Source organism: Bicyclus anynana, chromosome 3, assembly GCF_947172395.1.
Source record: "Bicyclus anynana chromosome 3, ilBicAnyn1.1, whole genome shotgun sequence".
In the NCBI taxonomy this organism is placed as follows: domain Eukaryota; kingdom Metazoa; phylum Arthropoda; class Insecta; order Lepidoptera; family Nymphalidae; genus Bicyclus; species Bicyclus anynana.
The window spans coordinates 6,096,095-6,168,183 of NC_069085.1; the positions used below are offsets into that span (position 1 = coordinate 6,096,095).

The 72,089-nt window shown below is 36.5% G+C and overlaps 2 protein-coding genes across 4 annotated transcripts; one reads left to right on the forward strand and one right to left on the reverse strand.

Annotated features, from left to right (window-relative positions):
- Positions 1 to 384: 384 nt before the first annotated feature.
- Positions 385 to 5,873, reverse strand: LOC112054043 (elongation factor Ts, mitochondrial). 3 transcript variants are annotated; one of them, XM_024093688.2, is made up of 5 exons: positions 5,746 to 5,816; positions 5,280 to 5,326; positions 4,712 to 4,861; positions 1,952 to 2,203; positions 385 to 990 (listed from the first exon to the last, which is right to left on the reverse strand). In XM_024093688.2, the coding sequence occupies exons 2-5, from the start codon at positions 5,307 to 5,309 to the stop codon at positions 466 to 468; spliced, it is 957 nt and encodes a 318-aa protein (XP_023949456.2). In that variant the 5' UTR covers positions 5,310 to 5,326; positions 5,746 to 5,816; the 3' UTR covers positions 385 to 465. The 3 variants fall into 3 exon arrangements, with proteins under 3 accessions (XP_023949456.2, XP_023949457.2, XP_023949460.2); XM_024093689.2 differs by lacking the exon at positions 5,280 to 5,326 and having other exon boundaries at positions 5,746 to 5,873; XM_024093692.2 differs by lacking the exons at positions 5,280 to 5,326; positions 5,746 to 5,816 and adding an exon at positions 4,933 to 5,099.
- An 81-nt stretch (positions 5,874 to 5,954) lies between these two features.
- On the forward strand, positions 5,955 to 54,873 carry LOC112054044 (dynein axonemal heavy chain 7). The gene is made up of 76 exons (XM_052891300.1): positions 5,955 to 6,168; positions 6,344 to 6,548; positions 7,447 to 7,582; positions 8,150 to 8,316; positions 9,306 to 9,459; positions 10,304 to 10,453; positions 11,012 to 11,203; positions 11,288 to 11,416; positions 12,003 to 12,250; positions 12,816 to 13,037; positions 13,973 to 14,054; positions 14,146 to 14,270; positions 15,041 to 15,218; positions 15,700 to 15,821; positions 16,072 to 16,356; positions 16,635 to 16,757; positions 16,840 to 16,993; positions 17,191 to 17,417; positions 17,610 to 17,754; positions 17,975 to 18,103; positions 18,183 to 18,345; positions 18,538 to 18,653; positions 18,745 to 18,904; positions 19,012 to 19,148; positions 19,461 to 19,691; positions 19,979 to 20,144; positions 20,464 to 20,609; positions 21,202 to 21,327; positions 21,425 to 21,547; positions 22,013 to 22,173; positions 22,567 to 22,738; positions 23,382 to 23,564; positions 23,724 to 23,855; positions 23,956 to 24,069; positions 24,862 to 24,969; positions 25,599 to 25,796; positions 26,137 to 26,260; positions 26,956 to 27,131; positions 27,215 to 27,366; positions 27,842 to 27,989; positions 28,692 to 28,904; positions 29,294 to 29,466; positions 30,093 to 30,234; positions 31,513 to 31,626; positions 31,952 to 32,062; positions 32,679 to 32,867; positions 33,171 to 33,400; positions 33,812 to 34,037; positions 34,331 to 34,513; positions 34,780 to 35,005; positions 35,103 to 35,248; positions 35,804 to 35,999; positions 36,178 to 36,248; positions 36,391 to 36,548; positions 36,757 to 36,910; positions 37,001 to 37,134; positions 37,297 to 37,570; positions 37,803 to 37,944; positions 38,253 to 38,431; positions 38,824 to 38,987; positions 39,328 to 39,469; positions 39,553 to 39,619; positions 39,840 to 39,985; positions 41,260 to 41,412; positions 41,546 to 41,675; positions 42,035 to 42,276; positions 43,132 to 43,288; positions 44,135 to 44,301; positions 44,771 to 44,779; positions 44,867 to 44,887; positions 46,076 to 46,313; positions 50,667 to 50,818; positions 51,278 to 51,415; positions 51,897 to 52,040; positions 52,674 to 52,903; positions 54,618 to 54,873. Exons 1-75 carry the CDS (start codon positions 5,955 to 5,957, stop codon positions 52,878 to 52,880), a joined length of 11,961 nt encoding a protein of 3,986 aa, XP_052747260.1. The 3' UTR covers positions 52,881 to 52,903; positions 54,618 to 54,873.
- Positions 54,874 to 72,089: the final 17,216 nt, after the last annotated feature.

Consider the following 72,089-nt stretch of genomic DNA (forward strand, 5'->3'; position numbering starts at 1 on the left):
CAGTCTTTCAGCGGTGCTTTAGAAGAACTCATGCTTAGTAATAACTTGCAACGGTTAAATTTGAACAGTGCAAATGCAGATTCACCTCCGAAATTGGCTCCAAGCTGTCCATGCGGCTGTTTTCTAAGACCACACTTGTTAATACCTTTCCGAACGAGGGAAAGAAACACTTTAGAATTGCACGTAGTGTCGCCAGAAATTCTCCATTATCACGGTTATGATTTTGATCCCTCCCAAATAGCAATATTTTGGAAAAAGGACTGCAGAAAGTTTTTATGCAAAGGGTTGAAGTCTCCGGCATATTCAATCAAATTCAAGGATCCATCATCAAGTATACCAACATGTTTAGGCGCTACATGATATTTGGTGTAATAAATAAAATGCTTGTTTGAGGAAAAAAAATATTATTATCTACTTATTGTACAGTTCGTAAAATAAAATGCTTTGCAATGAATGTAATGTCTATTACTGAAGGGTCTGAACTGTGTCTAACGGCTGTTTTTCAAACCCAGGCATTTCTTCTTCCGCTTCTTCGCCGCATGAAAACCTCACATAATCTACAACTTCCAGTTTATTATTCTGAATGATCTCCTCAACAGTGTAGGAAGGATCTAATAAATATTCTTGGAAGATTAGACAAGTCTCGTCATCGGCGTTCTTTGAAGGCTTGTCTTTATCCTTGTCGCCAATCTTTCTAGGCGCACATCCTACAATATGCTGGCATATCTGTTTGCCGACATCTTCTACGTCGTTGGGCTGTTTGTAAGCGAGCAAGGCCCCATATTTCCCTGTAGAATAATCTCTAGGTGTAGACGGCGCGGGGTGGGTGTAAGCAGTAATTTTTACATCACTGCTGTTCGCTTTCCAGCATTCAGCTCGTCGTAAGATGGCATTTTCACCGACAGATCCAATAAACAGTGCCAATACTTCCGAGAGCTTTTTGCCACCATCAGCTGTTAAACCTCCGAGTTGCTCACTGTCCAACTCCAACTGTAAACAAAGTATTAGGTTAAATCTACACTGAGAATAAGACAGTTTGTATGTTGGTATGCTGAGCTGAGCATAATGAAATATAGTGTTACTAGGAGACGCCCGCGACTTTGTCCGCGTGAAATTTAGTTTTTCACAAATCCCTCGGGAACCATGGATTTTTCCGAGATGAAAAGTAGCCCATGTGTTAATCCAGACTAAAATCTATTTCCACTCAGCAAAATTGGTTCAGCAGTTGCGGCGTTAAAGGAATCCATACAAACTTTCGCGTTTATTATAATATTAGTAGGATAATTAGAAGTAGATAGCAAGATAGATGAACATAGGCTATTTTCATTTAGAAAAAGAATATTAAAAAAGAAGTTATGATTAAAGGTTATTGGACCCTCCCTTGTCTTCCTGTCAATTATGTATTTCAGTGTACAACTCACAAAATCAGGCATTACTTTTTGTTGAAAAAAGTTACATGATCATAAAAACAAAAAATCACTATCATAAAGTGATATTGTATTTTGTTGAAATAGCCATGTTAGATGATCACAAAAATTAAAATATGATGAAAAACAATGTAGGTCACGTTTTGTATCATACACCAACGTATATAATTGACAGGCCGGTCATCAGCATGAACGGTTACTATTCTTTGTATGGACATATCTCACTGGCTGACCATGCAAGCACAGAAAGTAGAACACTTGTGACTACTTGCTGCACATATGCTTGCCTTGCGTTTACCACATGCAGGGCACCACCCATTAAGAATTCATTTAACAAATAAGTGAGCTGGAATGTTACTCATGCAAGACAACAAACAACATCATCGCATGAACAATTAAAGAAGAAAATTGTCTTAAGTAATTCTATCAATAACTGTTAATAATTTCAACCATCATTTTACAGCAGAGAATGAAAGATTGGAACAGGGACAATCCAAAACATCATTTAGACGATGATAACTTACTTTTGTAATAGGTCCCTTAGATTGCAAGTTGGTGTGTGCAAACTTGTAACATGCTAATGTTGCATCTTCTAGAACCTTTTGGAACTTATCGTTTTTGGCCACAAAGTCTGTCTCACAGTTGAGTTCCACGAGGGCGCCATGGTTCTTGTCATACTTCACAGCCACCAAGCCTTGGAGAGCTTTGCGCCCGGCCAGTTTAGTTGCTTTAGCCCAACCCATAGCCTGTGCTTGCTCATTCAGCCATGCTTCTGCCTGAAAGCAATAAAATAAAATATTTAATTTTTAATTTATTAATTATAACATTTTTATTTGTTGTTAAACAACAAAGAAACTTAGAAAGAACTTAGAAATACGCAGTCGACGGGATATGATGGAATTAATACAAATATTCTTAAATTATGTTCCTCATATCTTTGTGCTCCGCTACGGCATATTATTAACATGTCATTCCAGCAAGGAATTTTTCCGGATGCTTTGAAATTTTCTGTAGTAAAACCTCTGTTTAAAAAGGGTGAAAAAACAGATATTCAAAACTATAGACCAATTACTCTAATACCGGTTATATCTAAAGTATTCGAAAAGATTTTCCATAATAAATTGTATAATTATCTCATTAAGTATAAACTCTTGTACCCACAACAATACGGTTTTCGAAAAAATAACTCCACCGTCACGGCTTGTTTCGATTTAATCAAATCTGTTACTGAAGGACTTAATGATAAAAACATCACAGTTGCTTTATTATTAGATATGAGTAAGGCATTTGACTGTGTCTCACATGAAATTCTTCTAAGTAAATTATACACTTATGGTATCAGAGGTACGTCATATGATTGGGTAAAGAGTTATCTAACAGATAGGCAACAATATGTTGAAATAACTAGAATCTTAGGTAAACACAAGAAAATATATAAATCGGATCTAAGGACTAACTCTTGCGGTGTACCACAGGGGAGTATACTTGGACCACTTCTATTTTTGTTATATTCTAATGATTTACCCAATTCTGTAAATCATAAATGTATTCAATACGCTGATGACACTACAATTATTATAAAAGCAAATGACCAACAAACAATTGAATTAGAGTCAATTAAAGTACTTCATGACATAACTCACTGGCTTAATAACAATAATTTAAATATTAATCTTAATAAGACACAATTTATAAACTTCAGAACCTACAATAGTAATAACCTTAATATCAATGTAAACTTTAACGGTATTAATATCCAAGAAACGAATACAGCGACTTTCTTAGGTGTCACAATAGACTCCTACTGTAACTGGAAACCACACGTAGACAATGTATGCTTAAAGGTGGATAAATTCACATATCTGCTAAAAAGGCTTCGTGCAACGGTTTCAGAAGCAGCAGCCACTGTTGCCTACCATGCATACGTAGCATCCACATTGAGATACGGATTAATTATGTGGGGAAATTCAGTTGACTCAATTAAAGTATTTAGAGCACAAAAAAGGTGTATGCGTAGTTTATGTGGCGTTGACTATCTAGATAGTTGTCAACCATTATTTAAAAGAAAAAAGATTCTGCCCTTGCCTGCCTTGTACGTGTACGAAATGTGTATTTTTGTAAAAAAGCATAACGATTTATTCCCTCATAAAACTGACCGTCGTAACAATAGGCAAAAGCACAAACTAGAAGTACCGTTACAAAAAATGAGTGTTTATAAAAATAATGTCTACTGTATGGCGGTAAAAATTTTTAACTATTTACCCGAAAAGGCGAAAGATATGACATTGAATGAATTCAAAAATTATATTTTTAATAAATTAATTAATGCAAATATATATAACTACAAAGACTATTTTCAACTGAAATTTTGACTAATTGTAATAATTGACATTTTTTTTTTAAATTGACATAATTTTCTCTTATATTGTTTTTTTTTTGTTTTGTAATTTTGTAGCTTTTGTAATTTAGGTATTGTTCCATCGACACATTTCATAAATATTTTGCACGCCTATAGGCAAGACATGTTTGGATCGAATAATTAATTGTATATTTAATTTTATAACAAGTGTAACCCATGTTTAAAGCAAATAAATAAATTATTATTATTATTATTATTATAAAGATGTCAAAAAATAAATTTTCAGGGCTTCACAACCTTATGATAACTGTTGGATATTCTAAATGTTAGTTTTGTCACTGTCATACTTTATGTTAAACTAGTAAAGTAAAGTAAAGTAAATCTGTTCAGTGATTTGGGCTGTGGGTTGAAAGATCATTATGTCAGTCAGTCACCTTTGAGTTATATATATTTAGACTAGCAGACGCCTAGCGGTTTTCCCCATGTATTCCTGTTCCTATTTGAATATGGGAATAAAATATAGCCCATATTAGTCAGTGAACATAATATAGTTTTCTAATGGCAAAAGAATTTTTAAAACTGGTCAAGTAGTTTAGGAGTTAAATAGTAACAAGAAAAAAATTAAATTTCTTTAAATAATATTAATTTAGACGGCAGAGACAAAGTTTGCTATCAGACTAATCAAAATATATGAATCTTAGAGCCCAATGCTGCTCCCTCATTGGAGCAGCATTGGGCTCTAAGATTCATATATTTCGTTGCCATATTTAGGGTGGAATCCATGTAATACTTAGATATTCATTTCTATTTTCATTATGATTCAATTATTTTTACATTACTGTCATGTTTATACATGACAGTAATGTGAGAGAACTCTTGAATAAAGTTGTACAGAGTTTATAAAGACTTTCTTTAGGAAACATACCTTATCTGAATCATTGTTGTTCATTTCAAGGGCCTTTTTACAGTTGGCAATGGTGTAGCCCGTCTTTTTCCTCAGCTTAGCCAGCAGTGAGGACTCCGCAGCTTGACAGACGGGAGTTATGTGAAGCCGCCTCACCAATTGTAGTATCATCTGTAGCAATAAAACAACCATTATAATGCAATTAACTTTATTACATTAATGTTTATGTTGTTAATGCTCACTCAATATGATATAATGATGTGTTGAGATGTCCTTTTCAGATTATTAGTTGCACTCAATATAAACATTTATTTTTGAAATACTTTTATTAAAAAATTTTTAATGCAAGACAGTGTTTTTAATTTATGTATTTTGTATTAGCATGAGTAATAGGTCTAACAGCCAGTGATACAATAGCTTAAATCAATTCACTCTGTTATGGCTAGGTTTATGATGTCATGGTATATTAAATGTTTGTCAAGGACAAAGCTATACAGATGTATGTGGTATTACTATTTAGTGATACATAAGCCATACAGTAGTTTATATATACACTTTGCGAAGCTTAACACATTCAAATAAATATTACCGTTGAGTAGGATTTGACTTTTTGCTTCATATTATAAACTTTCTAACCTATAAAAGCATAAAATTTAGGTTTGGTTACAAATATTTTGGTTTTGATATCAAAATTTGGCAATAAAATGACATTTTCAAGGCTCCAGATTATACGAACTACATACATTTTGTTAGATACTAAACTTTTTGGATATAAAAGCTGACATCGGCTGACTGTGGCTCTATTAAAAAAATAAAACAGTTGCCATGGAAAATCGATAACAGTTTTCTTAATCAATCAAACGATAAACAAAGTGCAAAGTATTTGCTTAATTAGTTATTAATTTTTTTGATAGTAAATTAAAAATTAAGCTATTATTATAATTTTTTCTGTAGGTCTTAATGATTCGTAACAAATACTAGGATACCAGAGAAAAAGTGAGTTTAACTTCGGTATAAGCTAACGGATCTCAAAGCTGTATTCAGATTTTACTTACAATAGTTTTGTGTTATAAATCAAAGCTTTAATTTAATAAATTGCACAATATTCATAAATTTTCGCAAATCCGCACAGAATTTTGACATAACTAATTTTGAGTTGACAGTTGACATTGACATTGACAATGACATCTCCACAGCATGTCCAACAAAACGTTATGTTAATGCTTTAAATAACATTCACGTTATTTATATAATTTAATAGAATATGCAGAAAAACAAACCATCACGTAAGAAAGGGCAACCAGCTCCTTCTGATGTTAAGCTGCCTAAACTACCAAAAATTCAAATGCCGGAAGATTTCAAAATCAGGACTCGACCTTTATTTTCACTTCCAATGGAAATTTTAAAATTACCCCCGCCACCGAGGAAGTCTATGAAGTCACAGGCTCCTACTGCAGGTCCAAGGAGGAGATCCAGCGGTAACAATTTACATATTTTAGAAAAAATCCAGTTTTCATTAACAAATAATCAATTACTGTGAAATTAAAGATTTAGCACTAATTTAATAAAACATTTAAAAAACACTACACATCATTACCGCAACAATAATAAAACATTTTATAGATTCAATATTTCATTTTGATTTTTTATTAGTGATGCAGAGCTTCACAGCAATGAGGAAAGCCAGAGAAGATTTCAGAGCGAAATTAATGAATCTTATATGTCAATCGGCTCCTGGTGAAGATAGTGATGCAATTCCGTCTGGCGAGGAAAAGAATATGCTACGATATTACTATTACTTGCGATACGGCATAGATACAATACACGTCGCACCTTTGGATAATAAAATGATTTTGCGGTAAGATGTCAGATGCGTTTGCCATTATGTTTCTATTTTCATGTGCTTATGTTTTTACTAACGGGGAACAGTCACGGGCCACGCTGGTAACGGTTAAGGGAACACAAGGCGCTAAATAAACTAGGTCTAGGTACTTACCTACCTACATCGCTTGTAGCATACGGGTGCGTGATTTACAGGGGTGACACCCCTTTTGACACATCAAATGCACCATCCATCTTGGGTTGCATAACCGAATGGGCTATGTGCGAAGCGAAGCGTGGTTGGAATTCACGTCTGCTAAAAACATAGGTAGCAATGGTATGGATAAAATCCTCAATGATTGTAAAATGACGGAACAAACAAGATGCCCTACCACGTGAGAAATGGGAATCCATCGTCTATAAACAGATATCACTTCACAGTTCATAGGTCATGCGAGGAACATGTCCTACAAAGTGCCACCATGTATCCATCATGCAGTAAGGTTTTAAGCCACATTTGCCTGTAAGGCCTCGCCATGCTTGCTTTAAGGAGTACAGCAATGCTCCTTAAAGCAAGCATGGCGGTGGTACTTCCGACGATCTGTTATCACAAAAGCTGTAGGTACTACTACTAACTATTGCAGTGGAGTAGACTGCCTCCCAGGGGCCTTGTATCAAAAATTAAGGGGGCCAAATAGTGACAAGAGGCAAAACCCGAAAATCTCTTTAAGTAGCAGTATTTTTCTCCACGAAGCACCAGATGATGTGAAATTGTAGATTAAATTTTACTAATTTTTGCTATCATACTTAATAGGCCCCTGTAGTCCAGGGGGCCCGTATCATTGATACGGCTGATACGACGGTAGCTACGCTCCTGGACTATTGCCAAATTACTGAGAATTAGGCTTATAATTATTTGATGTCTCTCTTTGCAGTGTTCACAATTTAATATCGATAAAATTGAAAAAATGGAGAGAATGTTTACTGACTGCTACGGATGAGATGCGCGAAGATTTCATGATGAGCATGAAAAAGGCTATCGTCGATTTTGTATTAAAGGACCCTAATACGGTTAGTGTTTTAAGACCATAATGTACAACCTAAAACTATAAATATACCTCATATTCGACTTACTGTCGAGCATGAGTCTTCTATCGGAATGAGAGGGGTTAGGCTAATAGTCCATCATGCTGGCCCAACGCGAATTGGCAGACTTTTCAGGTAAATTCTCAGGTAGGTACCACCTATCCAGGTTTCCTCACGATGTTTTCCTTCACCGTTTGAGACACGTGTTATCTACAAATATTATAACGCCTTGATACTTCTTAATATATGAAGCTGCCTCGCTGGTCCAGTGGTAAGACTATATTTATATTTACTTCGGATCAGGAGGTCCTGATGGTTCGAGTCATTTTGTTTTGGGTCGGACTATGACTATTAAAAATAAAGAAATTTTTATCAAAGAAAACTTTAGTTAAAATTCTCAGTCCGGAAATTGGTGATGTTACGCTACCATGCATCGGAGAGCACGTTAACCTAGAAAAAAGGATGGTAAAGAACGGCCGTACCGCTTTTTTTGCTGGATTTGATTCTAGAACCTCTTTTTTTAGAAATCTTAAAAAAATATAGTTTCTATAGGAAGAGTCTCTAGAAGATGAGGATACACCTCTGAAAAAGGAGTTGGCTATGAAAGACGATGCCTGGAGAAACCGCTACGCAGTCGCTAGGAGATATTTGAATAGAAACCTTCATAGTGTCAACCCCTGTATTGCTCAAGTGTTGCAGATTTGGTGGAAACAATATAAGTAAGCATATAACTATTACATAGATATACCTACATACATCTATGTCAATAATTGTATATCTATGTCTAGACCTGTACAACCGCGAATAATTTTAATAAAAACGAAGCGCGCGCTCGCTATATTTATAATATTATTAGATACTAGCGGACGCCTGCGACTTCGTCCGCGTGAAACCCTACTTTTACCCCTATCCTACCCCTAACCTACCCCTACTCTACCCCTACCGTACCCCTACCCTACCCCTACCCTATTAAAGGCTTAAAAATTGAGTAACTTCTCCCGCTTTCCCAACATTTCCCTTCACTGCTCTGTTCCTATTGATTGTAGCGTGATAAAGAGTATACTATAACCTGCCCAGGAGTGTGAAGAATAATTGTACTAAGTTTCGTTAAAATCCGTCGAGTAGTTTTTGTTTTAATAACGAACATACCACGCGGCGAAAGCTTAAAAAATTGAGTAACTTCTCCCGTTTTCCCAACATTTCCCTTCACTGCTCTGCTTCTATTGATCGTAGCGTGATGAAAAGTATACTAAAACCTGCCCAGGAGTATAAAGAATAATTGTACCAAGTTTCGTTAAAATCCGTCGAGTAGTTTTTGTTTCTATAAAGAACATGCAGACAGACAGACAGACAGACAGACAGACAGACAAAAATTTTACTGATTGCATTTTTGGCATCAGTATCGACCAATAATCACCCCGTGATAGTTATTTTGGAAATATATTTCATGTACAGAATTGACCTCTCTACAGATTTATTATAAGTATAAATGCTAATGAAAAATTGTATAATATTGTCAGTGTGTGTACCTGTTCGTTTTAAGCAAAGTAAGAAACAAGTTCCGAGTTCTCCTTCTATTCCGTAGTTATCTTTTTTGACAATAACTAATCGTATTTGTAAGAGTAAATTATAAATAGTACCTATATCCCAGTCAGCTAATATCCCAAATTTTACCAAGCATGGCAAAATTATATATTTTCTTCCCAAGTGACCTCCGGTTGATCAGCATGAAGGACATAATGATGACAAACGAAGCGTATGAGCTGCAGGATTTCTGCTTCGTGTGCAAGCGACACATCGAGGCGGCGGGCAACGTGCTGTCCCTGCAATGGCTGCCTACTTTACAGGCGGTCTTCTTACAGGTATCTATGGAAGCTTTATCGATGTCGCTCTGAGGCAAATTAAGATGTCTCACCATCTTGATTTGCCTTAGAGCGACATCGATTAAGCTTTCCTATCCTTTTTCGATGGCAAATTAGGATGGTGAGATCCTATCTCTTTTTTTATTCTTTACAAGTTAGCCCTTGACTACAATCTCATCTGATGGTAAGTGATGCTGCAATTTAAGATAGAAGCGGATAACTTGTTAGGAGTGGGATGGAAATCCACACCCATTTCAGTTTCTACACGACATCGTACCGGAATGCTAAATCGTTTGGCGGTACGTCTTTGCCGGTATGGTGGTAACGAACCACGTGCGAAGCCTCCCACCAGCCAAAATATCTAAAGATTTCTAATGTGTTCTAATTTAAATAAGGGTAGGTATGTGTTACCAACAGTGCCGGATTAAGCAATGTTCCGCGCTCTGAAAAATTATTCTGTCATAGGCGATGATAATTTCAGTAGTCACTGAATAATTGGAGTTCAAAAGCATTTTACGCATTATTGATTCATCACCATCATCATCATCATTATCATCATCATATCAGTCAATGGACGTCAACTGTAGGACATAGGCCTTTTGTAGACTTCCAAACATCACGGTTCTAAGCCGCCTGAATACATTTGATCCCTGTGACTCGCTTGATGTCGTCATTCCACCTGGTGGGGGGCTCGCTTCTAGTACTACGCCATCACTACGCTTTCTAGTACGAGGTCGCCATTCCAGCATCTTGGTACCCTAACGTCCATCGACTCTTCGAACTATGTGCCCACCGACTCATTGAGGTATGTCGAATAATTACAGTGATTTTCTGATTTATCTAGGGTAGTAAGAAGAAACAGATACCGGATCCAAAACAAGTTTCCAAAATGAAAAAGTTTTATAACTGTTTATCCTGCATCATGACATACAATCTTCAGACCTTGTGCCTTAAATCCATGAAGGACTTTACCGAGTACATCTTAGATGTTGGGGTATGCTAACTTTTTTATTTAGTGGATGCCAGCGACTTCGTCGGAGTTCTTTTTTCTACCTTTGTCTGATAAACCTACGTCTCTACGCCCAACCTGCTTCAACCTTGCTACTTACTTGATCTACCCGCAAAACTACATGAAAATCGGTTTATTTGATGAATAGATGCTACTGAGAATGCAAGCTTAAGATGAGCCGTACATTCTAAGGTTGCCACAGATTACGTGTTTCAAGTTATTTGAACCCATTACCTACTGAGGGTTCAGATGTCGGTCATTTCTGAACTATTAAACTTCTTCAGTTTAAATATTTATGCAATAATCTTTAAAGTATCTTCATTGTAACAAAAAAATAATTAGTGCTACGCGTTTACAGCTAGTAGACATTTTAACTTTCATCCTCTCTAACTTTCCTTTAAATTTAACTCAAATTACCTTGAAATTGCATGCACGTAGGAATACTGATAGAGCAAAGCTACAAAAGTATCAGATCAGAGCAAATTTGAAATCTCATCCTTTATATAAGGAAGAATGATCTCATGATTTGTATTTTGTTTTAAGGGAATGAACCAAGGGTTCGTTATAAACTTGGCATTCAAAGACGACGCGATAGGATTTGAACCAACTTTCAAGCAATTTCGAGATCAGCTTTGCCTTTTATACGACTTTATTATTGACGCATGCCGACAATCGCCGCGTTTGGAAACTCTGTTGTACCAGGATTATGTTATTACAAATAGAGCTACTCTCAGGGTAAGATGCATTTAAAAAATCATAAAAAATAATTATATCTAATGTAAAAAATGCGACAATGTTAATAAAATATATTTTTAATAGCCAATTATTGACAATGATATTGTGGAAGACTACAAGACGAAAGTAGCGGATTTGATTAATGAACAGAGAATTGGACCAGAACTCCGCGTGCAAGATTTCGATAGCTTCGTCTGTTTACTCAACGGAGAGGTGAGTTATTTCCAACTGTATAATCTTACTACTTTCGAAAAACTGTTTAATCTGATATTTAAATGTTAAACATTAAATGATAATTAAATGTTCCAATTGTATAACCTTTCTTCTTTCCGAGAGTAAATTTTAGTTACTTTATCTATTGCAAAGCAACAGTGCTACCGTATACTCAGGTCTACGGTTCCATGAAGTTTGTAAAAGTTTGCGTAAAAAAAGGTACGGCAAAAATGCATACTTCGATAGTCTCATGGGAATCAACTGTTCTTCTAGTACTTCCTGTTGATGTAGAACTATAATATTTGGCAAGTAACATCGGGGATATTCATCATCATAAATCACAAGTACAAGAACAAAATCACACAATCGCACTTATCCTAGATCAGGCGCTCTGAGGAGTTGAGAGTGTATGTATACCTATATTATTATGACCGCATTCTATTCACGGTTTTGAACTCAGAAAACCATGCAGTTATACCCCACTCCCTTCAATATCGATAAATGGACTAAGCTTATACTTCGGCAAAAAATTTATTGTTTGTTTTAATAAGAATAACCACTTGTTATATTTGTTTCTGAAATTCAGTCTCAAGGTCAAGTTGAAAGTTTCATAAGCTCTTGCCCCGAGAAAACGTTTGAAGAATACTGCAAAGAAGCTGTAAAATACGTCACTGTGGCGAAGGAAATTCCTTCCAAGCTGGAGGGGACCATAGTGATCGGAATGTTCCGGATGCAGCGAGGAGATCTGATCAACACCTTGCGCGGGGCGGCCACGCGGCTCGCTAACACCTTGCTGAGGAGGATGACTGAAGATTATCAGAACATCATTAAAGCGTTAGTGTTATTACTGACAATATTTTATGTATCCAATAGGCATTTCATATTTATTAGTTTATAAGACTGTTTTACCAGAGAGTTTATTAGTTTTAGTTCGTCAATGCGTTCTGTTTCTGCATTCAGCACGTGGATTCCCACAACTGGAAAATATTTGAGTGATGAGCATGGGTGTTTTCCAGTGTCTGGGTGTATTTATACATTTTAAAAGTATTTATATATGTATCCATATATTATATTATATTATATATCCATAACACAGGCTATACGATTACTTTTGGGGCTATGTAGTGATATAAGTACTGTGTAAGTATACCTATTTATTTATTTAAGCCTATTATTTATTTTCTTTGTCACTTGATATCAAGTAAGACTGGAAAAATGACAAAACTTACGCCTAGAATACGAGTATCTGTTAATCCAGATATATTTCATTCTAAAATATCAGCTTAATCGCTTCAGTAGCCGCAGTGTAGAGTAGGAACAAACATATACTCTTACACACAAACTTTCGCCTTTATAATACTAGTGTGATTATAATATTAGTCTCAATTTTCCTTTAAAGAATTTATGATGAGTACGCTTCGATTGCGAATACTTTACTGACACCGCCGCAAGATACAGCAGCTCTTATGGAACTGATTGAATACAACAAAAAGGTAGAAGAGAAGCTGATGGAAGAAATGGAGGACAAACTACGGAACGTGATGCGATATATTGTGTTCCTGAGTGATTACACCGCATTCACTCCTCTAGAAATGAAAGCGAATAATCAGTCCTTCCATTGGTAGGTTATTCTTTCATACTTAAAGTATAACATCGAATAGACCATATTAGTGTTTTATCGCTAGATCCGTTGTTAGCGTTCCGTTTTAAAAGACGGGTAATTGCCTCTCGATCACTAGGGTTCATTTACACGAGCAGCACGTCGCCAACGGCAGCTGGTAACTTCTTGCGACGACTGCAAAGGGCGGCAGTCTAAGGCAGTCAACGGCAGTCGAATGCTTCGGCGGCAATCGGCGGCAGTCAACGGCAGTCGACGACCGCCGTCGACGGTCGCCGAGATATGGTCGTCGGTAGCAGTTGCTGCTCGTGTAAATGAACCCTTAGCCGTGTGCCGCAAGATATTTATCTCTTTCTATTCATATATAATATGGGTTTTATTTTTTTTCTCTTTCATCTGGTATGTATGTTGGCCCGATAAAAAAAAGAAACTGAAGTGGACTATCATTTAAAATCATACATTTTTTACAGGACTTTATTTTTAAATTGGGTCATCATAATTAAAAAAAATAATAATTATAGCACTAAAGCTTTTCTACAAAACAGGAACAATCATTATTTTAATAAAGAAAATGGTATCATAATACTTTGGTAAAAAATGCGATTAAAAATTATAACTTGGTCACCTTACGCATTTTTTCAAAACTAACCATATTAGTTTTAGATAATTAGGCGGTTTATCTCCCACTTACGTTTTACCAATTAATTAAGAGACACTTTGTCCCCCCAAGTGTCAAGTGGCACGTCGATTCTCTTTCTACGATCGCTAACTCTTCGAAAACCAGAAAGATGTATGGGAATGACATTTGCTATCGACAATTCACGTGATCAAGATCTGTCATTCTTATACATTTTTTCGATCGCAGAAAGAGAATCGACATGCCACTTGGCTAGGGAGCTTTATACCTAATACTTATCACGTTGCATAAAACCGAACAGGTATGGACGTATGCCAGGCGTTGTGGAAGAGTGCAAAGTAATTTGTGACCAAAAGAAAATCGAGTATCAAGACTTGCTACAAGTAAGTTTAATTATTATAGATACTAACGACTTGCCAAAATAATAAGCCAACCAAAATAAAAATAACAAATGTTTGTGTTAATTTTTCCCAGGTCCGTATTGGCAAATTTATCGAAGACTTGGACATTTACGAGACACAAAGCGAAGAGCTCAAATATTGGGGTGACATTAATGAACTTCCGAAATACGTTACACGTGCTCGCCGCTTGGATGAAAAGTAATTTCTAAATATAAAGGGTGCTCGGGAGTATTTTCCATAACTTCAAGGTGTTGACGAGTCGCCTTAAAGGAGCCGAACGGCCTAATATTTATTTAACTAAAAAATAAAAACCATTTATGTTTAACATAAATATATAATAGCATATACAAAGTAATTCTAATAATTACGACTTGCAACACACACTTATATCTATCGTTGTAATTTAAAATTTGGCTACGTCATAATTATAAGAATACGTTTAAGAGACACAATTTAAGATCTATTTTAAAATAGATAAGAAATATTATTTACTCCGAAAATATTCATTATAAGATACATGTTCCTTGAACGTTTTGAATTAATTTTCGTTAAAGAATATAATGCTAGAGTTAATGAAAAATACTCCCGAGCACCCTGTATTTTAAACTAGCTGACGCCCTGCGGTTTCACCGCCGTACTTCTCGTGAGAATACGGGCATAAATATAGTAATAATAATAATAATAAAATCCTTTATTCAGCTAAAAAATACAAATTAAAAAAGAAGAAGAAATTACAAACTAATACTAACAGAGCTTACAAACTACTTAAATATACATACTTAAATTACAAAGTTCCTCTGTCTGTACTTAGTATAGCATGTGATTCTCAAGAATAACTTGGCTTTTTAGTGGTAAAAGAATTTTCAAAATCAGTTCAGTGATCCACAGATTACCTACAACCTGACAAACACACTAACTTTATATCTTTATTGTATTAGTATAGATAATTATAATTTTATTAATTTTAGATTATCCCAGGCTTTAACTAAAATTGATCAATTTAACGAAGAAGAAACATCTTTTCGCTGGGAATTATCGCAATATCCGAAAAGGAAAGCTATATATGATAGACTTGTACCGTTCAAAAAATTGTTTGATGCAGGATATGATTTTCTAGACAAACATAATACATGGATGACTTCGAAGGTAAAACATTACAATAGAACTGGACTTGAAGCCATTTGGCATGTCAATTCTCTTTCTACAAACTCTTTGAAAACTAAAAAAATACGTCGGGATGAAAGATCAATAATATGATCACGTGGCCTATCGATAACGAATGTCATTGCCAAACATATTTTAATTTTGGAAGCGTTTTCGATTGTAGAAATGGAAACGACATGCCACATGGCTATTTATTCACTAACTTTGACGTATATTAATTAGTTGACCTATACGAACTTGAGATTCTATGTAACATATGTCATCCGGTGCCTACTGACCACCCTTCGTGGATATCATACAGTAGGTAGATGAAATTTCTCAGTCGATTTGATGTTTATTTTATTAGGTTGTTAATAAAGACTAAATATAGTATAGGCCAGCTGGTTAGATATTAAGTGCATTATATTTAAAAACTTAAATACGAATAGCATTGCACTTTCTAATTTTTGGTATTTATTTATAGGTAGGAAGCTTCGATCCTGAAGATATAGAAGGTGATGTTAGTTACTTTTACAAAACGGTATATAAACTAGAAAAATCATTCCAAGAAGTACCTGCAACATTCCAATTGGCCCAAGCAGTAAGGTGCGCATAAAAATAATACTGAAAAAAAACATAGAGCTAAGTTAAGCCTAACAAATTATTTTTGTTAAATTCAAATTATATGGATACATATAATAGTAATATAGACGATAGATCAATATTTAATTTGATCTTATAATGCGCGATAGTATTTAGCCTAATACTCGTATTATATTCATGGAGGAAAGCGTTGGTTGTACCTAATATCCCTTTTTAGTGCAGAAATTTGTATCTTCTACAATATTGGTTTCAGAACAAAAATGGAAGACTTTAAGACACATATGCCAATCATTCAAACTCTGGGTAATCCTGGTATGAAACCGAGACACTGGGAGAAAGTGTCAGACATTGTCGGATTTCCGATCCTTGTGGATGATGAATTGTCTTTAGCAAAAGTCATTGATTTTAACCTTGTCGATTATATCGAAAAGTTTGAAAGCATATCGGAGGCGGCGACAAAAGAAAACAATCTTGAAAAAGCTCTCGATAAGATGATCAAAGAATGGGCTGAACTTAAATTTGAAATTTTACCATACAAGTAAGTGTGTTGTATTATTGAAGATGATGAGGTACTTATGAAAAATATACATATTAAGAACTCGCAAACAGAAAGAGTTCATTCGTTCTGAGTTCTGCATTGTGTGTTCTTTACAGCAACGCACAGATAGACCGTTGCCTCCTGCACGGTTGTATAAAGTTGTAAAGTTGCGTAAAACACTAAGCTGAGAATGCCTGAACTCATTGTCTTTGGGCAAGTTCAGATTTCTTTAAAACATGACTTTAGGTGCTACTTAAAATACTATTTTATCATTACAGAGATACCGGTACCTACATTTTGTCCAGCGTTGATGAAATACAGCTATTATTAGATGATCATATAATTAAAACACAAACGATGAAGAATTCACCTTATATTAAACCATTTGAAGAGATTATCATGTAAGTTCACATTTTATATTAATTACTTTTACTTACTTGCATACATTATCTGGAAATGTTAATTATAATATTAATATTTCAGTGATTGGGAATCAAAACTGATATTACTTCAGGAAATTTTAGATGAATGGTTGAAAGTTCAAGCCACGTGGATGTATTTGGAGCCTATCTTCTCGTCTCCAGATATTCAGCAACAAATACCTGAAGAAGGACGCAGATTTAGTGCTGTTGATAAGGTAATGTGTCAAACAATTAGATGTATTGAATGAATTTCTACAACTTTTACTAAATTATTATGCTTTTTGATTATGTTTGTTTATCACACGAGTACAATTTGCATCATTATTAAAGTTTTGTTGTAAACATCAACAGACTCTTCTTAGAATAGTAAAGCTATCTTACATATTTTACGTTTTTACAATACAAATAACAGATGTGGCGTGAAATAATGAAAGCTGGATACACAGAACCGAGGGTATTAGACGTAATTACGATAGATAAGATGCTGGACCGTCTGCGAAAATCGAATAATCTGTTAGAGATGGTTCAGCGAGGTCTTAACGCTTACCTGGAGAAGAAGCGTCTATACTTTCCACGTTTCTTCTTTCTATCCAATGACGAACTTCTGGAAATCCTTTCTGAAACAAAAGATCCAATGCGGTGTGTACTTTGTATTTTTTTTTTACGTTTCTGTCTTTTCATACCTACGAGAACCTGTCATAAAGAAAAGTTCAATCTTAACTAAGCTCCCTAATTGATCGCTCCCAAAAATTAAGGGGATCAAAACTACTTTTTCTGTTTCATGCTTTGATTTATTCATTGTATAAATTTTCATTTTATCACCAATAACAGTGTACAACCTCACCTCAAGAAGTGCTTCGAAGGTATCGCAAAGCTTAACTTTACCGAAGACATGGTGGTCACGCATATGAAATCTTCTGAAGGAGAAGTCGTTGCACTGACGATGACTATAAATACAGCAGCTGCTAGGGGCCAGGTATTTTTTTTAGATAAACAATGTAAAAATCCTGTATTTATGACACTTTATTTACTTTAGCATAACATTTTGAACAATATTAAAAGTTACGACAGAAATAACAAATTAAAAACTGATTTCGATATTTTCGTGAAAAACTTCATATACTCGTAGATGTCACCCTAATCTTGTTGGATAACTAACCTCAAATTATTATCGTGTCTTTTTTATACAAAATTAGGTGGAAAAGTGGTTGTTAGAACTCGAGAAATCAATGAAAGCGTCTGTACATCACGTCGTGGCACTTTCATACGACAATTACTTGGAGTGTCCTCGAGAACGATGGGTGCTCATCTGGCCAGGACAAGCTGTAAGTAGAAATTACCTCAATTTAGTTTTTATCTCCTGACTTTAGATTAAAATTAGAGCAATTTGATTTTTCTGTATAGGTGCAATGTATAGCAATGACATTTTGGACCTCTGAAGTGACAGATGCGATTCACATAAGCGTGAAGGCTATGAGAGCTTACTGGGACAAATGTAACTATCAGATATCAAAAATTGTTGATTTAGTACGCGGTGCACTGAGTTTACAAAACCGGATTACTCTTGGTAAGTAACTTCGTTTAATATAATAATTTTATTTGTAGATACCCATTTCTCACTCAGGGTTAGCTTGACGTATCAAGTGTAACGTATCTAAATACGAACCGGGACGTGATAGCTTCAGGCTTGAATCTTGTATAATTCAGACTAGGTTCTAGCTACTACCTACAATTGAACGTGTGTTTTCTTTTGTTGCAGGCGCGTTAGTAGTACTTGATGTGCATGCCAGAGACGTGCTTATGGAGTTAATTGACTATAATGTGCAACTTGACAATGACTTTAACTGGTTGTCGCAGATTAGATACTATTGGGAGGTAATTACGACAAAACAAATGAAATTGTCACTAAATAAATATACTTCAGATGAACTGGAAATTTTAATACTTTTATTGTATCTTGTTTTAGTTACAAGAGGAAGACAATAGCATGCAAATAGCAACGCGCATGATAAATTCGCAACTTATGTATGGCTATGAGTACCTTGGCAACACTGGCCGGCTGGTGGTCACACCACTGACTGATCGATGTTTTAGAACTCTCTTCGGAGCATTGCATTTGAATTTGGGTATATTGATGACCGTCTATCAATAAGCATTGGATGAATTCGTAGATTTTGATCATTTAATAACGAAATCTTGTGATCTATAGTTTGATGTTCATTATTCTCATTAGGTGGAGCCCCTGAAGGCCCAGCTGGCACAGGAAAGACTGAGACTACAAAAGATTTGGCTAAAGCGGTCGCAAAGCAGTGTGTTGTCTTCAATTGTTCCGATGGTCTGGATTACCTTGCTCTCGGCAAATTTTTCAAGGTATTCTTACTCATTTAGTATTTAATATTTTGATCCTTATAAAGAAACTTTTCATTCAATGGATTTACGGTCCCAATGGAGCCCAGGATATGTGACCAAAGGGTAGGGACCAAGGGGAAGGGTTAAGAAATTCCCTTACAACTTCTTTTGTCCCTGCACAGACAAATTAATAATACAAACATACATTTAGCAACATATATTTAGACAAATAGCATTTTCCAAATAGGTACGTAAATACTTATTGACTTTGAAAGTAGCAGCCAATACGAGATTTTGATTTGAAATGATGAGTTAAAGTTTTTCTACATATAGGGTTTGGCTTCGTGTGGTGCATGGTCATGCTTTGACGAATTCAATAGAATTGATCTGGAGGTGCTGTCCGTAGTGGCGCAGCAGATTTTGTCTATTCAGCGCGGCATCAATTCTGGAGCAACGGAACTTCTATTTGAAGGAACTTTGCTTAATTTGGACAAATCTTGTGCTGTTTTCATCACTATGAATCCTGGTTACGCTGGACGATCGGAATTACCAGATAATTTGAAGGTAACAGATGGAAGATAATTTACTTAGATTATTTTCTCAGATTTTGTAGGATTAATTTCTCAGATTTTGTGATTTGACTTTCTGTTGAACCAATGGTCGAAAACCGTATCTCATACAACATAGGTAGTCCTTGCTCATGCCTTTAATTTGACTTCACAATGTCAACTAAAATTTTTTGCTGATTTGATATATTATATAGATACTTTAATTGAATTCTTTTTTACTGATCCAAGATCAAATTGCACAAATCCGATTATTACGACATCTGTTATATTTTGATATTTTAGGCGCTTTTCCGATCTGTGGCTATGATGGTTCCGGACTATGTGCTGATATCGGAAATCGAACTTTACGCGTTCGGATATCTGAACGCTAAACCGCTGGCTGTTAAGATTGTCGCCACTTACAAACTTTGCTCCGAGCAGCTGTCTTCTCAGAGTCATTACGATTATGGTACATTTTTAGTAATAACATTAATAAATCCATTTATTTTATTTTATTTATTACATTCTATTTATTTTATTTAGCTGAATCATCATCATCATCAGCCGATGGTCGTTGACTGCTGGACATGGACTCTCTAACACCACGATCTTGACTCGTTGATCAATTGTTACTGGTCAACTGATCCCACTAGGTAGATCAACGACACCAAACTTTTACAATGGACTTTTAGAGAAAATATATATCTATATTTTAGTGGATCCCACTCATGGGAAAATGTTGTGGAGCGATCTTTAGTGGCACCTACTTATCATAAGTTTTGGTTCAGGTATGCGTGCTGTGAAATCGGTACTCCGCGCTGCCGGTGCGCTAAAACTACGATATCCCGACGAAGTGGAAGACGTTATTCTGTTGCGTTCCATCAAAGACGTCAATCTTCCCAAGTTCTTAGAGCATGACGTGCCACTATTTATGGTAAGCTGCATTATGGGAAGGAATTTAGTAAAATTCGTTATATATTTGAGATACAGAAGTAAAATTACTTAAAAAACATAAAAAATCGTTCAAGATTACGGTATTTCGTTTGCAAAATATGCCTGACTTTATTCTGATTGAGGAGTAATTAAGAATGAATTAAAAATTAAAAAAGAAGAGAAGAAAGGGGGTATTGGGCGAGACCAAAAGCTTTAGTCATAGGCGAGCCTTAAGACTCAAATAATGGACGTAACGTCTCTCTAAGAGCGTCTCCTGTTAGTCCATAGCCTCGGCTAGGAGGGATAATTGAAACGTTGTGATATATGCGTTAGGTGATGTCATATAATGCCTACATGATATGCAGTATCTATACTTTCAAGTGAAGTATGAAATTACGATAATGTAAGCATAAGGCATATTCTGCTCAAAATACCCAATCGGAACTCAAAAATGGGCGAAATCGCTTAGGCGTCCTTTTTATCAAATTGTCAATATCCATTTAGAGGCTTAGAAAGAAAAATAACATTTAGCCTATATTTTTGGTGATAATTTGGGATGTTAGATAGTTTCTGTAACCATAAAACCATTTTAGGGTATCATAGGAGATCTATTTCCTGGACTACCTTTGCCGGAAGCAGGCCTGCCACATTTAGTAGCATGTTTAAAGGAAGCATGCGGACCTCTTAACTTACAAGCTAATGATTTCTTCATAGAAAAGGTGAGAGATTTTATATTCATTTCAGCAGCCTATTATTAGACCGATATTTAAATTTGTAAAAGTTATAACGATTTACATTATGTGACTCCTTTTATAGGTTCTTCAATTATACGAAATGATTCTTGTAAGACACGGCTTGATGTTGGTAGGATTTCCATTCTCAGGCAAAACTAAATGTTACCATGCGCTTGGTGCTGCTTTGGGATTGGTTGCTGAAAAGGTTAGTTACACAATATTTTGCTTAATGAAATCATGACTTTACGTTGTTTTTAGGTATTGTAGTTATAATTTTTCATAATTTGTGACGTGACGGGTAGCAGCGATAGTGATTGTACCATTATTTTGTGGCAGAGGAAACACCTCGAGCAGGTCCCAGGACTTGTGATCTTGGGAGTAAGTTTAACGTAAAGTAGTGCCCGACATGTTCTCCATGCCCACACTAAACAATTTATGATAAACAATAATTACAACACAACACTATCAATAATTACAACACAACAGGTTATAGTACAAAATCACTAACGCGACTGGCAGCGTTACGGTTTATACGCTGCCTCACAAACAACTGAGCTCAAGTTATCAAATAGCCACTTATTTATACCAATACTGATATCTCCCCTCTATAATAACATAAATAATAATAATACCACCTGTAATCGAGGAACTTGTAACATTGTCAATGTAGGGTTTGATGGAAGAGAATGCGGTAGAATGGACTGTCATAAATCCGAAATCCATAACAATGGGTCAGCTGTATGGACAATTTGATCCAGTTTCTCACGAGTGGTCCGATGGTATTCTCGCTGTTAGCTACAGAGCGTTTGCAGTTTCAACCAATGATAACAGGTAATAACCATTTTATATACATAACATATCATATTAATCTGTGGAAATAACAGTTAATAAATTACGTAGCACATGTTTTCCATTAAATTAATAACAATACGACAAGATAAAATAGAATTGATTTATCCAAGTATAGACAGGCTGCATGATCAACATTACTGTCCTCAGACCCTTTGAATCAAAGAAAATTAAAAGCAATTTTTCTGACATTCTCACAATTATTTTCGTACCTACTCTTAAATTTTCTTTCATACAAAAATATTACAATTGCGAATAAAAACGAAGGGGTTGGGCTAGAAGGTCGAAACTTTACGATAATACTTTCTTTCTTATATCTACCAAATATATGATTGCATTAATCATGGTTCATTTATGTATTATGTTTAATAATAGAAAGTGGTTGATCTTCGATGGTCCAGTGGATGCAATTTGGATAGAGAATTTGAATACTGTACTGGATGATAACAAGAAACTTTGCCTCATGAGCGGCGAGATTATTCAGCTTGCGCCCACAACCAATCTTGTGTTCGAGCCTATGGATCTTGAAGCTGCTTCGCCTGCAACTGTACGTATGTTTAACCCCCGACGCAGAAAGGGGTGTTATAGGTTTGACGTGTCTGTCTGTCTGTCAAAGGTGAATAACCGAATGTCGGCAAATATACTCGAGTGGGGTCTCAAATGAAAGCGCACTGAAAGAGAATATTGATGACTTGGTCGAGAGTGTAATTAATAATTTCATGACCTTGGGGGCATATAAAATTTTTCAATTTTATGTTATTATAATAATTGTTGATTAAACAAGCAAAAGACGCATCTGATTGTAATTGAAAAATCTTTAGAAGAGCAAAAGCTCGGCGCTTGTTTACTGAGATACGTACTCGAAAATGTTAAGTCTGTACCTGTAATTTATCCTTCAGATGGAACACGTCAATACTGCTAAGCAACAGAATTATGTATGACGATAAAAGATTCGTCCCTGGATAAACTATCTATGCTCTATGACTATTAATATGATTTTTTTTGCTCATTTGGAAATTTTCGTACCTTCGTGATGTATATAATATGCATGATAATATTTTAAATATTTTACGTAATTATCTAGAGACAAAAAAGTAATTTAGTAATTTTTATACTTCGTAATTAAAAAAGGTTTACTACAAATTCGTTGTCTTCAAGTTATTGGTCAGGTATCTCTTTACTTTCCTTAGGTGTCACGTTGCGGTATGATATATATGGAGCCAAAGGGTCTGGGTTGGAAATGTTTGATGGAATCATGGCTCAACACCCTTCCATCGACGCTGCACGGCTTCAATCGCAATTACATTCGTAATCTCTTCTGTCGCTTCATGTCGCCATTGCTTTGGCTTGTAGAACTTTCGGGTAAAGTAAAGGTAATAAACTTTAATGATTTCTTTTCTATTTGTCACCTAGGTACCTATTGTATTTTCGTAGGTAATACCCTGCAATACCCTCATAATTTAGGACAACTACGTTAATCATTCATTTACTATCTTCAATATCTTTGTGTAATTTTGACTTTTCATTTTTAGCAAATGTATGTGACGTCAAGAAGTAATTTGGTGAATGCTTGTATGATGCTATTTGATACGTTCATGGATGATTATTACGAAGAAAAATATATTGAAAGCTTATCAGACTTAGACATTAGAGCTCAACTTGAGGTAATCTTTCAGAAATACTCTTTTGTTATATTTTGTCTTATTGACCATTGTTTGTACCTTACATATAGATCTTATACAGGATTCTTCTTTCTTGTTGCAGGGAGTATTTTTCTTCTCAACTATTTGGTCTATTGGGGCAACTTTGGAAAGCGATGGCCGTCACTTGTTTGATATGTTATTTAGAGGATTACTAGAAAAGGAATTTCCAGTCAAGGTTCATAACAACTTTCTATACCTACCTCCTTTTGCATACCGGATTCATTTCTAACTAGCCTACGCCCCGCGTTTTGACCCGCGTAGTCTGTAGTACACCCACAAAAATACGGGGATAAAATATAGGCTATGACACTCTAGTTCCTCCGTCCCCATTTTACCACAGAACAGCGAGAAGCCGTAAAAAATGGCATCCTTTTGTGGTTAATATTCAATCAACCCGCACGAAACGTTTTGCGTCAACGTTCTTAATAAGAACTGCCAAAATGTGGAATGCCCTTCCGGCGTCTGTGTTTCCTGACACGTATAATTTGTGCACCTTCAAGGCATAGTGAATGTGTGTGAATAGGCATCTTCTAGGCAAGCGCGCTTCATCTTAGACCTCATCATTGCTTTCCATCAGGCATGATTGTGGTCAAGCGTAAGCCTATACTTCATAAAAAAAAAAAAATGTGGATTTCTAGTGGTAAAAAAATTTCAAATCGGGTCAGTAGATCCAGCGATTACCGTCTACAATACAAACTTTATCTCTTTAAAATATAAATATAGAAGTAATGGCGTAGCTACCCAGGGGCTAGGCGGTGCAATGCCCCAGGGTCCGCAAGCTCAAGCTCGAATCCTTACCAGAAAAGCTTAGCATTACATACATTGTATACTTCTATCTAATATTTTTACTTAATAAAACGTAATCAGTTTATATAGTCGTGGGGCCACATTTTTTTATTTGCACCAGAGCCTTAGGTTACCTAGCTACGCCACTGTATAGAAGTATAGATAGTGACTATATTTACAGGTCTCAGAAACGTTGGGCTACCCCAAGGAAATTGCTAAGCCCGAAAAAGCGTATATATTCACGTTACCAAAAGAAGGAACAGTTTATGATTATCGTTTCATAAAAGAGGTAAGGATTTTCGCCCGCAAAAAATACTGAAACATTTTCGATTATTACACCCTCAAAATATTCTACCCGGCTTCCTTAATAAGGGTTTCGGGATATGTGTTATGCAAAATTGCATTATATTTTTAGTGATGTAATAGCCCAGAGTAAGTAGTATAAATGATTCGGAGGGCGTAGGTTCGAATCCGGTCCGGATATGCACCGCCAAATTTTCAGCTATATGCATTTTAAGAAATTAGATATCACGTGTCTCAAACGGTGAAGGAAAACATCGTGAGGAAACCCGCATACCAGAGATTTTTCTTAATTCTCTGCGATACGACGACTTCACACAGAAGTCTGCCAATCCGCATTAGGCCAGCGTGGTGGACTAGTGGCCTAACCCCTCTCATTCTCAGAGGAGACTCGAGCTCAGCAGTGAGCCGAATATGGGTTGATAACGAACGAACGATAGCAGACACTACGTGTAAATATTACGTGTCTGAAACGGTGAAGGAAAAACATCGTAAAGAAACCTGCATACATGCGAATTTTCTGAATTTTTTACGTGTCTAATCCCTCTCATTCTGAGAGGAGACTCGTGCTCAACATTGAGCCGAATATGGGTTGTTAATGATGATTATATTTTTAAGGGCAAAGGCAAATGGAAGCCTTGGCAAGACGACGTGGTATCTGCGCCTCCAATCAGTCGCGATACACCTCCTAATCAGATTCTTGTGACAACATTGGACAGTGTGAGATACTTGGCCCTGTTCAAATTACTAGTCACCCACCATAAGGCTGTGATGATGGTTGGACCCACCGGCACTGGAAAATCGTCGTATATTATTGTATGTTGAATCAATTATTACCTATATATACTACGAGTAGATGTGCATTGTTTTCCAGCAAACAAATTAGAAATGGAGGTAGAAAATGCATGCCAATTCATAGCTAATTAATTTTAAATTATGTACCTTTTGTTTCTTTATATATCTAATATCTATATGTAATTGCTCTAAGCTTATTAATAAAATTTATTATTATTTATTTAAGAACAAGTTAAATGTGAAATGATGCGATTTAGACCCTCCTTTTTAATTTGTTTGTTGGTAAACTTACAGTGCACATCGAGTATGGTTTTAGTTCTGTTACTTTAATATTATTTTTTAAATATTTTGTTGATTCTAGGATTATCTAGTTAAAAGAGTCGATACAAAAGTATATAAAGCTTTAATAATGGCATTCTCTGCGCAAACGAATTGCAATCAAACGCAAGACATCATTATGGGTAAATTGGATAAAAGACGAAAAGGTTTGTTAATGATTCTAAATAAAGTATATCCTAATACCCATTCTAGTTGTAATAAATATATTTTTAACAAATGCATAATTTTTTGAGACACGTAGTTGCTAGTAAAAAATCCAATATTTATTATATGCTTGTCCAGGAAAATAGAAAACCTGGCAATGTTGCGCCAAACAAATAAACTAATTTGTCTTCAAGGCAGACGTTAGGCAGATCTAATAAGTCCTTAACATCGTGCCTAAATTTCTGATCAGACTATACATAAACAATACATATACAATGGCGCTCATTTCTTAGATCCAACAACCCTTACGAACCTGTATTGGAGAAGGAATTTTCCATTTAGTACAATTCGTAAATAGTGCCTACCTTAGTTAAAGACATTATGCACACCACTTTACTATGTATATATAAATAGTTATATATTGTACCATTATTTTGTAGCATAAACACGCACCTTCCCTGCCCGACATGTTCTCCATGCCCACACTAAGAAATTTATGATAAACAATTACAACATAACACATTATTGCACAAAATCACTAACGCGACTGGCAGCGTGACTGTGTCTACGTTACTTTACAAACAACTGAGCTCAAGTCATCAAATACTCTCTTATTTATACCAACACTGATACCTCCCCTCTACAATAACATAAATAATGACCTGTAATCGCGAATCTTGTAACAATATTCCGCTAGGAGTCTTTGGTCCTCCGATCGGTTGTTATTGCGTGGTGTTCGTGGACGACGTGAGCATGCCGCAAGCCGAGACGTACGGCGCGCAGCCTCCCATCGAAGTGTTACGGCAGGGCATCGACCTGGGGCTGTGGTACGATCGCAAAACTAATGTGCCGATGCATCTCATTGATGTTCAGGTTAGTTTCTCTTTTTCTTCTGTCTGTCTGTTGTCTCTCTGTCTATTCTCGATAAACTCAAAACTATTGTTGAAAATTTTCAGTTTATGTGCGCTATGGGTAAACCGACGCCGGGCGCAAAGCTAATAACGCCGAGGTTTTCGCGACATTTCTCATTCTTCTGCATCGACGAGTTCGACGATGAAACATTAAAGGTTATCTTCGGAAGAATCATGTTATGGCATTTAGATACGAGGTACTTACTTATCTATACAAATTAATATAATGGAGTCTCTGTTTGTGTGTAAGTGTGTAGTGTATGTTTTTTCCTCCTTTGCGCTGCGGCTACTGAAGCGATGTGGCTGAAATTTAGAATGGAAATAGATTTTACTCTGGATTAACACATATGCTTTTCATCTCGGAAAAATCCATGGTTATCCATGGTTCCAAAACGCGGGATTTGAGAAAAACTGAATTCCACGCGAACGAAGTCGCGGGCGGGTGGGCTAGTTTTAAATAAAAAGCTTATTTCAAAAAAGTCCATTTTAAGTATTTTTGTCAGTTTGATCTGTCTAATCTCTGGAACGAATTGACCGATTTTGATTGGACTTTCACTGGCAGATAGCTGTTATTATGAGGAGTAATTGAGTAACTTATGGTGCACAGCTTGTTTATAATTAAAACTCAATAGTTTATTTTAACTAATTCATAAATCAGATCACATTTTCCAGGGGCTTTTCCAAGGATTTCGACCCATGCATAGAAGAATTAGTTTTTGCTACTCTGGAAGTGTATAAACAGTGTAGATTGAATTTGTTACCTACGCCGTCTAAATCTCATTACACTTTTAACTTGCGAGATTTCTCTAAAGTTATATTGGTAAGTATCACACTTATATTATAAAGGCGAAAGTTTGTGTGTGTGTGTATGTTTGTTCCTCATTTACGCAGCGGCTACTGAAGCGATTTGGCTGAAATTTAAAATTGAAACAGATTTTACTCTGGATTAACAAATAGGGTACTTTTCCCGGAAAAATCCATGGTCCCGCGGGATTTGTGAAAACTGATTACCACGTGGACGAAGTCGCGAAATTATATAATATAATATAAACTATAATAACGAGTATATACATAAATTTTGCATTATCATCAACATAATATGCCGGTGGACGTCCACTGCTGGTCATAGGCCTCCTGCCAGGCAAACCTCCAAACATCAATGTCTCGAGCCGCCAGCATCTAACGACTCCCAGTAACCCGCTTGATGTCATCGGTCCACCTAGTGGGAGGGTCGACTACGCTTTTCGGTATAGGGTCGCCATTGGCAATGCAACTTCACAAATCGCTGAGCTATGTCGAGTGACTACGAATTTAGTTTTGCGGATGAAACGATATATCTCTGAGTGATCGAATCGTTTCTGATACTTCTTACTAAATACTCCGAGCATCCAACTTCTGCTGAGTGATTGATTCTTATGAGGCTCAGTTACTTTAGTTTGCTTTTAATAATCCTGTAAAACCAAATGTTGTTTAGTTATTTATTACTTTTATCTCAATAAATTGCACTTATCAAATTCCCTAGGGAGTGTTAATGTCAGTGCCAGAAGTGACGCCAGACCTCCAATCTATAAAGCGGCTATGGGTCCACGAGTGCCTCCGTGTATTCTCTGATCGTTTGACAGAAGACGCCGATCGCCATTGGCTGGTGCAGTGCTTGAGAGAGGCGACTCATCTCCATCTCAATGATGAGTTCGAGAAACTACTCGCACGACTGCTTGAAGAGCCTAATGATAAAGTAAGTTAATCATATGTTGTATTGTACAAATAGATAGCATTTTATATCTCTAACAAGACGAGAGAACAAGACAACCCGCGGATTCACCCGCGTAGTATCTGCTCCACTAGGATGCGAGTATTAATTATTCTTTGTTACTCGCTGATAATGTAGTTTTTCATTAGTTCTTTCCAAAGAGTTTTTAATATCGGTTAAAACGTAAGAACCAAAACTTAACAAAACAAAATCCATATTCGCATGTAAAATAATATTAAGATTAGATTCTTGAACTCAAGAACTTGTGTGATAAATAAATAAATAAACGATTTAGAAAATCAAATTGAATCCTTTATTTAGCTTATCTTGATGAGATGTGTAATTAACTCTCTCTCATTATCACTTAATTTCAGATAACGGACCGACATCTACGCAATCTAATTTACTGTGACTTTGCCAATCCCAAAGTGGACACACGATTTTATATGGAGACTACGAATATGGAACACTTGAACTCTACCGTAGATTCTTATCTCGTAGAATTCAATAATATGTCTAAGAAACCGATGAATCTCGTCCTTTTCAGGTAAAAATCTTTGACTCAATAGTAAGTAAAAATCGTCACGTTTTTTAAACTTCTGAGCTCATGCCTCTTTGCAGGTTGGTTGCCCCTTAGAGCCATGATGCTGATTCCATAACTTTTTGCCAGCCTTGCCATCTATCTATACTTATAATAAATCTGTAAAGAGGTCAATTCTGTACATGAAATATATTTCCAAAATAACTATCAGGAGTGATTAGTGACCGCTACTGATGCGGTTTATTTTTTTTTTATTTTTTTATGTCGCAACTCGTTGAGCTATGTCGGTGACTTTGGTTCTTCTGCGGATCTCCTTATTTCTGATTCGATCACGCAGAGATACTCCTAACATTGATCGTTCCATCGCCCGCTGTGTGACTCTGAGCCTTCTTATGAGGCCCATAGTTAGCGACCAAGTCTCGAAACCATAGGTCATCACTGGCAACACGCACTGTTCGAAGACTTTTGTCTTCAAGCACTGAGAAATTTCGGACGAAAAGATGTCGCGAAGTTTCCCGAATGCAGCCCAGCCGAGTTGGATTCGACGGTTCACCTCTTTCTCGAAATGTATTCGCCTACAATTTCGAGTGCAGCGTTCTCAACTATAATATTAACAATCATTTAATATTTAGATTCGCAATAGAGCACGTGTCGCGGATCTGTCGCGTGCTCACCCAGCCGAGCTCGCACGCCCTGCTGGTAGGGCTGGGCGGCTCGGGCCGGCAGTCGCTCACTCGTCTCGCCGCGCACATCAACGAATACGATCTTTTCCAGGTCTTGTATTATATATAATAATAACAATAAGCCCTTTATTCTGTGTTAAGAAATTACAATATTATATACATTACATTTTGTTTTAATATTTTTTTAAAGAATGTCTCTTAACATAGTGTGCCTTTCGGCATAGGCCTCCTCCACTGCTCTCTTTCTAATGCGACCCTTCTCTAGTTTGGACCTGCTGTGAGCTTTAAGTCATCCTCCCATCTAAGGAACTGTTTGCCCCGATTCCTTCTGCCATCTCTAGGGTACCATTCCGTCACCAGTCTGCTCCACTTCCCCGTTGTGTCCCTTAGCATGTGGCCTGTCCATCGCCACTTTTGCTGGTCGACACGAGTTAAAACATCGGTGACCCTAGTTTTAGTTCGAAGGTCAGTGTTTCTTACCCTATCCTTTTTCTTATGGCCGGTCATGCTCCTCTTCATGGATCGTTGGCACCTGGCCAGTTTAGCCCTTTGGGCCATGGTGAGCGCCCAGGTTTCACAGCCGTATGTTAGGCATGTTAGGTATTATATATAGTAATGTACCACATCAACCTTAATAACTATCTCCTTTCGGTAATGAGTCCGGCCCCTTCATCATTGTAAAGCTGCCGGACTCATTACCGAGAGATAGTGGTTTGATCCCCGTTTACTGGACTATTGTCGTACCTTCGCCCACCTCACAACCATTAGTGTTACTGTGGAAGCAACTGAAGTTCGCGCGGCCTCTCTTTGCTGTTGCTCTTTCAGTCACACATAAATTGCGTGGTGTTTTTGAGGAAGATCCGACAAAAGTTCCGATTTCCGACATGCGCGACCGATGGCTGCTGCCAGCGTAAAGGTCGTCAACACCGTCTTTTTCGACTATTTGGAGGGGAACGAGAATATTGGTCATATTTCAAGGATATGGCGAATATTATTCTTAAAAGAAAAACAATTATTATTCAATCATTACTTTTTTAATGTTACAGCGTTTACGCACTGCACCCGATACAAATTACTTACGCACTTATCCGATCTCTGATCTTAATCCATAATATACAGCTTTGGCATCTGCATATGAGCTGAGCTGGTGATCATTTTTGTATTTTATAATCTTACTGATTTTGAAATTCCAATTACATTAATTGTTTCAATAAGCAAAATATTGCATGCTACGAATGAGTTTCATAGTTTTACATTCTCGTTAAGTTCGTTAATTTCAAAATTAAAGCTAAAAAAATATTATTAAATATATATTTTAGCTTCACTTTTTAATGTAACTTGAGTCTAAAGAACTAATATTGATATGCAGGTTGAAATGAGTCGCACTTATGGTAAGACTGAGTGGCGTGAAGATTTAAAAACTTTATTGCGAAAATCCAGTACACCCGACTTGCATATGGTCTTCCTGTTTATTGAATCTCAAGTGAGTATATATTATTACGTAATTTTATAATCTTTTCAACATATAAATGAAACCCATTTCAAAGACGTATTCCAGTCATTTTGATTTTAACACAAAATTACCGATTTCCATGACAATGAAATGGAACCAATCTGGAAAAAAAACACTTTCAAACAAAAAAATAATTTTCAAAATTTAAGTTATGAGGTAACAAACATTAAAAAAAACATACACATCGAATTGAGAACCTCCTCCTTTTTTGAAGATGGTTGAATATGTTATCAAAAACAATAATTTAGAAATTATAATGTGATAATTGCAACTAAAAACTTTTTATATAAAACAGATAAAAGAAGAAGGTTTCTTGGAAGATGTAAACAACATGTTGAACTCCGGTGAAGTTCCGAATATTTTTGTTGCTGACGAAAAGGCAGAGCTTTGTGAAAAGATGCGAGTAGTAAGTGTTTTGTTTTATGAAATATACCTTATTAATACGGCTTTTAATGTCTTAAAGATAATTTAATTACTTGTTCAATTAATAGCGTTACTGTATTTGAGAAAATGCAAATTTTATAAATAAACATACCGTCAAAAAATGTTAAGCCACGGATGTCTTTCTGTTATTTTCTTATGTTGCTAAGGTGCTACTAAGAAGCATCTACCAGTAGGTATATTGTCTAAAGAAACTTAAAATAAATACATTTAATGCATTGTAACTCAGAATTCAATATTGAATTGTATGTCTAACGTACAATCTCAGTTTACAATTTTTTTGTTGCGAGAAGAAATGGTAACTCACAAAATGTAATAAAATACATATATTAGAAACATATATACAACGTGAAAACGTACATTTAACCTTACTGACATTATACTAAAGGTTAAATGACCTTAATGCTTAACGGTACTAAGTGAGATTTATTTGAATCTTTGACGCGCTCTCCTGTAAAGTTACGAGAAATGATGTACGATGTTGTTCCTTGCAGGTGTCGATATATTGATATTATGTTTATTTCTAAAGCTTAAAGAGAATATTTACTAGTACCTACGTATATTTTGGTCTCGTTCTACAGATCGATCGTCAACGCGACAAATCTCTTCAAACAGACGGCACGCCCACAGCTCTATACGCGTACTTCGTGTCCATAGTGCGCGACCAGTTACACATAGTGCTGGCAATGTCGCCTGCTGGTACTTCTCTGCGTACGCGCATACGAAAGTTTCCCTCCCTTGTTAACTGCTGCACTATCGACTGGTTTCAGGTAATTATATCATTTACCTAATTATTAATTAAGGATTTATATTAGTCCTTGGACCCAGAAACAAAATATATTTTTTTGTGTATTTGATGTTCATGACGAGTTAGATAAAAATATGAATGCTTAAAAAGTCAAAAGGATGTATGTTACGTCCATTTCATTATTAAGTCTAATAACTACTACTTAACGAAATCCAATTTGCAAAAAGACAGATAATACTCGTATACTTAATTAATTGAAATCAACATTCTTTAGGAATATTCATCCATTCTATAGAAAAATTAATTCTTCATTCTTCTTTTATAGGAATGGCCACCAGATGCCTTGCTGGCTGTTGCAACACGTTTCCTTAAAGATGTCGAACTAACTGAACTCGAACGAGAGACAGCTATCAAGCTGTGCCAAATGTTCCACACCGACACGCAAGAATTGACAAGACAATTTCTGTTACGACTCAAAAGATATAATTATGTAACACCTACGGCTTATCTGGAGCTTATTAATATGTTTAAATCATTACTGAGCAAAAAGAGAACGTAAGATATTAGATTACTATGTGCTAGGAAAAAACGTTAATAAAACAAATAATAATTATGAACTTGCATGAAATGAAGAAGTAGAATCTTATGCTCCAATAAGATTTAAATAAAACACATTCAAAGACTGTAGCAAGGCAGGCACGGACAAGGCGTTGAACCAACCCGAATGGAAAGAAATACAGGAGGTTTTTGCCAAAGTTGGGCAAAAATACAAAGTTGATGGTGTCACCCTAGAATTAGATATTATATAAAATATGTAATACTGTGTCTGAATAGAGGCTATTATTAAAACAGTTCGAATAAACTTTGCCAACCATTTGTCTGATTCTAACATAATCAAGTGACAAAGTTGAAATAGTAATTTGGGTAACTAGGTGACAAATTAGTAATCATTAAGTTTATTTCTAGGGAGCTGATAACAAGTGAAAAACGTTACATTACCGGATTAGACCAGCTTGCAATAGCAGCTAAATCAGTTGCAGCGTTGCAAGAAGCATTAGAAGTGTTACAACCTAAATTAGCTGCAGGAGCTGCCGCTGTTGCCGAGACTACCGCTAAAGTAGAAAAAGAGAAAGAAGGAGTTGCTCTTGTTGAAGCAGAAGTGCTCGTAGATCAAGCCGCAGCTGAAGAACAAGTATGTTTTCTATCTTTAATGATAAAAAATTTAATTTTGAATAAATAGATTATCTATCTAACGGATTAAACAGATAGTCCAACCTACCAGTAACACAGAAATATTTCGCATGAACTGCTTCGATGTGCTGTGCATCCGTTGACTTTTTAATAACATCATCAACCGAACGCTAAGTTAAAGGCTGATAATAAATGGTAGTAGAGATAATCGTGAAATCTTCCAGGACAAGTTCAGTCTAAAAAAAATACTACTGTATTATTACTACTAATTAAATGTTTAACATATTGCCTTAGGCAAAAGAAGCCCAAGGTATAAAAGACGAGTGCGATGCAGACCTCGCAGAAGCTATGCCTATCCTCAACTCTGCGTTGGCTGCACTCGATACTTTGACGCCTCAGGACATTACTTTTATCAAAACAATGAAGAGTCCTCCTCGAGGCATCAAACTTGTTATGGAAGCTATCTGCATATTAAAGGTATAAAAATCATTTATGTTTTTAGTTAATAGAAATATTCGTATCTATTAGTAGTATTTATATGGGTTTTTATAGAATTAGGTTTATTTAAACTTAACTTTATTGAAATAACCTTATTACCTAATTTTATACTTTTTGCATTGCATTCAATAATAGGATGATCCGGTAAGTCTATTTCATTATAAATAGTTTCTTATCAACATATAATTTTTATTAATTACAGATTACTGTTTTATTAATTTCTTATTTCTAATAATGGTATACAGGAAATGAAACCTGACAAAATTCCAAATCCTTCTGGAGTGGGCACCGTAGAGGATTACTGGGGTCCATCGAAGAAATTGCTGAACGATATAAAGTTTTTGGAATCGTTGCAAAACTACGACAAGGATAATATTCCGCCAGCTGTTATGAAAAAGCTCATGACTACTGTAATGCAGGATGACGGTTTTGTCCCAGAAAAGATCAGAGCCGTGTCAGTTGCTGCTGAAGGTATACTAAAATTAAATAAAATCTTTTATGATGTCTATTATCCATGAAATTACGTCAATATTGTTTTGTATTATAATGATCTCATTGATAAATATAGGTATGTGTAAATGGGTGATTGCTATGACGAAGTACGATAAAGTTGCAAAAGTGGTGGCACCGAAAAAGCAGAGATTGGCGGCCGCACAAGCTGTCTATGATAAGGCTATGGCTGCACTAGCTGTAAAACAAGCGCAATTGAGAGAGGTAAAATGCAGTCTTAATATAGTTGCACACGATGTAGTATAGAAGTCAATTTATTTTAGGAATGGATAAACATTAAATAGAAGCAGGAGTTCTGTAGACATGTAGACGTTGATTATAGGTACAGTGAGTAATTGGTTTATTTTGCTTTTATTCAAATCAATCTGCAACAACCTGACCTGCAACCTGAAAAACATGCGTACTTTTTACTTCAACGCCGGAGCACCGACAAGAGATAGTACTGGTATAGTGTGCAATGTTAAATTGCAAAGTCAAATAATTCAATGTTCTGGGTGATGTTGGATATAAATTATAACATAATATGAATAAAAATTATTTATTAATCACACAGTAGCAAATTTTTAATACAATAATAGAGTAGATCCCTTGCTCCCAAACTAGCTGTAAGTGTATCTAAATATGATGAATATAATAGAATATAAATATAATATTTGAAAAAATATAACATTTGGATATGAATATAAATATAACATTTGAACAAATATAACATTTGGATATGAATATAAATAAAACATTTGAAAAAAAAATAACTTTTAGGTGCAATTGAAATTAGGAAAACTTGAAGATGCGTTGTCTGAGCAAAATCGTCAGCAGAAAATGTTAGACGATGAGGTTATGGATTGCAGTAACAAACTAAAGAGAGCTGAAATGCTGATTTCTGGACTAGGAGGAGAAAAGCATAGATGGACGCAGATTGCAAAAACATTAAGGGAAACTTACAATACTCTTACTGGTTTGTCCATTATTAAGCATAACGTTAGTTTCATTGTAAAAATAAATAATATAAATAAATATAAGCCAAGTAATATACTAATTAGAATAAGGCAATATAAATAAATATAAGTCAAGTAATATAGTAATTGGTTAATGCACCGATTCAATGTATAATATCATGAAGTGTCTACTTTTAGGAGACATATTAATAGCTGCTGGGATCATTGCCTATTTGGGACCCTTTACAGCAGCATTTAGAAATGAACAAGTAAGAATTTTTGAAATATTTAAAAAAAACAGAGTTCGAATAATATAAATAGAAAATAGAAAGAATTGTTTTTATGAAGTATTAATGGAATTTGCATTTACAATTTAATATATAAAGAATAAAATGTTTATTATACTCGTAGGTAAAGAAATGGGCCCACGCATGCCATGATTGTGGAATAGTATGCACTCTAAACTTCAGCTTGATAAAATCTTTGGGAGAACCTGTTACCATTCAACAGTGGAACATCGACGGCTTACCTGCTGACGATTTTAGTGTAGAGAGTGCCATTATCATAATGTAAGGATGTTTTTCTGTTGAATTAAGTTGAATCTTGTGGAATCTTAAATGTTTCAATATATTATTTAGTACTAATTGTATTATTATCGATATTTATATGTAATAAGCTTTAATTTTTAATGTTGACGTGTCTAATGATTTTTAAATTATGTACCTGCGTATATAGTAACTGTTTATAGTAGCCTTTAGAAAAATATGTATATTTTAGGACTGCGCGCCGATGGCCTTTGATGATAGATCCACAAGGTCAAGCCAATCGGTGGATTAAAAACATGGAGAAACCTAACAATTTAGGTGTGGTACGGATGTCACAGGCTGATCTAGGACGCGTTTTAGAAAACGCTGTGCAGTTTGGACAACCGGTAATACTCTAAATCTATCAGTAAATGTTATAGATTACTTCAATGCAATAATCATTCATATGTAATTGTAATAAAATGGTATGTTTCAAGGTTTTGCTTGAAAACGTACTTGAAGAGCTGGATCCAATGTTGGAGCCATTGCTACAACAACAAACCTTCAGACAAGGTGGTGCGTTATGTATTAAGATTGGAGACACCATTGTTGAGTATAGCAAAGATTTCAAGTGAGTATACGAGTATTATAGTCAATATTAAAATCGATTAGTAAAGAATATTATTCTAAGTATTCAAATCATTGATGTTACAAGTATATCTAATTTAGCAGATAATCAATCTTAAAATAAATCTCAATGAATATTGAAATTAATGATATATTTCTTAAATAGGTTATATATAAGCACAAAGCTGGCAAACCCACATTATCTGCCCGAAGTCGGCGTTCGAGTAACGTTAGTAAACTTTATGTTGGCCAAAGACGGCTTGCAAGCACAGTTGCTGGCACGAGTGGTGGCTCGCGAACGGCCAGATTTGCAACAAGCTAAATCAGATTTAACCACCCAAGGAGCTGAACACCGTCGTCTTTTACAAGAAATTGAGAAGAAAATTCTTAATGTTTTGTCCACGTCGGAACATTTGCTGGAAGACGAAGAAGCTGTACAGGTAACTTATAGGTGTTTTTGATTTCATTCGATTTTATGTTGTATACGTGTTATTATTTTTTTTTATAATTCTAAAAATAAATATACCCGTGTGTGAATGTAAAATGAGTCTGTACTTAATAAAATATAATCTTGAAATTTTTCAATAAATAAATCTTAATATCAAGTGGGTAGTTATGACAATTTTATCTTTTATTTCGTTGGTTTAATGTGTTCTTTGATTTTCGTCTTAGATTCTTAATTCTGCCAAAGATATGTCTAACGAAATCAAAGAGAAGCAAGAAGTAGCAATGGTTACCGAAAAGGCAATTGATGTAGCTCGAGATGATTACGTTCCAATCGCCGTACATTCAACCAATTTATTTTTCCTCATAGGTAATTTTGATTCAATCTTTTATTCTAACAATATTACCGTATCTTTCGTTCAACTATATATTTTTAATAATCATCTAAAAACCATTAGAATGCTATAGCAACTTTGTGTCTCTCAAATCGCCATAATATATTTTTGTTTACATATTGCTGTTTAACTAGTTTGTTTCTAATATTTCAAGTTATATTCTCAATCATGATGCTACAGGAATCGCTTCCGAAATGATGAGATAAACTTTTAATAATCAAATCATATACCATAGTTTTAACTACTGAAATAAACTAACAAAAATCTTAAAATATTATTTTAGCATCTCTGGCAAATATTGACCCAATGTACCAATACTCGCTGGGCTGGTTCGAGGGCCTCTTCACAGGGTCTATTGACAACACGGAGAAAGTGGAGGAAATAGTGGAAAGGCTCGCTATTTTACGTGCGCATTTCACGTACTCGCTTTACGCAAACATTTGCAGGAGTCTGTTTGAGAAGGTATATGATAATATTTTTATGTAAAGCTTTTGGAATCAAAGTTTACTAATTTAATAAAAGGTCTGTAGCTTTTTTTTAGTTAGTTTACCGAATTCATCTCAATTCTGGCATAAAATAATTCTACTATACAATTTATCTCTTACAATATAACATAGTGGTGTTCTGATACTTGTGGTTCAATAGTGATATTCAATAGTGAATCAGGCATTACAATAGTGATAAGGTGTTAAATGTGGCACAATTTTTTGAAATATATGTTTTTTCTTTTTTTTCTGTTTTCATTTAGTTGCACCTACAGATCAGCTTTCTCTTAAGACATGGTATCCAGATATCTATTAGCTTTTAGGTAAATTATTTCACAAATTGCTTCAGTATTTTTATTTTCTATGCAGGATAAACTAGTATTCTCACTGCTTCTCACGATTACCATTATGGTCGCTGAAGATAGGCTCGAGCAGTCTGACGTGATGTTCTTGCTATCAGGCGCCCAGCCGCGCCATGTTATACCGAATCCGGTCACGTTTCTTAGCTCACAGGCTTGGTCCGAATTCAACGGGTATGTAAAATAATCGTTTTCTGTACTAATATTTTATTGAGGCAAGATTTGTTTGTATGCATTGAAAACTGAAACTAGTGAAACGATTTAAAAATTCTTGGAAAGCTATCTTCGTACTCCCACGGGATGACGGGAATGAAAACTATGCGGTTGAAACCGCGTGGGGTTCGCTAAAATAATAATTTTATAATTTTGAATAGTTACCTAAATAAACGATGAATTGAGACGTGATAAAGACCAGTCTGACCTCCGCCTTCGATCGATATATGGGTTGATAATGATGACTTAAATGTCGCACGACTGGATTTTTTTTGAACAACATCTTATGTATTGATTTCAGGCTTAACGAAATCGAGAAATTTCATGGTATCCTAGATCATTTTACAAAAAATATACCTCAATGGGAAGCATACTGCGACACGCTTGATCCCCACAACCAGCCTTTGCCCGAGCCGTGGGATAAGAAATTCAGCATGTTTGAGGTAAATTTTTGTTGGTAGAACATAATATTCCCAAAATAAAAAAAAAATAATTAGGTACGTAAAATCCTTTGTTTCTATTTTAGAAAATGATGGTCCTACGTTGTATGCGCCTAGACATGATGGTCCCGGCTGTTCAAAATTTCGTCGAATGTGAGTATTTTTTATAAATTGATAAATATTTTTTTCGATTTTTTTTTTACCAACTGATATACTCATAAACAATATTTTACTCGTATCATATTATAAAAGGAAAACGTATCAAAAAATTCAAATAGAGAAATGTTAAAAGAGCTCAGGCGTTAAATCTCTTGAGTGCTCAGCTTATCTCGAACTAGTTTATATAGTATATAACAGAGGATTCTGTTTGCAGCGCAAATGGGGCGTCCGTTTGTGGAGCCGCCGTTGTTTGATTTAGGTTCATCGTATTCGGAATCACACTGCTGTATACCGCTGTTGTTTGTTCTCACTCCGGGCTCGGATCCCATGGGGACTCTTCTCAAATTTGCTGATGATCAGGTACACATTGCAGTAATGCAGTATGTATACATTAGTTATATTTCTCTTTACTCGCAGATGTATTAAAATTATGTATGTAGAGATAGATTGTAAAATATATCTTGGCTTTTCAAAAGTTTTTGTAAAGTAAGCCTAGTTGAAATAAATTAGTTTTGAGCTTGTTTTGAGTTTTGAATATATATGTTACCATTAAAATGTAAAATACGTTAGTTTATAATCTCACCCGTGATATTAAAATCTGCCGTCATATTAAGCTGAAAATATTGATTGCAATTTAGCGTGTTATTTTTCGGTATATTACTATCTATCGGAAGTGAAGCCGTTAAATTGCAATCTTAAAACGTCAACTATCCGAACTTGCCTCTGATTGGTCGGCTTTAGAACAGACCGTTCTGTGTCCATAGAGTTAGGAATGAAACACATATGCCTGTCAAATAAAATACTTTAAGAATTATGACATCACATATTTATTTGGGTTACTAATTTTTGCTTTCACACGTAAGGGGTCCCGGTAGTCCGGGGACCCCGTATCATTGATACGGCTGATATTTGCTGAGAGTTATATAGAACAATTCAATACCAAGCTTTTTATCGTTTATATAATCATTAACACTATATCATGACTTTTGTATAAGCATTTAATAAAAACGTAGAACTTGTTGAGAGATAATATGCCCGTGATTTTATGTGCCACTTTATTAAAAGACGTATGCTTTAATAATTAAAAAAAATTGGTTGCCTGTAAAGTCGGTATACGGGCGAAAGTTTTACGTGACAACGACTTTGAGTGGTAAAATAATTTTAATGTGAATATTCATTCGTATAGTAGGAAGAAGGATGAAATAATAGTAACAATTTAAAACATTTATTTATACAAAGAATTATATTTAAAACATTAATTTATACAAAGAATCTCGCACTGAATTTCATATTAACAAAATTTTATTCACTCGCTCTCATTGTGAGCGCATAACGTGAGCGGAGCGTAACGCAGTTTCTTGAAGTGTCACCCGGCAAACCAATTTATAAGACGTTGTCACGTCAAAAATTCTAGTATTTTGTAACCTAGTGTGGTGCGCAATAATTTTATTTTTATTTCTGACATTATAATTTTTCCACATCACATCTTCTTTTAAAACTGCTTACGTTTTTATAAACATGCACTAATAAAGCTTCAATTATGTAATTACTTTTTAGGTACAGTCATTAATATCGGTCTTAAACGTGAGCAAGCACCTTGATGGTTTATGTAATTTGTGAGGCTGTTTTTCCAGGGTTTTGGATCGTCACGCTTATTCTCATTATCACTTGGTCAAGGACAAGGCCCTATAGCCGTCAAATTGATAGATGAAGGCATTAGAAGTGGCACATGGGTTGTGTTGCAGAACTGTCATTTAGCAAAAAGTTGGATGCCGATGCTGGAAAAGGTACCTACTTATTTCTTTAAATTATCAATTATTAAATATCATGAATATCTTGTTTTTTGTATTTTTTTTATTGAGCACGCATTATCCAAGAAAAATGTTTACTGAAGTGTATATTTTGTGTAATCTTCCTCAGATTTGCGAGAGTCTCACACCTGACTCTACACATCCTGACTTTAGGTTGTGGTTAACTTCTTACCCGGCGGACCATTTCCCAGTTTATGTTTTACAAAACGGAGTTAAAATGACAAACGAGCCTCCTCAGGGTAAGTTTAAAATAATCAATAACCTAACTAAAAATATCTGTCTAGGCTTTTATAGACAAAACAAGCTGGCGCCCAATATAAAAAACACTTTTGGCTTTGAAATCTACACTTAGAGAAATAATACTTACGTAAAAAGCTTGCAAATTACTTTTTATTACCATACTGGTGCAGCGTACGTAAAATAGATACCGTGTACTTATTAATGGTGCAACTTGCTGTGTCGTTTCGAAGCAACACTGTGTTACATTAGGAGCTTGTATAAAACATGCGGTAATAGCGTTTTACTATATTTTTATGTTGTATTTTAAGTAGGACGGTCTAGAATTAATTCTCAGTGTAGTCTTATTTTGTTTAACCAGGTCTAAGAGCGAACATAGCACGCTCTTACCAAAGCGACCCCATAAACGACATGGAGTGGTTCGAAGGCAACAAGCAGTCTGAGATATTCAAGAAGCTGCTCTTCTCTCTGTGCTTCTTCCACGCCGTAGTCCAGGAGCGGCGGCAGTTCGGTCCGCTCGGGTGGAACATTCGGTACGAGTTCAACGAGACCGACCTGCGGATCAGTGTGACGCAGCTTTACATGTTCCTTAATGAATACGAAGTAAGACATTTGGTAGTGAACCTATTTTTTACGTCGCTATTTATATAGCTACCACAGAAAACATATGTTAGCTACTACCGGACCCGGTCAAGCTTCGCTTTGAATTATGTGCACTTCTTCCCTATCACTACCCTACATTACCTTACCCTACTCCTGCACTACCCCCACTCCGCCCCTACCCTTTAAGTTTAAAAACAATACAATATTAGTAGTATTTTATTTTTATTATTATTATGTAATAGGTTGTTACTAACCTAAAAACACCAAAAACAAGTTCTGAATACGTAAGTTTGATTGTATAATCTACTTTGAAGTAGAGTAACCCACATTTCTTAAAAAAAAGAGAAAAGATTCTTTTTTCGAAATCGGTACATTTTTGCCCCCATATAACCTAATGCAATTTGATAGCTAGTGAACCCTACTCTAACCTACCTCTTAAATGGATCGCTTACGTTTCCAGTGAGCCTGTCAAAAACTAATCCCGTTATGCAATATTTACGAGTTTAGACGTCAATCGTTAGTGCCAGTGCTGGATTTACTAGTAGGCTAAGTAGGCTGGAGCCTAGGTCGGCAGATTTTAGAGGGAGGCAAATTTGACCCAAAAAAACTTTCTCTTTACAGAAATAAAGCATTAGTCCTGTACGTCCTGTACCGTCTTACTAAAATATTAAAGCTTACCATTTTATTTACACAATTTAAGGTAATTATATTGATTACGAATTAGGATACCTATCGAATTTTGGAGTTCAGTAGGGGCTGCAAAAATTCAATAATCTACTGGCGGCAAATTTGTAAATCCGTCACTGGTTAATGCAGATCAGAATGCTATTGACAGTAATTAATTTGACCACATAGGACGTACAATTTGTGGCCCTCCGCTATCTGACCGGCGAGTGCAACTACGGAGGTCGAGTCACCGACGACTGGGACCGTCGCTGCCTCAACACCATACTCTATAAGTTCTACAACCCTCGCGCCATTGATGAGGACAAGTATCCACTCGACCCTACTGGTAAGTCAGAATCGAGAGCCTAGAACATTTACAAATTATTATTGGAGTTTGACAAAAAGTAGCAAATGGTCATTGAAAGGAGACTAATAACTTAGCATTCCATGGATTCCATTCACCGTGTGGCTTCATGGTGTGGCCGAGAGATAAACTCCGAGCAGAGCCTTGGACTTGTGACCAACGGGTGTAGGGTTAAGAAATTCCATTAAAGTCAATTAGCACTCACTCCCCTTATAAGATTGTGCTGTCTCACTGCCTAGCCAAAGGAGAATGCCCACCATGCCCATATATTGTATGTTTCTTGAAGAAAAATTCTTTTTTTTTATCACTCTTTTAGGGCAAAATGTTAGCCGTTGTGCCAAATTGATGAAGTAACATTTGAAGCTGTTTTATTTTTTTTTTGTATTATTTTTTTCTGTTACCAACACGCTTAACAAACAAGAAAACGAGCAAACGAACCTTAAGTCTTCAAAAAATATCGCAATACTCAGGCTGTTTAGTATCTCTTACTTAGCTTGCCTCACATGTGGACAAATTAAAGATGAATTGAAAATGTCGTAAAACGTTGTAGGAAACTTTTTTCGATAAAGTATTAAAGTAGAATTATCAAGATTTTTTTCGATATAAGTAACTTGGCGGGCGGTAAGGGTAGGCCTGGGTCGAGGATGGGCATTCTACTTTGGTAAGATCAGAGCAGTTTTGGGTATTTCTAGTGAGATTTTTAAGCAAATTATAGCTGGTTATTCTCTCCCACCCACTACGGTACACAAACTAATCACATAGCCTTTCTAGTTAGTTCATTTGTGAGTCGATATTTTTTTATTTATACGTAAATTAATTTATTTATAGGCACGTACTATGTTCCAAATCTACGCGAGCACGCGGATTTCATTCTATTTTCACGGTCTCTCCCCGTGGCGACCCCGCCCAGCGTGTTCGGTTTTCACCCCAACGCTGACATCACCAAGCATTTCAGAGAAGCTGAAGAACTTCTGAACACTGCAGTTCTTACTCAGGTAATCACTATAACATGATCTAAAAGATATATAACATCCATTAAGTATTTGAAAGAAGTTATCTAAGCTTTCATAGTGTTATCAAAATACTTTGTTTTTCACTAACTATTTCACATTAGGTAATGTGACAGAAGTCTCCTAAAGCCGGGTTTATATTTGTCTGACGTGTCGTGTTGGGACGCATCAGAACATAATGTATGATACCGATTCTGTTCTGATGCGTTACGACACGACACCTCAGACAAATGTAAATCCTCCTTAAGAAGAAGAAGATTCTTATTGTTGGTCGGTACAATTTTGATTATTGGTAATTTGTAACATTTAGTTTGCATTTAGTCTTGTCTATGATGAAGTAGAGAACAAATAGATTGTATCAACAATAATGTAGGTGTAAGTTGTTCTAAAGTATTTCCTTTTGTAATGAAATCATCTTTTTCTGTTTCATTCATCCATCTTTGTCGGACTGAAGGATCGCACGGTGAGTAAAACTTTATGAATAAGTTCATTATCTTTCACGTTGTTTGTACAATTTAGTAATCATTTTCTGTTGTATTATTCCTAAAAGGATCGTCTCAAACAATATTTGGTGAGTACTGAATAATTTTTTCACAATACAACAATTATTTAATTCGTATTCAATGAAGCTTTACTTTTGCATGAATAAACATAATTCGTCATATTGAGTGTATGAAATAATAAATCCCTGGAAATTATTTACGCTTTTAACAGTTCGGAAGCCCGGATTGTTTTCGACATTAATTTATACTTTTGATGGGTTTTTGTTTATTTTGCACTAGCTATCAGCCCTGGCTTTGCACGGGTAGCACCAATTCTTTGAAAGCGTTGAATATCACTGTGCTAATGTGTTAATTTTGTGAGACAAAACTATCGAAATGATAGCAAATTGTTTATTAGAACTTTTTTATAGAAGGAAGAAGAATAATTAGTCATGGACTACCGTGGAAATTCTGGAGAACAAGCATTTTAACAAAATGCTTATGAATTCATAACCTTCTTATCTTATCAATAAAATTGTCAATCCTTTTGATTTGTTTGTTCTGCGACCAGAAAATGCGTTAATTTTTTGATACAAATATTTCATTGTTATTTTAGCCATCTGGTTTATGGACAGCTAAAAGGTTTTGTGTTACGCTCATTTAACTGAATTAATTCCACATGTGTTTTGTTTCACGTTTATTTATTAAAATGTATTGTTTGTAATACATTTAATATTTAATGTTATAGTACAAACACCCACAATTTAGCTCTTTGTTTTAATCTAATTTTTAACCGACTTCAAAAAAGGAGGAGGTTCTCATGTCGACGCGTATGTTTTTTTTAATGGTTGTTACCTCATAACTTCGCCAATTTTGAAATTTCCAGGTTGGTCGCATTTATATTGGTAATTTTGTGTTAAAATCAAAATAACTGAAATACATATGTCTTTGAAATCGATTCCATTTTTATGTTAAAACTAGAGGACGCCCGCGACTTCGTCCGCGTGGAATTCAGTTTTTCACAAATCCCGCGGGAACCATAGATTTTCCGGGATGACAAGTAGCCTATGTGTTAATCCAGAGTAAAATCTATTTCCATTCCAAATTTCAGCCAAATCGCTTCAGTAGCCGCAACGTAAAAGAGGAACAAACATACTTACACACTTACACACAAACTTTCGCCTTTATAATATTAGTGTGAAGTGTGATTAGTGTGATAGTGTGATGATTATCACATTCAAGAATGAATATAAGATACTCCATTACCCAAACAATAGGACACAATGGCGACTGGAGGTACAGGCGCGACTCCAGAACAACAGGCCATGGCCATCGCTGAAGATGTCCTGGCGCGGCTTCCTGCCAAGATCCTCCGAGGACCGTCCCACGAAGGGGATATCAAGCCAGCCGACATGACGCCCATGTCGATAGTGGTCATACAGGAGGCCGCGAGATACGAACGACTTGTCAGCGTGGTGCGCACGAGCTCTAGGGCTGTCATTGGCGCTGTCCAGGGTAAGTTGCACAAATTCCATCTAAAATAACTATCCTAAATACAAATAGTTCTCTGAGTTCAACTTTTAGCTCGGACCAATTAAAAGTTTTATAGTTTCTTCATTGATTTAGGTATGTTTTGGAGGTTGGCTTTTACTGTAAATATAGTTACCTACCATTTCATCAGGCAAGTCGTACCGCCGTTTGTTCTGGCGTTCAGTAGGCTTTTTATCTGAGGGCCTAGTGGCAGGTTATGACGGAATAACAACAAAAGTGGTAAAGGCGTCATCACTATATATCTCTGAGGTTATATGTCATATTATAAACATATGTATCCAGGACGGTTAATTTCCGAAGGCCTTAAAACTCACAATTATTAAACCACTATTTAAAAAAAATAACAGAAGTGATGTTAGTAGCTATCGACCCATTGCTTTAATTACGATATTTGCGAAAGTTTTTGAAAAAGTAATATATAATCGACTTTATAAATACCTCGAAGAAAATGCTATCCTAGTGAATGAGCAAAAAGGGTTTAGGAAAAAGAAGTCAATAAACATGGCAATTTATGAACTCCTTAACAAAGTCATGACTTGTATAGATAGAAAAATACCTATAGCGGCATTGTACATGGATATGACAAAAGCTTTCGATTTTGTGGATCATAATATCTTGTTACATAAATTATATAGATATGGTGTCCGAGGAACTGTGTTAGATCTCTTGACGTCTTATCTCACTGATAGATCTCAAATTACTGAAATTAGTAGAATATGTCCTAATAACTTAACAGAGATATCTTATAACTCAACATCCCGTTGTGTTAAGTATGGTGTGCCACAAGGGAGCATTCTAGGCCCATTGTTATTTATTATATATATTAATGACCTCCCTTCAGTAATAGCTCAACCTATGGTCCTTTTTGCAGACGATTGTACAATATTATATGAACGTCATAATACATTATCTTATGAGGATGATATAAATACATCCTTAGATCAAGTAATTGATTGGCTTGTAAAAAATAATTTAAGTATTAATTTGGAGAAGACTAAAATTATGAATTTTAATTGGGATCGATTTGGAATATCAACAAATAATATCAATCATAAGGGTATGCAAGTTAGCGAAACAGGTGAGACTAAGTTTTTAGGAATAATTGTTGATAGGCATCTTAGTTGGAAAACACAGGTTGACAATATATGTAAGAAATTGTTTAAATTTTCCTACGCGCTGTATAAGTTAAACAAATCAGCTAATATTGAAACACTGCGTATTGCTTATTTTGGATATGTCGAATCAACTCTGAGATACGGAATAATGTTCTGGGGTAATTCAGTCGACAGAGAAAGAGTTTTTAAAGCTCAGAAAAGATGCATCAGAGCAATAAGGAATCTACACTGGACAGATAGTTGTAAACCCCATTTTCAAGAGTTACAAATCTTGACATTTCCTTCTCTGTATATCTTTGAAACAGCAGTATTTGTACATGCTAACCTATAACTTTTCAAAAACTTGAATAATAAAAGACGTCCTCTAAGGTTGTGTGGACAAGCTGCAAAATCAGCACAGTTTCGGAAAAGTGTATTTTGCCAATCAATAAATATTTACAATAAGCTGACATTTAATATAAAAAATAATTCCAACTTGGCAAGGTTTAAGAAACAATTAAAGAATTTTTTAATAAACAAAGTATACTACTCCATCAAAGAGTACCTTGATGAATAAACCAATTTCAATCGATTTCAAGACTATATTAATACTATACAAATACACCATATTAATGACTAATTTTTTTTTTTTTTTTGCAATTTATCATTTTACTTATCTTTGACATAAACTGACATTATATTGACGTAAAGGCATCATTAGAATTATTCTTTAAAATATTCAATGTACCTACTAATTAGTTAATCACTGTACAAATAAGTGTGTGAATTGATTATTGTAAATAATAATGTTTTTTATAATGATATTGCAAGCTGTAAGGCGGAATTTGGTGTTTATTTCAATAAGATCTGACTGTAACCTGAATTCGCAATAAACAAATTTTGATTTGATTTGATTTGATTTGAAAGAATCGTATTATCATCATCATCATCATCATCATCATCATCATCATCATTACTGTTTCGCCATATCCGTCTACGTCTGTCTGACTGCAGTTTTCTTCAGAGAGTCTTTAGTTCTTAGAGTAACTTAATTTTTAACTTTTATCCGGACAACGATGCTGTATATACCTTTAAGTGATTAAAGATGGCTTTGTGTAGCATTTTAGATTTTTCTTATGTACCTATAAATTATTAATGTTCCTTGTTGACATTGTTAGTATATCAATAAATAAATAAATGAGACTATTACTACTTGAAAGCTTTTATTTTGCATGAGTACATTATAAATGTAAACAAAGTCGTAAAATAAAATCTTGAAAAGTTTTTTTTAGATAATTGATTATGATGATGATTTTTTTCTCGTCTATCCCCTTGTATCGCTATCTGTATTTTTGTGCATCATATATATTTAAAGTACCAATCTACGAAACCCTACACTGCGCGTGACCCGACGCACTTGGCCGGTTTTTTATAATACTAGAGTCTTCACGTACCTACCTACCTATATTTAGTATTTTCCAACTTTCAAGCTCTCCGAATGTATTTTGTTAAACGTCAAAAGCTTTCAATGACGAAATAGCTTTATATTTTAGCTTGACGTCTCCGAGATTGCCCAATCGTAAATTTGAACGCGTCACGTGTTGCCGACACTTTGTTATTGGAAATGATTGTGTTTGAGATGTCGGAAAAAATATTTTCGTAATCTCGCGCACTACATAACTTTCTTTAATTTCATTGAGTTATCGAATGAAGCGTTAAGTATCATTTAATTAATTATTGATAGAATTATATGAGTACGAAATATCTGTTCTAAATTTTCGGTACCGGATTCTTTTTACAGAGTGCTTTGAAACTTCACAATCCCTCTCTCTCTCCACAGTCCCTCTATCACCATACAATGATCAAATCAGGCAAATATTATCAGGCACAGAACAGCGAAAAGCTACAACATTGGCATTGGCATTCATATTATGATGTTTAATATCCAGTCAACTGTCGACGGTGTCGTAGCTGTTTCAAATACAAAATTCAAAAAGTAATACATTCTCGAGTCAGTACGACATGAACCGTCGCATAAGTAATTTTCGATAATATTCAAGAATAAATAAAATAAATAAATAAATAAATATAAATATACTTAAACAATACACATCACTATCTAGCCCCGAAGTAAGCATACAGAGCCGCTTGTGCTATGGGTACTAAGATAGTTGATATTATAATATTCATATACATTTATATACTACATATAAATACTTATATAATGTGTAAATACACACAGACACTGGAAAAAACCCATGTTCATCACACAAATATTTTCCAGTTGTGGGAATCGAACCCACGTCCGTGGATGCAGAAAGCAGGGTCACCCACTGCGCCACACGGCCGTCTTAAGTCAAAAATGGCGTCTTAAGTTTTTAAACATTTTAAAAACTGTTCATAAAAAGTAAAGAAAATAATTGGAGTATTCTTGTATTGGTAATTACTGATTATTGTATTAATTTACGTTATTGTTGTTAGTGTTAAATTTTGAAATACAAATCATATAAAAAGTTTGTAGGTATATGCTGTTGTCAGAAGACGTTTGTTTTTTTTTCATGGGTTGCACCGACTTCACACGTTACTTGTAAAGACTCAATCTGGTTACTCTGTGACTGACACGAAACGTTTCGCTTCTATGTTTTTAGCAGTAATACAATCAGGATAAAGTGTGGAAAACTGTTCTGGCATCATCAATTCCTGCCACATATGGTTTGTGTACTTTCAAGGCAAGAGTAAATTATAATTTTTTAGGCAAGTGCGCTCCAACCTACACCTCAGATATTCTGAAGTAAGCGCTTATAAAAACGAGAAGTAAAATTTACGTACTAAAGCTGTTGGGAGGCACAAAATAATAAATCTATACTATATTTCGGAGGGTGTGGGTTCGAATCCGGTCCGGAGCATGCACCTCCAACTTTTCAGTTGTGTGCATTTTAAGAAATTAAATATCACGTGTTTCACACGGTGAAGGAAAACATTGTGAGGAAACCTGCATACCAGAGAATTATCTTAATTCTCTGCGTGTGTGAAGTCTGCCAATCCGCATTGGACCAGCGTGGTGGATGGATTAATCCCTCTCATTCTGACAGGAGACTCGAGCTCATCAGCCGAATATGGATTGATGGCGAACATAGGTCATATTTTATCTCCGTATTTTCACGGGAATGGGAACTAAGCGGGTGAAACCGCGAAGTTCTGCTAGTTAAGAATATTTTGGCAGGCGTAAGTGTTCTCACGGATGTAACGGAGGAAGTGTTGACGAGTATGGTCCGCGGACGCATCCCTGCGCTGTGGGCGGGCAAGAGTTACCCGTCGCTGAAGCCTCTGGCCGCCTACATCAACGATCTGCTGGCAAGACTCGAGTTTCTGCAGGTAAGTACTATAATACTACTGAAGCCATTGAAAACTATTTGAAACACCAAATATTTTAATAATGATCGCTGATATGGTGTAATATTTTATTTTCATTCTTTTAACCGTTAAGGTACAGATACTAACGATTAAAAGATGAACTGAAATTTGAATGATTCAGATCAAACAGTTACGTACTATTTATTCAACCGACTTCCTTCTGCCACATCGTTTTAGTGTAACCATTAATGTTCTTTAATAAGTATAAAAGAACATAACATATGTATAAATACATTTAAAACTAAAAGAACCTTTATGTGTTCATCCCCTTTCATTTGTTATTAAATATCACACGGATGAATTAAGACAACTAGTTCGCCATCTTTGGGAGAGAGAATCATCGTTAGAGTGTTACTGTTTAGGTACCAGAAAATACCTTCTAGAAACTGGACACTAAAATATATGCTCCGTTGTGAACAGCATTGGCATCAGAACGGGCCACCTGTGGTGTTCTGGCTGTCGGGCTTCTACTTCCCGCAGGCGTTCCTCACCGCGGCGCAGCAGAGCTACGCGCGCAAGTACAAGATACCCATCGACCAGCTCGCCTTCCACTACGAGGTTAGAACACTTCCCGCAGGCGTTCCTCACCGCGGTGCAGCAGAGCTACGCGCGCAAGTACAAGATACCCATCGACCAGCTCGCCTTCCACTACGAGGTTAGAACACTTCCCGCAGGCGTTCCTCACCGCGGTGCAGCAGAGCTACGCGCGCAAGTACAAGATACCCATCGACCAGCTCGCCTTCCACTACGAGGTTAGAACACTTCCCGCAGGCGTTCCTCACCGCGGCGCAGCAGAGCTACGCGCGCAAGTACAAGATACCCATCGACCAGCTCGCTTTCCACTACGAAGCCTACGGCGCAGGCCTTTCGTGTGAGGGCACAGCAAAGCTAGGTAGAATCCTGGTCACCTTAAACCCGCAAACGCCACCTCCCTTTTATATATATTAGATATGTGGCTTGCACACAGCGAAGGGCATTTAAAAATACGCTGTTGATTGAATAAACTAGTCCCTGAAATGGTTCCGTGCTTTATACCCAGGTGCAGCGGACGTTTACGCTGGAGACGCCACCGGACGAGGGCGTGTACATCTACGGCTTGTTCATGGAGGGCGCGCGCTGGAACATGTCTGCTTACGTCGTCGACGAGTCCCTCCCCAAAGTGCTCTACGACGACTTCCCACCGGTTAGTAGGTCTTTGAGCCAACCTGTTTGGGCAGTAGATACCCAATATACTTGTAGATAAAATAACCAATAACACTCTTTAATACGAGGCTGTATGAAACTAAAACATGACGAACTTTTGCTTTAGTGTAAACATTGCCTTTATTGTTGAGAACTAAGGTTCCATCCCTCTTAATTCAGAAAATTATGAAAAATTGTGATTTTCAGAAGTATCAGGCCTGCCTTGAATTATAAAGTCAAATAAAACGTAAACGCTTTTAGAGCAGCATGGCGCATTGTAGGAATTGTTGCTTTGATATAACCCTTGAATATTATCTCACCTGATAGCCTGATAGTAAGTGATGATGCAATCTTAGATGGAAGCGGGCGATCTTGTTAGGAGGATGAAAATCCACACCCCTTTCGGTTTCTCCACAACATTGTACCGGAACGCTAAATCGCTTGTCGATAGAGTGGTAACTAGTCACGGTCGAAGCCTCCCACCAGCCAGACCTGGACCAATTAAGAAAACCTCAACCAGCCCAGCCGGGTAGCCAGGACTTCTGTCTTGTGTCCGCTGCGCATACCGCTGCGCCATGTAGGCTGTCGAAATAATTTTCCTTCAATTATTATAAAAAAACGGTTTACCATGTAGGTATGGCTGATACCGCTGAAGCGCGAGGACATCCCCACGGACGTGTTCTACAACTGTCCGCTGTACAAGACGGGCGACCGGCGCGGCGTGCTCTCCACCACGGGCCACTCCACCAACTACATCCTGTTCATGCGCCTGCCCACCGCGCAGCCCCCCGACCACTGGATCATGCGGGGCGTAGCCCTACTGACGCAGCTGCCCTTCTGAGTTGATGATACATGATTTCATCGGTGAGAGTTTACCATAGGACTGTTAGAGTGCTCGCAAGATAAGTCTCTGCGCGACTGGCGGCGCAATTATGTTGCCAACGGTAGTGATCTCTTTTACCCGCCAAGAGATAGATAGAAATAGACGACAAGATGATGGCACTTTTGATTAGTTCCGATTTGGGCCACGCGCAAACTTATCGTACGCGCACTCTTGACATCCTACAGATTTGCACCGCTATGACGATATCTCTTGGACGCGTACTTAAGCAGTTTAGTGCCTCTGTCATTATACGCACAGTAAAGATGTAGAAACCCTGATTGGTTAATAATCTGGGTACATCATAATTATCACCCCTACAGTCAGTAATAATGTAACTAATTAGTTCAGAGACCTGAAGATTTCTTGCCAAATCATCTCTGGAGATCACCCAAATGCCGTACATAATTTTCAGTTACAAGTATAGTTTGTGCAGTAAAATAAAAGTAAATAGTGCTCTTCAAAAATATACATGTTTGAAAAATTACACATGAAACATGTATAACGAATTTATGTACCAGATTTGCATTCATTTAAATGCGACGAGAGATTTGTTTGCTTCGAACATAAAACGCTTGTGGAATATGGAACGAGATGTAATATAATTTTAATATTAAACTGAGCGCTTTTAGTTTTAAAAGCTAACTAAGCATGTTTCATGTTCAATTTCTGTTACATTAAGTTTACCTAAATTCAACTGGTTTCGCTTTGCCTTCTACGCAACGTTGTAAAGCTTTTTCACAAACATTCTTAAATAATGTATCACAAACATTATTAAATAATTTAAGCATGTCCGAATTTATATTATTATCGGTAGATATTATTATAGTGTTAAAAAACTTAGATAACTGTATGTCAGAAGCGCTTTACGTGAGGCAGTGTTCTGCATATATTTGCGTAACTACCAACAGGGTCATTTAAATTTGACCATCAGCCGATAGACATCCACATCTGGACATAGGTCTCTCGCGTGGACCTCCAATCACAACGGTCTCGAGCCGCCAGCATCCAGCACTGAGAAATTTTAGACGCAAAGATGTCGTCAAAGATACCAACAGGGTAAAACTGCCAAATTGGACATATCATATTTTTAAAACCTCATGTAGTATCGTGATTCGCTTTAAATATAATTATGGGGTTTCAATATGACTTTAAAAACATCATGTCTCCAATCCACTAAACACTTCTTTCTTGGCAATCCTTCGGTTCCTTCCTTTTTACGATCACGAAAGTCTGCCTATCACTAACTACTAGTCCGAAGTAGGCAGTGGCATAACTAAAGGGCGGCAGGGTTGGCAAAACGCTATGGGCCCACGGCTCAAAGGAGCTCCCATCTTGCACCAGCCAGGGCTACTTAAAAAAAAATTACAACGTGAATAATTTTTTGTTGTCCCATCCAATGAGTGCCACGGCCAATTTGGCAGTTTTACCCTGTTGGTATCTTACGGATCCGAGATTTGGTCGCTAACTATGGTCACTCATTGGATGGGTCAATAATTGCATGGGGAAGTTCCCTACTCTAAATGGCATAGTTAGCAGGGTACCTAAAAAGTGTTGAGTATAAAATAAATATTGATAACGGAACCCTAATAAAAAGAAAACGCCGCAACGATATTGTGTCGCCCACCAAAGTACTAATTACGTTTTCTCCTCGGGGTCGACTTAATTAACATGAATTTTGTTTTGTCTTTGTTGTAGCAGCTTCCTTTCCTTGCGAACAAAGGACGACTCAACAAATGGCTTCCTCGCTACCAGGTACCTAACGTTAACGTAGTAGCTTTGAGTTGTTCATATTATTATTATTTATTAAGTTATATTATCATTAAATTATGTCACTTTTAAAGTTAATTAATTTTATCGATCGAAAGAACGAAATAATAACGCACTGAAATCGTGTTTGCTTTGTTCTTTAAATTATTTTTATTTATAACGTTAATAGTTTTAAGTTTTTTAATTGTACTAATAATAAAGTAATTTAATTATTGAAATATCTTTTTTTTTGACTATCTTGCTCTTTTGGGCTACATTTTTGAGTGCGAAATCAGTGCTAATCTAATACCGGCACATGGGATTAAGGGTAAATTTGGCCAGTTTTATAAATTGAATAAGTACCTGAGGCAAGTGTTATCCGAAAACGATTAGGTACTTACGCAAGCGTTCGTAGTACGGCCGGATACTATCTATTCTGTGGTATGGGGTCAATGTCATGACAGCTGTGGGGTCTGTTATTCCACCAGCAGCCTTCATAAATTGCTAGTCTGGCGGCTATTACGTTACGGGCGCGGTGACTCGGAATTAAAGCATAAACGCTGCCCTGTCATTTAACATGAAAAAGCTCGCATCCCAGATACGGCATGTATTAAATAAGCGAGTAGTGGGCTGGGGGGTGGCGGGGGTGGCGAGGGTGGCGAGGGTGGCATAGTACGGGAGGCACTCGGTCTGGCGCGGCGTCGCCCCGGTAACGCGAGATATTGATCTGCGCGCTCTCCCGCGCAGCCTCCCCCCCCGCCCGTGCCCCGCGGCGCCCGCTCGCCCCCCTCCCGCCCCCGCGCGCCCTTGATCTGCTCGACCGCCGCCCTCGCGCCACCCCACACAAATACTTATTACACTTTGCACTGCACACTCCACGTAATTCAATGAAGAATTTTCTCTTGTAATACACATTGATGCTGGAGCTACTTGAAGTTTCCAGCTTGCTAATTAGTTGCGACGAGAGTCTGAGTTGGACTGAACTTAACACTCGTGTATAGGAGCGGGCGACAACCGAACAAAAGGCATGGCCTTTTGTTCGGTTGTATCTATTCATTAGAATACTCTATATAAATAGATGTCGAGATATGATTTCTTAGCTAAGGAAAATCATCGTGAGGAAACCTGCATACCTTGGAATTTTCTTTATTCTCTTCGTGTGTAAAGTTTGCCAATGCGCATTTGGCCAGTGTGGTGGAGTAAGGCCTAAGTCTCCTCTCATTCTGAGAGGAGACTCGTCCGATCCGTTTTCTCAAAGCAACCGAGTTAATGAATAGTCCAGCAAGTACCTAGACTATCTGCTTGTTCTGTCAACATATAGCAAGTATTTAATAATTCCTTCTCAGTCTTTACTATAGTTAGCTACTGTTCTCTGATTCCTTAAACAGTAAATTGCATTAACTCAAAAAAAAAACATACACTCGAATTGAGAACCTCCTCCTTTTTTTGAAGTCGATTAACACGTTCGCCGCGGTACGAGGTCAATTGACCTCGTACGTCTAGTGTCTTCGAGTGTTACGAGGTCGATGGACCTCGTACCGCACCAGATTTAAGTACAGAAATATCAGTGCCGCAGCGAACGTGTTAAAAAAGGAAACAGCACGTTTCGTAGCTTTGTAAAAAAGCACTGCATCTGTTTGTGCTACTCTCAAACGTGATTCATTTTATCGCGCTGGGTGGAGCCACCCCTTTATCGATAACTACCTACAGTTGACACTTAGTCCAATATTCACGCAGTGACGAGACGAGACACGCTACCGGGGGTTGTATCCCATTGAACAAAGCTACGGGTGCAGGGGAAATAATTAAACCTTATACTAACGTGCCGTGATCGGGATGGGTATTAATTGCTGCAATAGTACACCTGTGTGCACACTAACTTATACTTAGTAATTAATGTGTGTAGCGAACACTCTTTATTCATTGTTTATACATGTATGTTATGAATAGGCTTCGAAACGAATGGACTGATTTTGGAAATTCTTTCACCGTTGGAAAGCCACTTTATCGTCGAGTAACATAGGTTATGTTTAATGAAAACTACGACAGCGAAACGGGGGACCTGTATTTAATAACTACCTGCTGCCACGAAACCATTCATTGTACTGGTAGTTAATATTATATTTAACTCGCTGACGTCGTGCGGTTTCACCGTCGTGGTTCCCGTTCCTAAAGGAATTCGGGGATAATATATAGCCTATAGCCTTCCTCAATAAATGGGCTATCTAACACTGAATTAATTTTTCAAATCGGACCAGTAGTTCCTGAAATTAGCGCGATCAATCAAACAAACAAACTCTTCAGCTTTATAATATTAGTATAGATTTTAAGCTTTTTTTCTTGGCTTCTCCTCCCAGCCTTTATTAATTTTAAGTATTTTAGTAGTATCTTGTAAACTTTTTTGTGAAAGCGGTCGTTAGGGGATATTTTCGGCTGCTGTCTTGGCCCTATAGCCTCTTCTTTTTTAATTAAGGTTGGATGATCATTAGAGGTTAATTTCGCATATTTAAATCGGTAGATCCAAACTAGAGGAAAGAAAAAAAGGGTTACTTTTTGAGAATATTAATAAAGTTTCTTCGAAACTATAATATAAAGCTATACAAATTGCGTATTACGTCTTATTATGAAGGGTAGGTTTATGAAATGTTTGCAATAAGCCTCATCTCGTGACGGCGACAAATGTTCGCGAGACAAAGAGAAACTGGCGTCGTTAAAGCAGATAGGAGTACTCGGTATAACTACATGAGACAGCTCTCCGATTAAATTTCTTTATACTTCAAGTGCTATTGTTTTCTTCTAAATAACGATTAGCAACACAACGCGCTAATATATTTTTTTCTATTACCAAAAAATTTGTGATTTGGTTTGAGACACGTGATTTTTAATTTTAAGAAATTACATAATAATTATTGATGATAATTTGATAAATGATGATTATTATCTTTTTTTTATATTCTCTACAATTTTGCCCTTGATTACAATCTCAACTGATGGTAAGTGATGATGCAATCTAAGATGGAAGGGACTAACTTGTTAGGAGGAGGATGAAAATCTTCATCAGTTTCGGTTTCTACACGACATCGTACCGGAACGCTAAATCGCTTGGCGGTACGTCTTTGTCGGTAGGGTGGTAAGTAGCTACGGCCGAAGCCTCCCACTAGCCAGACCTGGATCAATTAAGAAAACCTCAATCGGTCCAGCGGGAGATCGAACCCCAGACCTCCGTCTTATAAATCCACCGCGCATACCACTTGATCTTGTTAATTAATTGAATGACATACTTATATGTATAATACTTATCATACTTACTAATCTAAGTACAGTTAAGTACAGGTCAGTTCAAATTGTGATTTTATTTGAGGTCATGGACAAAACAGAACGTTTCGCAAAAAATTCGCAGTAGCGATTGATAATTGTAATGTTTATACCTAACTACTCCAAGCGTAAGTAAATACACACCAAAGAGAATAAATTGTGCAATCAACACTAAATACGCGCACCAGAGGCCTATATTAAAACGCGGGCAAACCATTACCATTAGGGAGGAATACTGGCTGAGTTCGCTCCGAGTGAAACCTACTTCAATTTTTCAAGCCGCGAGCAAACCACTGGAAAAAAAGCGAAAAATAAAGTAAACAACGTGCGCTATCTCTCGCTGCGAGGATTTAATTAAAATGCTGCACTAACATCCGCGGCTCGCGGCCCGCGCTCGCTCATTCTCTGAGGAGAATAATGTTTGCATCGGATGCTACATCGTACGGTTCTTTACGGTGCGTTCATATTGATGGGCAAGAAAGTTATATAAATATCCAATCATCGATTTAGTAAAAATACATGGCCGACTGAACTGAATTTGCCGTTTTTTTTGTTATAAAACTTTTAGAAATTCAATTTCTATTATAGTTTGGAGCCATCAATATGCTGTGGAAATATATTCACGAATATTCGCGTCAACACACAACTTTCCTGCTTACTTTTCACGCTGTTTCACGCACTCGGGCATTGGGCAGTGTTGGGCATAAAGAAAAACAATTCTTACACAATAAGAATATTTTTTTTTGCAAATTGTTTAGTGTAGTCCTTATGTTTAATTTAACAAATAGTCTACATTTATACTGAAAGCCACCATAGTTTTAAAAGAAACACTTAGGTACCGTATTTTTAGGCCTAATTAACATTTTCCGTAAATCTGTCTAGCTAAAGATGAAAGCCTGTTCTGGGGATTGGTGCACAGTAAATCAGTATATAAATACTGGCAATATCCCTTTTCAATTCCCTCCGTTCCTGGAATAATACTCGTATATATTTAGATTAAATGGTTTTCCAAATTCATTCCTGACCAATGAAAACACGCCCTTAGGATAATGTTTCTATAGAACGTGCGACGTAGCGCTACAACGGATGTATTATGTTCCTTAGAGAATACACCTGCTGATGCGAATAACGTACACTCCTCTTTGCTGAAGCCCATATAATTAAATTTTAAACAGCCAAATGATTGCAGTTGAATTTGAGTTAATTTGTATTTCATCATGTCTTTGAGGGCTGTTCTCGTGGATGAATGAACTTTGAGCTTCAGTGATTTCATTTAATATCATTTTAGTTAATTAATTTATTAATGACGTCAGAGTGGGTAGATGTTCCCAATTAGATATATTTTTTTGTATTTTGTATTCATTCAAAGTTTAATGAATAATATTGAGTTTATTGACTTGTAAAAACTGTATAAGTGGCTTCGTAAAATATATTTATTAAAAGATTTATTTAAAAATTTACTTTCATTCCCAATTATTGGTCTTAAAACAATGCGCCTTTCACTGTTTTTGCATTTTAGATAGATGGATTTTTCATGTAGATTCATTTTATCAATTAAGATTATGTTAAAGTAGACCTTACTCTCTTACTTTACGCAATCTAACCCGTAAATAAAACTAATAAACATTAAGAAACGAATTTTCAGAAATTGTTTGCTTTATTCTCTGTTATGAAACATAATCCTCAAGTCAATTTACCTGAAATAACACACCACATCCCATACGATACGAATATGAGTAAAGTCTCTCCCAGTAGACGTTTCCCAGAGAGAACCCCTTCATAACAGGGGCTGGTAAAGTTTAGCCTGTCTGATCCGATAAAAGCTTAAATAGGGTTCGCTTTGGCGCTGCGTATTTAAGCGATCTATTTTAGATGGTGTTCCTATAAACCAGAGGTTCCCAAACATTTTTTCTTGTAGACCACTTTCAAATTTATTGGTAGGTTCCGGTAGACCCCCTGCTAAATTTCTATCCAAAACTTGACAAAAAATGTGCTGAAATTCATCTATGGAAATTGTAGTTGCAGCTGGACCAACAGCCACCAAGAAATAGCAGTTTAAAAAAACAATTAAGAAATGATTACTTACTTAATTTATTGATTGTACTGTAAGTGGATAACAAAAAGTAAAATTATCCAGGCAAAAAGTTATTTCAGCCTACTTTAATTTTTGATTTCTACTCACATAACTCCCCCAACTTCCATCAGCTCGTCGAACTATATGCCACGCCCATTGCCACTTCAGCTTCGCGACTCGTTGAGCTATGTCGGTGACTTTGGTTCTTCTGTGAGATGCGAGATACTTCAAGCATAGCTCGTTCCATCACCCGCTGTGTGACTTTGAGCCTTCTTATGAGGCCCATAGTTAGCGACCAAGTCTCGGAACCATAGGTCCCAAGGTGCTGGAATGGCGACCCCGCACTACAAAGCGCAGACGTTGTAAGTAGACCCCCCCCCCACCAGGTGGACTGACATCAAGCGAGTTGCAGGGATGAGCTGGATGCAGGCGGCTCACTATCACGATGTTTGGAAGTCCCCACAAAAGGTCTATGTCCTGCAGTGGACGTCCATCGGCTGATATGATGATGATGATGATAATGATGATGATGATGATAATGATGATGATGATGAGATAACTTCCCATTCGATATGAAGCCAGATCAATTTTCGTGGATCCGTGCTTACGAATCGTGAACCCTCATTTTTATGTCACATCAACGTAGACCCCTGCCGAGTCTTCTGTAGACTCCTGGGGGTTCACCTGGACCACTTTGGGAATCGACGCTATAAACCATAAGCGCCGGTGTATATTTGCGTAGCGTATAGTTTCTATTAGTAATAAGAGACAATTAACTTTGTGCGTGTTAAAATAAAGTTGAAAATGAACTAGCACGACAATATTAATCTCCGTTGATGAGAACATGACATGATATATATGATTATTGTTGAGAGAAATTGCAGAACAACTAAGCGAAAAGCCTGTGAAAGAAGAAGTAGCTATGGTAATGATCAAAAGGGTGAGGGTCCTATTTGCAATCATAGCACCTGTTACATTAAAATCCACCCCCGGATCGTTTTAAGAGTCTCAAAGTTGCTCGGTTTGTGTATAATAAGTTTATCAAAAGTAATATTTTTTTTTTATTCTTTACAAGTTAGCCCTTGACTACAATCTCACCTGATGGTAAGTTATGATGCAATCTAAAATGAAAGCGGGCTAACTTGTTAGGAGGAGAATGAAAATCCACACCCCTTTCGGTTTCTACACGACATCGTACCGGAACGCTAAATCACTTGGCGGTCCGTCTTTGTCGGTAGAGTGGTAACTAGCCACGACCGAAGCCTCCCACCAGGCAAAATTTAATTCGACGCATAGGTAAACACGTAATACGAGTAGATCGTTCAAAGACAAAGAGCCCTAACATTATCTATCAATAAATGTTCCCTTTGTTGTATCAGATCACCAAAAATAAAGCCTCCCTCGACAAGCCCCTCTCACGTACCTATGTACAAATGTATTTATCATCGGAAACAGGTTTGATATAATGCGTATTCATCATAGCTAGCGTGTGAATCATTATTTAATTGAAGGCGCACAGGGCGAGCGCGGCGGATCGATCGTCCCGCGTCGCCATGGCAACGCTCTCCCCGCGCCGCCACCCGATTCATTTGTAATCATTTGTTTCACAGCCTTCGAATAATGGCCTCGTCAAATCAAGAGAATATAATAAATCATCTCTACGTGAAACAGACTACACGACAGAGCAAATGTCGCCAAAATGTAACAATACATTTTTTTATTCAAATGGACTTTTATTTATTCGCTGTCTGTTAGTGCTATGATTTCTAAAAGTCTAGAAATCATAGCATGCCTATTCACTCTTATTGTTATAACAATCTGAGGACTTGAAAGAGTGTTCTAAGCATTATGATAATGATGATATACCTACTGGTATGGACTTGGATGATAATGTTATAGTAATCATAAAACTGTGATGAAGGTAAAAGATCGAATACCTCAAGAATCAAGAAGGTCTTGAGCAAATTTTATTTTAAATTCAAAATTCTTACTAATTCAATATTTCTCACATTGATCAAATTGCTTATAAAAGTCACATCTATGTACCTATAAAAATGAATCTTGAATCTTCCCAAGCGCAAAACTCGATAACGGCAGAACCGATTTCGCTAATTCTTTTTTAGACTCCTCGAAGAACGAGGATGGTTCTGACGGAGAAAAAAATTACGGAGCGTTTTTTTAGGGTAGGTGTAGGGTAGGGGTAGGGTAGGGTAGAGGTAGGGATAGGGAAGAAGTGCACAAAAGTCAAAGCAAAGCTTGACCGGGTCCGCTAGAACACAATAATTATGAGAAGTCGTGATTACATAATTTTAGACCAAGAACTCTATATGTAAGCACGGTATATGGATAGTGGACGTGTGTACGGATGTACGGATGTATGTATTTCACGTTAACAATTAATTTAATGATTTATCAAAAACACATGTTTAGATACTTACATAAAATATTTTATCTAATTTCGTAACTAAATTCCAACATTATATAGTGTATTAACTATGATTCCAATTATGAAATTTTAAAATATATTAAAATGGCATAGATTATTCACATGCTTAATGTAATAAATTAAAAAATTACATTATAACACTGCTCTGGAAAGTGTGTTAAAATATAACTCTTTTTCTATTAGAGCACAGTTAGAGCTCTGGGTTCTTGATTTTTAACAATGTTTTGTGTATATTTTATATTTTAAAATTTCAAGTTGGTATATTTTAATTAAATAATAAATTAATTTAATTCTTTATTGTTTAACAATTTGAACAGTATAGTCAATTAATTTTTTTATGCAAATACGAGTATGAAGATATGGCTGTAGTCTGTACGAGTGTCAATCTTTGCCTGTTGGTGTACATTTAAAAAATATTGAATTTCGTATTGAGGTTATATAATTTTGGTGTCACTCGAATTACATTATTAATTTAATTAAAAATATATATTTTAGGTGCATTTTAACTTTATATTTTTAGCAAAACACTGACTCCATCTCTGTTATGGAAAAAACTCTCCCGGATATATTGGAAACTGCTACAAATACAACCATCAATCCTTTACCTTTAAAGTCGCGGAAAATGTATATAGTTTTTCTTTCTTTCTTTTTTTTTTTAGTTCAATTCATTGAACCATTACCCAATCGGTGGCTACTGTATCATGTAACGGAAATCTAAACCGCTGACTATGTAATTGCTATCCCATTTGCACACATTAATTGGACTCAGCTCCCTGGCACTAAGCTGCTCATGACATTATAATTGCTGTACAGCGTCCAGCTATCGTGAACATTAGGTTAAAACACTTACAGGCATATAATGGCTGAAGCGCGAATGGGGATGATGACTAGGTTTGAATATATTGATTTTTATGATACATTGGGGTAAATAAGGTCAATGTTAACTAATTTATACATAAAAAGCAAAGATTGTCTGGATATTTGCAAAATAAATAAAATTATAAAATTTCAAAATCTATTAAATTTTTTTTATCGTAATTAGATGAAAATTCATACAGTTTTAGGTTCCTTACATTAAATGTGACATTTTTCAATAAATAAACAATAAACATAAACGCACAAATAACAAAGATATTAGTAATTTTGTTTGAACGCCCATACAAACCTAACGATCAGCGAGCCAACGACGTCACTAAATCGTGCCATTTTGTATAGAGCGTTTTTCAGGGATCCGCGGCAGCGCCGCAAATCTGACCCTTTAAATCCCTGTAGCTCCGAAAGTAAAGATCGCAGATACCCTGTTACTTTTACAAAATTGCTTTGCTATTAGTATACTCTTAATTTATATACAATTTAAAAAACTGTCATTATCCCTATTGCTTGCAGTACAAAAGTGAGCTATATTCGTGTAACTTTTATGGTTATCGCTACGAGTACTTCTACGCAAAGCCTTTAGGCGTCTCACCGTTAACAACACCATCTGTCTACTTTTAAATATTCATAGCCAGGCGTCTATTTGTGATCATTCATCATCATTAATAATCAATAATGTATGGCTCACTGTTGAACAAAAGTTTCCTCTAAGGATGAGAGGGGTTAGGCTAATAGTCCTCCAATGCAGATTGGTAGACTTCACGTAAGAAGAAAATTGAGGAAGTTCTTAGATATGCAGGTTTCCTCATCATGTTTGAGACACGTAATATTTAATTTCTTAAAAAGGACTGAAAAGTGAGAGGAGCTGACGGCCTGTGCTTTCATCTGGGTAGTTCCCGTTCCCGTGAAAATACGAATATAAAATAACCTACGGCACAAATGACGTGGCTTTATAGTGTTAAAAGGATTTTTAAAATCGGTTCAATAGATCCAGAGATTACCTTCATAATATAAGTATAGATAAGAACATATTCGAAACTGAAAGGCTTTATTACTTCCGTATAGTGTGGTAAGTAGCCTCATTTTCAAACAAACATTATTCACCATTTTCTTAGGAAGCATTGTTCTCAAGACGATGAAGCGGATCTCGTACGTATGAAGACAATGTCTGAAGCAAACGGCGTGCCTCGCAAATATTTCAGCGCTCCACTGCTCGCTCCTTTATCGAGATGCCTCGAAGCGTAAGACATAATACACCCCGACACGCCCGACGTACGTAGGTAATTTTGAATCTTCCACCCGGGAGGCAATATACGTCGGTGAATTTTACTCGCAGATTTTAACAACTTGTGTGTAAAGAATGTTTTTCATTCCTCATTTGGTTTGGGGTTTGGTGGTTGGAAATTTCTTTATTATTTAGAAATAGTTATTTAGGACACTGTCATGTAATGAGGGCCATTGTAGTCTGAGTAATTTTTGTGCAATAGCTAATTACGTACAGTGGCATACAGTACGTTTTCTTTTACCATGATAAAAGAAATAAATGAATTAACAAAACTTCGACCTGATAGAAAGATTAGATTACGAAATGGGAGTAGAAAAAAAACATTATTGTTACTAATGATATTTTTTATATGCAATACGCTTAGTGAAATAAAATATCATAATCGGTAGTAGAGCCAGTTCTTTTTACTTATAAGAGTTGAAGAGATTTGGAGCATATAACCACCATGCTAAACACAGGTTAGTAGCCTAAGTTTGATAGTGTTTCTCTGTAAAAAAATCTATTAATGATAATGACTAAGACGAGTTTAACATGCTTTTCGAGGAAAAGAGATCTTAGAAAGAAAGGAAAACCCCAATAATTTACAGAATATTAAAAATCGTAATTTGATTGTATAGTGGTCCAGTGACGCAAAAATAAAGTACAATTATATACGCCCTTAGACCTCTTTGATTCGGCCCTATCGTAAAATCCGTTCTTAGTGGATACCTACTAACTATAAACTACCTCCCTGCCAAATTTCAGCTTTGTACATCATTTCGTGATGAATGGACCTTTTACATTTATTTAATAAGATTTGCATTGCGATAGTGATCTTCACTCAAGTAACGTAACTCAAGTATTTTCACAACCAAAAAAAATATCGCAACGTAAAGGATTTCTTAATTCAATTAAGAAGCATCCACTCAACATAATGCAAGTTTATCTTGAAAACGATTAAATAAAATAGTAATACAAAGTAAATTATATCGCTTCAATGAATAGTACCCATTTATTCGAGTGCCATCAAAACAAATTAAGAAATCCTGATCGACCGAGGAGTTGTAGAGTTCTTATTGAGGCGAGGCGGTTTTGCGAACCACTTCAACTTAACTGAACCAGAGCTCGCTTGTTATAGCTCCTTTCTACCATATAGAAAACTATACTTAGAGTATATTTTAGTCATTTTTCATTGATATACGAGACGTCTAAATAGAAGAAACGTGTTTGATTCACGGATTTTAAAATTCTGATTCAAAACATTCTTTTCTTTTTTTAGGAATGTAGTAAGGTCGTGGTATAATTACATGAAATAACATGACGAAATCTATACTAATATTATTAATGCGAAAGTAAGTCTGTGTGTCTGTCTGTTACCTTTTCATGGCTATACGGCTGAACCGATCAAGATGATTTTTGGTATAATGGTAAATGGGACTTTTTAGCAAAACAAAGAGTACTTTTTGACCCTAAAATAAAAATCGAAGGGGATAAAATTGGGGTTGAAAGTTTGTATGGAAAGTCCTTCATTTTTTGAGTCACAATTTTAAAAATATCATAAATCATAAAAAAATACGAAATATAAGTAATGTGATTCAAGAATTTTTAAAATTCGACCCCTGAAGTTGTGAAATAGGGGTTGAAAGACTACATTGTCTTCCACGCGGGCGAAGTCACAGGCGTCCGCTAGTTCGTATATTTGAGTTTACATCAACAAAATTGGACTTAGATCAATTTAGAAACACATGATTTCCAAACTGGCTGTAGTTCCTCCTGACTGAGCTCATATTTGGATTTTGTATCCCATCGCAGATATAGCATGAAACTATATAAGCTTCGGATAATCTGTAAGAAGCAATTGGGTGTATGAATTAGGTATGCTGTAGTGCTGTCCTGCTATTTCTAGATCAGCGCGCTCCCTGCCCCCTAGCCAAGTGGCACGTCGATTCTCTTTCTACGATCACAAACGCTTCGAAAGCTAGTAAAATGTATTGGAATGACAGATCTTGATCACGTGACCTGTCGACAGCAAATGTCATTCCCATACATTTTTCATAGTTTTCGAGGCGTTTGCGATCGTAGAAAGAGAATCGACATGCCACTTGGGTACAGGGGCTGGTTAAACATTGCATCGCAGGTGTGATTGCATTCAAGCGATAACTTATACCTACTAATCGAATTACTGCGTACATTTTTTTTTTTTTTTTTACTACCTACATTTTACACGCACGTACATATAAAGTGTAAGTATTAAATCTTGGATTCTGTCATCCAAGAAATTCAAAGTTGCAGACGTTGGGAAGCTAAGTGTCACACCCCCAGGATAGCATTAGTTAGGCAGCCCGGCCTGGGGCCTTAACTTCGATTATCTTTCTACAAACGCTGAAGCGAAGTAGTTTGTAGAAAGAGAATCGACATGCCACATGGCTACAGGCCCAGGTCATTAACATTGGATAATGACGGTCATCAAAAGGTCAGATCAAAAGTTATCTACAGCCGCCAACTCACATTGGAGCAACGTCGTGGGTCCAGGAGGTATCTGAACATATCACCTCTCTCTATTAGAAGACTTGTCCGTATGTGGGTCATAAAAATAGACCGAATAGAATAGACTATATAATAATGTGATACTGTAGTAGCTATAGCCTCTCTCTATTAGAAGACTATCCTAGTCTATATTAGTCCTTATGTGAATATAGACCGAATAGAATAGAATAGAGATGATGTGATACTGTAATTGCTACAGCACAAATAATTTTAATAGATATACGAGGTACCTTTCACTTGACTGATAAGTACTATAATAATAGACAACTGCATAATACAATAAATATAATATGCGCTTGAAGATAATACCAGTATGACCTACTAACGTATTGAAAGAGGAAAAATCCATGTAAGAAAATAATATTTCCTAGAGCTCGCAATCCTACCTGCTCGCTATGTACCTTCTCGTACCTAATGTCATTTCTATTTCATAGCAATACTCCAGCACTAGCTCCTTTGTGCTCGGCACTCGAGCGAAAAATGCATATTTATTTAGTACCTACTCAGAAACGAGAAATTTACAGCCAACATTTTAACTTATTATTTTCTTTCCTTCTTCAAGCCATAACTATACGTAGGTATAGTAAGTTATTATAATTTAGAAAAAATAATTTTTTTTTTCAAAGACAAAGGTTGTGGTTAGGAATGGGTACGACAATAGTCCTCCAGGCGGGGATGGAATCCATGACCTCTCGGTGAGACCAGTCCTTTTCATCTCGCTGCTTTGTTAATACTCCATATCCTCTCTATAAGAGAGAGCCCTGGCTTGCACTGGGCGATAATAATGTCGATAATGATGGAGCACATATTACAAGATTTATTTACGAGTATGTAAACTTTCCTTTTTCGTCTTCAGACACTGAGGACGCAAGCCGAAAGTCTTTGAACAGTGCGTGTTGCTAGTGATGACCTACAGCTTCGAGACTTGGTCGCTAACTATAAGCCTTTTTAGAAGGCTCAAATTCACTCAGCGAGTGATGGAGCGAGTTTCTCTGCGTGATCGATTCAGAAAGGAGGAGATCCGCAGACGAAGAGACAATGGGCAGGCCACATAGTTCGAAGAGCCGATGGATGTTGGGGTCCCAAGGTGTTGGAATGACGACGCCGCACCGAAAAGTGCAGTGTTGGTCGACCCCCCACTAGGTGGACCGAGGATATCAAGGAGGTTGCAGAGAGCCGACGGATGTTGACGACTCGAGACCTGTGGGAGGCTGTTAGTGATGATGTAAGTTCAACAAGAAAATATGTGTATAACCGTGGTTTTTTCAGAGGAAACAGAGAAAATATTAATTAAATGAGCTATTATTAACTTGTATATGGTTTTTTGGATAATCACTTTTTGGGGTTGAAAGGAGGGTTTTGTGTCTGTTTTATAAGTGTAGTAATTTCAAAACTGGAAATGGTGAACTGTTCACAAATAACGAAATTCTGGTTCAGGGAACAAAGTCACGAATGTTTGCTACTCACATATTCTCGTAAATAATAATTAACATGTACCTACAACAAGGGACGGTAAAGAAATAACAGAAAAAAAATCTCATAAACAGAACTGACGGAGAGGCGAGACTGGCAAAGTGTTGAGTTTTCTCAAATAATTTTAATAGAAGTCCTTTCGGGCGGGCGCGGGGTGAGCGTGGGCGAGGGGGGTCACCCGCCGGGGAGGGGGAGGTTGCAAAATGAGATTTCCTTTGAGCGGCGAGCGGTCACCGCCGCCGGCTTCACTCGAATTGTGTCCCTCATACATCATGCGACGCACTCTCCTGCATAATATATGACGACTCGGTGCCACTGTTATATAAAAGATACTTACATATTATGCACTTCATAATGGTTAAATTTCGACTCTTCATTATAATTACCTTATCTGGGAATCTAACACAGTTTGGTTGCCAATATAATTGGCTTACCTAACCATCATATCACGCATATCTAAAGTACACTAATATTATATGGAGGAAAGATTTGTACTTTTGTTTGTAACGAAAAAACTCAAAACTACTAAACCGATTTTAAACATTCTTTCACTAAAAGAAAGCTACATTATCAGGGAGTAACATAGGCTATATTTTATCCCCGTATTCTCACGGGAATGGAAACTGCGAGGTTCTGCTAGTATAGATTATTTAATTCGCGTACGACCCTGACACAAACTCAATATTATGTGATCTCAAGATTGCGAACTACAGACGCGGCATGAAGTAAAAGTGACTTGCTTGAATTAACTGCCTCATTGGTCCGGTTCTGGCTGGTGGGAGGCTTCGGCCGTGGCTAGTTACCACCCTACCGGCAAAGACGTACCCTCAAGCGATTTAGCGTTCCGGCACGATGCCGTGTAGAAACCGGAAAGGGATTTTCATCCCCCTCCTATCAAGTTAGCCCGCTTCCATCTTAGACTGCATCATCACTTACCATCAGGTGAGATTGTAGTCAAGGGCTATCTTGTAAAGAATAAAATAAAAATAACATATAATAGGTAGATGACATAGCCCCATAGGGCCATTGATGTTTTGGTTTTACGAAATAAGACAATTAATGCGGTTGTAATTGAGTTCATGTTAATTATATTAGGTGTCTAACATAATCAAAGTTAGGGCGTTGACTAACTGGTTAACATGAAAATCTGATAGCGATCGTTAAATTATCACCGCCGTCAAACATTCAATCCACCAACCCGCATTGAGTAATAGTGGTGGCTTTTAACTTAAACCCCCTATATATGGTATCCCCTATACTTAAACCCCCTCTTCTATAAGAAGGGCAGCCTGACTCTGTAGCGGGGCATTAAAAATAGGCTGACGATTCGTATGCTAACTAAGTTGGTTCCACAATAAACTCATCCGCCACGGTATCGGTCCCCGGCCGCTGTTTATCGTCGAGGCCCGGGCAAGTCCGGGCTCACCTACGCAAAGCCTCATTGATCCTCTCCCTCTCACTCCCACTCCAACTTATCGAGCCGTTAGGGTTTACTCCCACTAGTTATAACTGATATTAATGAATGAAATATTTTTATTGCATCCTAGGGTATATCAGCTTGGAATTATTTTTTTTTTTAAAATCCCCTTTATTATATTAAATGTTATCGCCGCGTTGCAATGACTTGCGGTACGGACGGCTTCAGTGTGCTCGTGGCGTTAGAGCCGCCCATATCTCTGTTGTGTAATTCTTTATGGGTCTTATGGGTACTTGGGTTAGGCGGGGAGAATGACTTGAGTGGAAAAGGGGAGTGTTAGTTAATAGTCCAAGGATCCTTTAACCCTACACACAACGCTCACAAGTACGTGACTTCACTCAAAGTCATTCTGTTGTCCTGACAGAATTTGTGAACCTTTGTTCGACGTTAGTGTTCTTATTTTTGTAATCACTTCTGAGTCTTCTAAAATAATAAAAAAATAAAATAAAATACCATTCATTTCTTACAGAAGTACTAATTTACAAAGTTTGGTTAAGTTTAGTTGTGTTAGTATCAAAAAGTAAATTATTATTATTTAGTAGTTGGTGCTTTTAGTTTAATTAAAGTAGTTTTAGTTAAGTACGTTATAATATTATATTGCAACTATTCTGTAGGAACCCCTCTGCGGGAGTCTCCTCGAAATTGTGCCAGTTTTCTCTGGATTGCGCTATTTGTAGCCAGTTTGGACCCGTTACGCGTTTTATTTCATTCTCCCATCTGTTGCAAGGTCTCCCCTTGGTCCTCCCAAGGTCCTCCTCGATCTTGCAGACGGGCTATGTGTTTTACATAATCAAAATCTTCACCAAAAAAAAAACAGCTAATGAATGGAATGGCAGGCTTAGAGTGATAACATTTTATCTATACTCTATACTAATATTATAAAGAGGTAAAGTTTGTAAGTTTGTAAGTTTGTCACATTTTTTAAATGGGGTAATCTTCGGAACTACTGGTCCGATTTTAAAAATTCTTTCACCAGTAGAATGCTACATTATCGGGGAGTGCTATAGGCTATATTTTATATTGATATCATATATACTAGCCGAGTTATCACAGTTTTTGTCATACAGGTCGGACTGAAAATCCTCTTAAACAGACTTATTCGCATGCGCTGCCTTAACTATTGTGTAAAATTGAAATTAATGTATGGAGACTTTATGTGTCTTTAAAAGTTCTACAAAAAAGTCCGCGACACCATATATCTATCTTCTATATATTAGCAGATATAGTACCTTTTGTGTTTTAAAAATTATTAATTTTATATACTTAGGTTTACGTCATTATTTATACTACTAAACTTTAATCCTTATTAAAATAAATTATTTAATAATCACAAGGATATTATGGAGATAAGATTTGCCCTTTACAGTATGTTAATTACTTAAATAGTTTCGGAGGTAATACAAAATTGCTAAAAGACGCAGAAATTCCGCTATATGACGCCCCGCACTTTCATTTACGTAGTTCCCGTTCCCGTGTGAATATGGGAATCAAACTAATAACGAAAATAGCCTATGACACTCGCAAATAACGTAGCTTTCTATTGGTAAAACAATTTTCCAAATCGGTCCAGTAGATCCAGAGATTACCTCCTACAACCACACGAACTTTACCTCTTTATATTATTAGCATAGAAGTCTCTATTTCTCTTGGTCATACCACCACTCTCGAAGGCCTGGACCGATTTTGCTAAGGGTAGGAGTAAGATAGAGAAGTTACAGGGTAGGGTAGGGTACGGGTAGGGAAACGTAGGGGTAGGGTAGGTTTAGGGCCGGGTTTAGGGTAGTGGTAGGGTAGGGGTAGAGGTAGGGTAGTGGTAGGGTAGGGGTAGGATAGGCGTGAGATAGGGGTACGGGTGGGATAGGGGTAGGAAAGGGATAGGGTACGGGGAGGGTAGGGGTAGGATGGGGGTAGGGTTAGGATGGGGGTATTGTAGATGTAGGGGTTGGGTAGGG

Excerpts from the sequence above, each read along its gene's own strand:
- LOC112054043 (XM_024093688.2), bottom strand. The coding sequence starts at position 5,309 with ATGAAGCAAAAAGTCAAATCCTACTCAACG. Across the intron at positions 4,862-5,279 it reads AAGTCAAATCCTACTCAACG|ATGATACTACAATTGGTGAG; the intron begins GTAATATTTATT and ends TTATTGCTACAG. Across the intron at positions 991-1,951 it reads CTAAGGGACCTATTACAAAA|TTGGAGTTGGACAGTGAGCA; the intron begins GTAAGTTATCAT and ends CTTTGTTTACAG.
- LOC112054044 (XM_052891300.1), top strand. The coding sequence starts at position 5,955 with ATGCAGAAAAACAAACCATCACGTAAGAAAGGGCAACCAGCTCCTTCT. Across the intron at positions 15,822-16,071 it reads CAATTGGCCCAAGCAGTAAG|AACAAAAATGGAAGACTTTA; the intron begins GTGCGCATAAAA and ends TATTGGTTTCAG. Across the intron at positions 27,132-27,214 it reads TGCATCTCATTGATGTTCAG|TTTATGTGCGCTATGGGTAA; the intron begins GTTAGTTTCTCT and ends GAAAATTTTCAG.